The sequence below is a fragment of the Gossypium arboreum genome, chromosome 13 (assembly GCF_025698485.1).
Source record: "Gossypium arboreum isolate Shixiya-1 chromosome 13, ASM2569848v2, whole genome shotgun sequence".
In the NCBI taxonomy this organism is placed as follows: Eukaryota; Viridiplantae; Streptophyta; class Magnoliopsida; order Malvales; family Malvaceae; genus Gossypium; species Gossypium arboreum.
In genome coordinates, this window is record NC_069082.1 from 87,004,444 (window position 1) to 87,076,532 (window position 72,089).

The 72,089-nt window shown below is 30.9% G+C and overlaps 3 protein-coding genes and 2 non-coding genes across 7 annotated transcripts; 1 reads left to right on the forward strand and 4 right to left on the reverse strand.

The window, feature by feature from the left end:
* The first annotated feature begins 17,132 nt into the window (after nucleotides 1-17,132).
* LOC108461273 (cysteine synthase-like) lies at nucleotides 17,133-21,054 on the forward strand. Of its 3 annotated transcripts, none has more exons than XM_017761066.2 (11): nucleotides 17,133-17,334; nucleotides 17,747-17,799; nucleotides 17,916-18,025; nucleotides 18,178-18,235; nucleotides 18,657-18,920; nucleotides 19,007-19,144; nucleotides 19,230-19,281; nucleotides 19,616-19,695; nucleotides 20,174-20,233; nucleotides 20,386-20,466; nucleotides 20,684-21,054. In XM_017761066.2, exons 2-11 carry the CDS (start codon nucleotides 17,761-17,763, stop codon nucleotides 20,774-20,776), a joined length of 975 nt encoding a protein of 324 aa, XP_017616555.1. In that variant the 5' UTR covers nucleotides 17,133-17,334; nucleotides 17,747-17,760; the 3' UTR covers nucleotides 20,777-21,054. The 3 variants fall into 3 exon arrangements, with proteins under 3 accessions (XP_017616555.1, XP_017616554.1, XP_017616556.1); XM_017761065.2 differs by having other exon boundaries at nucleotides 17,323-17,484; XM_017761067.2 differs by lacking the exon at nucleotides 17,133-17,334 and adding an exon at nucleotides 17,445-17,585.
* A 355-nt stretch (nucleotides 21,055-21,409) lies between these two features.
* Nucleotides 21,410-21,570, reverse strand: LOC128286977 (U1 spliceosomal RNA). The gene has a single exon (XR_008277677.1). It is a non-coding gene; the product is annotated as a U1 spliceosomal RNA (small nuclear RNA).
* A 1,016-nt stretch (nucleotides 21,571-22,586) lies between these two features.
* LOC128287369 (U1 spliceosomal RNA) lies at nucleotides 22,587-22,750 on the reverse strand. The gene has a single exon (XR_008278069.1). It is a non-coding gene; the product is annotated as a U1 spliceosomal RNA (small nuclear RNA).
* A 13,355-nt stretch (nucleotides 22,751-36,105) lies between these two features.
* On the reverse strand, nucleotides 36,106-37,444 carry LOC108463045 (late embryogenesis abundant protein D-34-like). Its single transcript, XM_017762984.2, has 3 exons — nucleotides 37,033-37,444; nucleotides 36,499-36,807; nucleotides 36,106-36,401 (listed from the first exon to the last, which is right to left on the reverse strand). The coding sequence occupies exons 1-3, from the start codon at nucleotides 37,342-37,344 to the stop codon at nucleotides 36,237-36,239; spliced, it is 786 nt and encodes a 261-aa protein (XP_017618473.1). The 5' UTR covers nucleotides 37,345-37,444; the 3' UTR covers nucleotides 36,106-36,236.
* A 2,051-nt stretch (nucleotides 37,445-39,495) lies between these two features.
* LOC108462661 (uncharacterized) lies at nucleotides 39,496-40,258 on the reverse strand. Its single transcript, XM_017762582.2, has one exon. It carries the CDS (start codon nucleotides 40,177-40,179, stop codon nucleotides 39,649-39,651), a length of 531 nt encoding a protein of 176 aa, XP_017618071.1. The 5' UTR covers nucleotides 40,180-40,258; the 3' UTR covers nucleotides 39,496-39,648.
* Nucleotides 40,259-72,089: the final 31,831 nt, after the last annotated feature.

Here is a 72,089-nt window from a genome sequence, read left to right on the forward strand (position 1 = left end):
TTCTTAAAATTATTTTTTAGGAACTACTGTAGCAAAAGAACGTCCATGTGGGAGCTTTTTTCAGAAATTTTGATGACATTGCATCCTGTTTGAAGCGTTTTTGACACTATTTATTTAGAAACGTCTTCTCAAAATTATTTTTTTAGGAACTACTGTAGCAAAAGAGCATCCACGTGGTAGCTTTTTTCTGTATTTTTGACACTATTTGTTCAGAAACGTCTTCTCAAAATTATTTTTCAGGAACTAATGTAGCAAAAGATCATCCACGTGGTAGCTTTTTTCTATATTTTTGTTGACAGTGTATCCAGCTTGAAGTGTTTTTTACACTATTTAATCAGAAACGTCTTCTCAACATTATTTTTTCAAGGTAAAAATAGTCAAATTTTTGTTAAAAAAATTAACACGATACCTAATTTAATTAATTTTAACCCAAAACCCTAATGTAATTTATCTAAAACCCTAGAACCCTAATTTACTTAATCTATTTAAAATCATAAACCCTAATTTAATTATTTTAAACCCTAATTTAATTTATCTAAAACCTTAGAACCCTAATTTACTTAATTTTAACCCAAAACCCAAAACCTTAATTTAATTTATCTAAAACCCTAGAACCCTAATTTACTTAATCTATTCAAAACCATAAACTCTAGTTTAATTTATTTTAAACCCTAATTTAATTTATCTAAAACCCTAGAACTCTAATTTACTTAATCTATTTAAAACCATAAACTCTAATTTAATTTATTTTAAACCCTAATTTAATTTATCTAAAACCCTAGAACCCTAATTTACTTAATCTATTTAAAAATCATAAACTCTAATTTAATTTATTTTAAACCCTGATTTAATTTATCTAAAACCCTAGAACCCTAATTTACTTAATCTATTTAAAACCATAAACCCTAATTTGATTTATTTTAAACTCGATTTGATTTATCTAAAATCTAAAACCCTAATTTAATTAATTTTAACCAAAACCCAAATTTAATTTATCTAAAACTCTAAAACCCAAATTTACTTAATCTATTTAAAAATCATAAACCATAATTTATTTTATTTTAAACCCTAATTTAATTTATCTAAAACCCTAGAACCCTAATTTACTTAATTTATTTAAAACCATAAATCCTAATTTAATTTATTTTAAACTCTAATTTAATTTATTTAAAACTCTAGAACCCTAATTTACTTAATCTATTTAAAACCATAAACCTTAATTTAAATAATTTTTATAAAATAACACTAAATCTCGATTTATTTTTAAAACTATTAAAACTATAAACCCTAACTTATTTTAACAAAACCTAAATACTAAACCCTAACTTATTTTACCCTAAACCTTAACCCTAAAAACCATTAAAAACCCTAAGGACTAAACATGCAAATATCCCTAACATATAAAACACGGAGCAAAGCGCGCCCCCAAGGGAGCGTTTTTTGTCACGTCAGGAAAACAGGTCCACGTCAACAAGATTTTGTCGACGTGGCAAAAACGCCTTTGGGGGCGCTTTCTTCGCACTTTCCCCTTAAACGCGGCCACGTAGGAGTATTTTGCAAAAACCGACCCTTTCCGATAAATAATGGTATAATCGGCCCATTTCCGTAAATTTGCTTGGAAATGGGCCTTTTTAGGTAATTTAATCCAAATGGTGAGTATTTAGTACACACTGACAGAGTACTTTTTTAATTCCACGAGCAGAGTAATAAATTTTTCATGTCTCATTTCTTTTATCTATATTTAATTTTTTTTTACTATATTGAATATACACTTGTCATTAACCCAATCTTGATGAATATCAAATATTTTCCCATAAAAATATATTTAATAAAATAAATAAAAATATTTAGTACACTATCGGTGGAATTTAAAAATTCCACAAGTAGGGTTGGAGTGATGACAAGTATATGTAGGGTATAGTAAAAATTTTAAAATTAACTATAAAAAATAAATGAGACACGTGACAAATTTATAACTTTACTTGTGGAGTTAAAAAAAATACTAACAATGTACCAAGTACTCACCCAAAAAATAAATGAGGGTTTGGTTCTAACAATAAAATTAAATGTTTAATTTAAATCGTGTTATTGGTTCAAATCTTATTATGACAATTTTATTGATTTATAAAATATAAAAGACAAAAACAACCAAATTAAAATATGAAAAGATGAAAACATCCAAATTAAACCAAAGAATGCTTAGGTACCAAATTAAAAAGAAAAAAAAAGTGACAAGTTCATAGGCTTTTTCTGCAAAAATAATATTAAGATAATAATCTATTACCCAAATAATGTAGATGTACTTTTATTTACCGAAATAGTATGTTTTGAACTGTAAAAGAGAAAATCAGTTTCGCAAAGGCTCAAATTGGCACAGTTGGTGGTGATTTTGGGAAAATGATTTTTTTCATATTTAAAATACATAAAATTTTTAATTTTTAAAATTAAAAATATAAAAATCTTTAAAATTAAAAAATAAAATATATATTTCTTAAAAATGTATTTAAAATATAAAAGAATTCTAAAATTTAATGTTATCTAAACTAGACCAGGCCAATTAGATTCTTTTTTTTAAAGATTTTTTCATATTTTTATTTTAAAATAAGAATTTTAAATTTTATGTTTTTAAATATGGAAAAATATTTTTAAAAAATTTTACGTACTTTTAAAGGGTATGGACCAAATTGATAAAAAATATTAATGTTGAGGGATAAAAAAGTTTAAAAATTTTAAAATTCGGTTGACCTGTGAACTGATATAGACTGGTTGAACTGTAACAGCCTCTTTTCAGTGGTGTCGGAAACAGTGATTTTGGGACCACAATTTCGACGAGTGAATTATTATTTTAATATTTATTTAATCTCTACGAGATTATATTATGTTCGTGTTAAAATTTCATTAAGAAATTTTGATGTTTAAATGGTTAATTAGGTAAAAAGGACTAAATCGTAAAAGGTGTAAAAGTTGATTTCTATTAGTTAAATGCGCCAAATAGCTATGAAACTTTAAACTAATGGACTAAGATAGCAATTATACCATTTAATGAGTTAGTGGATGTACATGGACAAGGTTTTATTGAATTTTTTTTATTATTAAGGGTAAAATGGTAAATTAGTAAATAAGCTTATAATAAACTAAGAAAAAGATATCATCTTCTTCATTTCTTCTTTGGTTTAACCGAAATTCCATGGGAAGAGGAGCTTGAAGTTTTGACTAGGGTTAATTCATTGCATGGTATAATTTTAAGCCTCGTTTTTAATGATTTTTATGTTTTTGAGTTTGTTTTAGCTTAATCTAGCTAGCTCGGGAGTTAACTTGGAAAATTATTAAGGTTGGAGGACTCTCCATGGATGTTTTTGAATGTGTTTTGATGTTAGTTGATAAATTATTAACTTTGGTTGTTAAATAAACATGTTTTATTAAGTGATTTTGATGAATTTTGAAATAATGGATTAAATTGTTAAAAGTATAAACCATGGGTTTGGTTGTGAAATGTTCGTAATAATGGGTTGTTTCAAGGTCCCTTGTAACATTGGGTTAAATTTGTTTTTGGTTAAAATGGTTAACTTTCAAGTTATGAGCTTAAAGACTAAATTGTGAAAAGTTAATATGTTAGGGGCAATTTCCTAATTTTGTATAAATATGAATTATGGATTAAATTGAATTCTAGAAGTACTTAATTGAATGAAACTATTTTTTTACATCACGAGCGTGTTGACGATCGTGGAAAAGGAAATATTGCGAAGTAGTTCTTGTGTTTTTGCGATTACTACAAACCAGTCATGTAAGTTAATTTATGTATATGCATGGTTATATTCATTTCCTTGTTAATGATTTAATCTTGTAATTCTATTTTATATTTTTACTTGAATGTTGAATTGTACTGTATATTCAAATGACGTTTTATTCAAGCTTAGTGCTGGTGTTGTTCAGGCTTAGTGCCGGTGTTGTTTAGGCTTAGTGTCGGTGTTATTCAGGCTTAGTGCCGAGCAAACTCAATGCCGGTGTTAATCAGGCTTAGAGCCTAGCAGGTTCAATGCCGATTTAGTAAATGATAACGTCCCTTGGAAATTTAGTAATTGATATTACATGAGTTGACGAACTTACTAAGCTTCCTTATGCTTACTAGTTTAATTTAATTTGTAACAGCCCAATTTAGACCCTAGTCGGAACGGTGGTTTTGAGACCACGAATCTGAGTTAGAAAAATATTTAAAAATTATTTACGGTGTTTATTATGTGTGAATTTGTGTGTGTGAAATTTTCGTGATTTAATTTTGTCGTTTGAGTGCCCGATTAAATAAAAGGACTTAATCGCGTAAAATGCAAAACTTGTATGCTAAATGTTGAAGTGTCTAATTGCTTTGTTCTTTTAATGTGGGGTATTTATAATGTAATTATACCATTGGTTTTATAAGTGGATGGTAATAGGAATGTTATATATGGTTTTCTAATTAAATTTATTAAGCTTATAATGGTAAAATATGAAATAATATATGTATAATAAAACATAAAATTTATAATATAGTTTTATATTATCATGTTCTAGACCGAAACTTAAACAAAAGAAAAGAGAAAAGAAAGCTAGGGTTTGGCACTTGCTTAAGCTCAATCAAGGTAAGTTCTAACTCGATTTTTAATATCGTTGCTACGAGTACGAGTAAACCTATGCTTGAATTTTTTATTTTGTTGAATATTTTGAGTTATGCCATTGATGAGAGCTTGTGATTTTTGTTGTTTGATGATGAAATATGAAAGATATGTTTTGGGTTAACATGTTTTGTATTGGAATTTTTTATGATTTTGAGTAATTATGACTAAATTGCAAAAATAATAATTTGAGGGACTAAAATGTGAAATAAATGAAATATATGGACTTGCATGAATACTAGGAACATTTTGTCAAACATGGGTATATTGAAATTTTGCATATTTTGTGTTTTGTGCAATAAGGACTAAATTGTAAAAAGTGTAAAATGTTAGGGGGTAAATTGGTAATTTTCCTATTTATGTATTTTTGAACTGCAAATATGTTTGAATGAGTTTAATTTGAATATGTTTAGATCAAGAACCAAAGAAATTGAATTTAGATCGGGGGAAAACGAAAGTTGTCGACTAGTCGTCCTGTTCCGATTTACATTATCCGAGGTAAGTTTATAAGCAAATAGATGTATTTAATTTTAATTAAATACAAATTATATATGCTGAAATGAAATATGTGATTTTATATATACAATAGTCAAATGTGAGTAGGCTTGGCTATTATATTTCCGAATTTGTTTCGACCGAGTTACAACGTTTGAAAGCCCCGTATGAACCTTAAGAATAGCTAGGATATATGTCAAGACATAGGATTCCGATATTTGATGTGCGAGTAAAACCATGGCATGGATATGTGATTTCGATATATGTGTGCGAGTAAGACCCTATCTGGGACAGTGGCATCGATATGTGATTACATGTAAAACCACGTCTGGGACGTTGGCATTGTATGATATATGTGTGATAATCCGAGTGTCCTATCCCATTCCGAATGGTTCATCGGGCAAAGATAAGTTGTGATCGAAAATGGTCAGGTATGAATTAGCTTATTGACTACTTGAAATAAGGCAAGTAAATAACTTGATATTTGTTACAAATTGTGTGTGATGCAAATGAAGAATATATATAAATTTGGTAAGTGTATTTGGCCTTGTGAATATTATTGAAATAAATCTTAACTATGTGTATATATGATCATGTGTATTCGGTCACATAACTAGTATATGTATATGGAGATATATTTTGATACATGAGTTTATGTATTTGAGTGTATGTGGACTAGGTTTTATAATGACTATTTGGCTTTGGAAGTTGAATAATAATATGTTAAATTGACTATGTGGGCATTCGGCCAAGGTAGAAATTGTGTATGAAAATGTATTATTCATGAAATTTGTAAGTTTGAGACTAAGCATGGTAACGTTAATGTAATTCGGTTTAGCTTAAAATGAGTTGAATATATCATTGGTTTGTTTATTTGCTTATGACTTACTAAGCTATGATAGCTTACCCTGTGTGTTCATATTTACTCTGTTTTATAGATTTTGGATCAAGTTACGAGCTCGGGGATCGTCAGCAAAGTTCATCACACTATCTACTGATTCGGTATTTAATAAGTTGAACTCGAATTATGGCATGTATAGGCTGGATTACGTTTTGAAATGTTGAATTTTGGATATGTGTAATCTAAGTCATGCGAAAATGGCTAAACTTTTATGTTTGGATTTGGTTAGGTTAAGTATGGTTTGTGTTCATTTTGGTTATAAAGTTACGTGTTTTGAATGTATAATATTTGTGGTAAGTATTATATGTTTTGAAAACGGTTGATGACTTAGAATGTACATGTGGTTGCCTCGGCTAAGGTTATGCATGGATAGAAGTATATGTGACTTTGAATTATCATATTGACTTATCTAGGTTGTGCCTTTATATTCGGCTAGTGATAGTAAAACATATGCTCATACTTAAGATATCTTGTTTGTGGTTTGGTATTTAAGGCCAAGTTGTTAGTGGAATGATTGATAATTATATAAATATGCTATAAATGTATGGTAGTATATTCGGCTATGGTGTATGGTTCATTTAATGAGCATGTGATCGATTGAGGTTATAAGTGATAAACGAATAAAGGATTAATTAACATGTAAAATGTGAGGTTTAGACTTGATATTATATATGCAAATTAGGTATACAATGATATGTTAATTATAATGAAAGTTGGATTGTGGCTATGGTGAAATGTGCATGAATCTGGTATTGAGTTGTCATGTGTCAGTGAATAGTTTAAGTTATTATGGTAAATTATGCTTGAGCTTGGTAAGATATGTTTACACCTCTAATGTGTTGATCGTTTATAAAATTGTAGACATGATTTGTTAATAAGCTTTATTTGAATATGTTTAAGTGCTTTTATATATATATATATATATATATATATATATATATATATATTCGAATAGATGTATTAAATTGTATTAGAATATGAGGTATATAAATTTATATTGACTAATGTAATCATGCCGCATAAATGAAGTAATGGAATTTGTTTTGTTTGACATGAAATTTGCACATACGGAAGTCTTTTAAAATAAAAATATAATAGGTCTAATATTAAATTAATAAAGTTGTTGGTTTGTTATATGTTCTCTATATATATATAGTTTGTTTTAACATATGTTGGATCATGTTTTAATTATGTCGTGTTATGAATGATCTGATTTTAAGTTTGATATTAGATTAAGTTACTATAATAATGTCATTAAAATTTCAAGTAGTAAAATGTAATGCATAATTGTATGAACTGTGACATGATCGATAATGCCTCATAACTCTACTCCGATGACAAATACGGGGTAGGAGTGTTACATGATTTTTGTAGGACTTTTAGAATCATAGCATCAATTAGACCAACTTGGAAGCTCACACACTATCATTTATATCTTGGTAGTCATTTTGTGTTTGTTTTGAAGTTGATTAAAAGTGGCATGTAATAAGAAGAGTCTAGTGGCACTATAATATTTTATGGTGGAAATAGATGTTATAAATGGTCATTTTGATGTTTGTATGATAGGCTTGATATTTTGTGTTTATGCAAGTAAATATGATAAGTAATGCATATTTATATAATATTTGAAGTAGTTGAGATTTTGATTGTGTTGCTGTTTGGTTGTTTGATCATTTACATGTGGTACCAATGATGGTGCATTGGTTAGTTGTTGGAATAGGTTGTGAATGTGTGATTTTACAATAATGTTTGATACAATGATGGTGCTTGTGAATGGCATATTGGTTAGATGAATTAGGATGTTGAAATGGCATGTTTAATTGTGGTTGAGTGATGTTTAAACCCCTTGAATTTATGCCCAAATGATTTGAATGGTTAGGTATGAAATGGTCTTGAAATGACTTAATTTTAGGTAAGTTTTTGGGTTCACACGGCTGTGTGACACACACAGACTGGCGATATGGCGATGTGTCATTTGAAATTTCTTAGAATTCCAAGTCAGTGAGTTATACGGCCTAGCACACGACTTGGCATCCGATCGTGTGTGGCAACTTAGAGAGTTACACGGACCCTACTCAATGAGTTACACAGGTAAGGACACGAGCTGGGACACGGTCGTGTGTCCCTTAGTTTGAATGTTACATGGCCTAGGTAATGCCACACGGCCGTATGACCCCTGTTTTCACATTTTTGTAACACCCCTTACCCGTATCCAAGGCTGGAACAGAGTACGAGGCATTACCAGACTTAACAATACACATAGACGAAAACCGGGCCATAAAATTTCATTTAATTCAAAACTTTTCGAACACATGCAAAACAAACAAAGCTAACTATATCATCACATCAAAACATAGGACATGGCACGATTAATTAAACTTATAAACCATAATGGATAAGGACCACATCTCATGATCATATACGATAACTCAATGCAGACTGATACGTATGGTCAAAACCATAATAAAAATACATATCACAAACCAACTTCCTATACATGCCACTCACTTGATATTTCTAGTATTTGAATTAATTCTCTCAAAATGATAGTTTGATAGTGTGATTTTGCCTCCGACGATCTCCAACCCCGAGTCGACCTGCCAATACTAAAGAAATGGAGAGGATGGGTAAGCTTTATGCTTAGTAAGTTCATATGAAAATAATAAGCAATTACTACCACGCTTTTCAAGATAAAACACTATAATTGTACAATTACACATGTTCAGGTTAAGCTATGTTATCGAGTTACAGTTACTAAATCATTTGTATCTGAAGCTAAAAAACTCCAAATTTAGTTTCGTTAATTTTCCTTGAAACTAGATTCATATATCTTTCTCCCATAAAATTTCCAGAATTTTTGGTTTAGCGAATTAGTACAGTTTATTCATTAAAGTTTCCCCTATTTTAGGGTATGACTACTCTGACCCCTGTGAACTACGAACCAAATTTCTCCCTGTACAGAATTTCAACGACCTTTCTGTTTGTTTCCTTAAAAATAGACTCAATAAGGAATCCATGCATGTAAGGTATGACTCTTAATAATTTTTGTACAATTTATGGTGAATTTCTAAATTCAGAACAGGGGATCTCGAATTTATTCTGATACTGTCCCACAAAAATTATAATATCACATAATATATAACTCTTTTGCTCCCCCTGTCTCTTTTATATGAAAATAGACTCATTAATATTTAATTCCATAATTTTTTTGAAATTTAATTCAACTTACACAATTTTTGGTAAATTTTTAAAGTCATGCACTGCTGCTGTTTAACACTGTTTTACTACTAAAGTTCACTTTTACACAATTCACTTAATCCATTCCATTTTACCAAGGTTCGCTCAAATATCGAGCATATTGCTCATAAATTCAAATAAACATATACTTGCTCTTATTCATCGCATAATCACTTTCACATGTATTTTCATTTAATCGATTTCCCGTTGAACTCATTGGAATAATAACAGATACACAATTGCCTGCACATTTTCCCATTTCCACACTTGTAGCCGAAGTTATCTGGTATGCATAGTAGCCTGCACTTAGTACTACACATATGACCAATAATCTGGAACACGTAGTAGCCTGCACTTAGTACTACACACGTGATCACAGTTTTCAGGTACGCATAGTAGCATGCACTTAGTACTACACATGCGACCAATTATCCGGTACACGTAGTAGCCTGCACTTAATACTACACACGTGACCTCACAATAGTTCATTTGTATCGTTTCTATTCCGAAGGTTCAATCGGGAAATTCCTTACTTTTCAACATTTTACTAAATTGTCTGTAATCAATTTAAATTCATAACTTACATCAAATAACCATTTGATAGGTAGCCACATTTCATATGATATCAAAGTATAATAACATAAAAAGAATCGATAGATTATTTATGTACGAACTTACTCGAAGTGTCGATCTTACTATCCATAGTACCAATTGTCCATTCATAGTATAATAAGACACAACTCAAATATCAAATCAGCTTTTAAGAATTTAAATAACATATATCACAAATTTCATATATCACTTGTCATGTATCATCATTTTCTTGCATCTCATGTAACATTCTTTCATGTCATATTTCCACATCATAAACACCATTCCATCAACTTTTCCAACATATTAAATCATACAATATATGCAATAATAGTAAGAAATATAATTCAAATATAACATTCTGTAATGGCCTAAATTCAAGGTTATCGGAACAATGGTTTCGTAACCATAGATCCGATTTAAAGAGAAATTTATTTCAATATTTTTGCTTGAAAATTGATATGATAGGAAAATCGTATGAAAATATTGATAGGAAAATTTTATCAATTTAGTGATTAGTTAGAAAAAGAAATTATTGAAGAAATTGGGTAAAATAAGGTATCGGGACCTCTATCTAATAAAACCAAGTCGAAAATAATTTTATAAATATTTATGAAATGTTATTAATGTGTTATTAAAATTTCGTTAGGAAATTTTAATGTTTGTGTAGTCAATTAAATGAAAATGACTAAATTGTAATAGGTGTAAAAGTTGCTAAAGTGATTAAATAGCTTAAGAGTCTAATGAGAAAGGATTTAAAAGGAATTAGACCCAAAAGTTATTTGGGCTGGACGGCAAGGGTATGAAATCAGCAGAAAAATTGATAAATTAAGGGTAAAATTGGAATATTGCAAAATTAACTAAATAAAACTAGGACTAAATAGGAAATATCTAGATTTCTCTTCATTTCTCTTCAATTCCAGCAGCTAAAAATGCCATAGGAGGGTTCTCTAAGCTGGTATTTCATAATTTTTGCACCAAGTGAGTTAATCCTTGCCTTTTTCTTGTAATTTTTGTGTTTCTAAGACTTTTACAACTAGGTCCTACTATTAAATTCATTAGTTTTTTATTTCATGGATGAAATTGAAAGTCACCATGGTTGAGTGCTGTAATTTTATGATGAAATAGAATGAAATTAAAGCTTTAATTTGTTTATGAGATGATTTTATTAGGCAATTTCAATGGAAATTGATTTTTAGGACCTAATTGTGAAAATGTTTGGAATTAAAGTCTATTGCTGAAATTCTGATTCCTAAAGGTTGTAAACTAGTTTAAGGTGATAGAATAAAATGTTAATTGAGAAAAATCAGCTCAATTAAGAGGCTAATTGAGTAGGGACGAAATTATCATTTATTAAAAGCTTAGGGGAAAAATGGTAATAAACAGCTTGCACTAAAACAGTTTGGTAGACTAACTTTGAAAAATCACCAAAAATTTTAGGAATCAAATTAGAAGATGAACAAAATATGTAATTAAATCTTATTGTGTCTAGTTTCTCATAGAAGAAATATTGTAAGCAATGGATTTGTAAATTTTGAGATATAATGTATTTTGTGAGACAAGGTCAGAATGAATTCGGGTTCCCCTGTTCTGATTTTGAAAAATTATAAAAAATTGAATAAAAATAATTAGGGACTTAAATTTATATTTCTAGAATTCTGAATGAATCTATTTTAACAGAAACAAACGAGAACATCATTTGAATTCTGTATAAAGAGATAATTTATTTTTAGTGAAGAAGGGTCAGAACTGTTAGACAACAGAATAGGGGTGACTTTGAAGAATAAACTGTACTGATTGGCTAAACCAAAAATTCTGAAAATTTTATGGTAAAAATATATATTAGTCTAGTTTCAGGGAAAATTAACGGATCTTAATTTGGAGTTCCGTATCTCAAGTTATAAATAATTTAGTGACTATGACTCAAGTAGACAGCTTTGAATGAACTATAAATAATAGTTGAATTATAGAGAATGTTGCATATGAACATGAAATGTATTAAATTGATAATTAAATTTATTTATTTAGATCCAGAAGATTCAAATACGAAGCTAGATCAAGGAAAGGAAAAAGTTCGGGATTAGTAGATTTTTACTGTTTACAAACAAGTATCAAGGTAAGTTCGTGTAACTTGAATTATATTCTGAAATGCTTGAAATTGTATGTTATTGATGTGAATATGATTTGAGTGTTCATTATATGGAAATTTATGAAACATTGATATATTTGATAAAATGGGAAGAAATCCGGTTGAATGAAAAGAAAATTGATGGATCTCTGAAAATGAATTGACGGTAAAAGGATCTAGCAGGACGGGTGATCCTATCTGATATAGCCCTCCCAAGAATATGTGTAAAATGGATTTAGCCAGATGGGTAATCCGAATTAGGTCTGAATTTAGCCTAGACGGTAATTCGGATCCAAGCTCATTAGAGTAATTGTCGTTGCAGGATTTAGCTTTGACTGGTAATCCCGATAATACTCTATGAGTTTATATTGCGAGATTTAGCTCGACCGGTAATCCATTGCAAGGTTGAGGTTCATGAGTATGCTCTCTGAAATGGATATGTCGCACATGAATATGAATTGACGGACCAAATTGTACAATAAATGTGTACCTCTGAAAATCCATCGAAATTCCGATAAATTCAACGGGATAAATATGGAAAAATAACAAGGAAATGGAAATCATGGTATTGACGAGCTCATCAATCATAGTATATATTATTGGTACATGGAAATTATTGTACTAACTTGAATGTTGAGTTTGTGCATATTAGGGTAATAATGCATTGAATGGATATATGGATGTTTATGGTATTGTATTGAAAATATTAGGTAAGTATAATTCTTGTTACATGAGCTTACTAAGCACAAAGTGCTTACCCCGTTTCCTTTTTCCCTGTTTTGTAGTGTTAAGAGCTCGGAGGTCGGATCTGGTCGGAGACACATCACACTGTCAACATCAGGATTTTGGTATATAAAGAAACTTTATTTTGGAAATCAATGGCATGTATAAGCTAACAAAGTAAATGTTAACGTGAAATGAATGTAAAGTTAGCCATTAGTATGGTTAACAAACCTGGTTATAGATATGTGATGACGTTATCTTATATAAATGCATGAGTCTATCATGAAAATATGTTGAATTGATTTGGTTGATGTGGATTGGTCTCGATTTAATATTACAGGGAATGTTAGACATTTATAAAAGGGCTATATTGAATATAAAAAAAAAATTAATTCGTAAACTCCACTAATGCCTCGTACCCTATTCCGGCAATGAATACGGGTAGGGGTATTACACATTGCATTATTATTATCATACGAACTTACCTCGATCCAGAAACGGCAATTTACCATTTTAGTCCATAACCTTGTATTTTCCTGATTTAAGCCCGAATCTCGATTTCCTTCATATAATTAGTCACACTATTCATACGGGTCCAAAAATCATATTTTTACAAATTTTCGTTTTGACCCCTAAACTTTTGCATCTTTGCACTTTTGCCCCAAGGTTCAGAAATTAAACTTCATCCTATTTTCCCATGTTTTATGACATGCTGATCATTTTTCCCTTCTATGGCAACATCAAATTCTCACTCTAAAGTGTACTTATGACTATTAGGTATTTTTACCGATTAAGCCCTTTTACTCGTTTTCACTTAAAACCGAGTAGCACAAGTTGTCTAACATAATTTAAAACCTCATATTCTATCATAAAACACCAAAATACACAAATTTCACCTTTGGGTATTTTTCCAATTATGAACCCTAGGTTGAATTATTGCTAGCATAAGCTAAATCAAGTTACCGGGACTCCAAAAACGTAAAAATCATTAAAAACGAGGCTAGAACGGACTTACAATCGAGCTTGGAAGCTTGGAAACCCTAGCCATGGAGTCTCCCTTGGTATACACGTCCATGGTGAAGAAGATGAACAAAATTGGCTTTTAAATTTTGTATTTTAATTCATTTTACCCCTAAATGACCAAAATGCCCTTGTTACTAAACTTTCCAAAAATTCCATCCATATCCAATTTTTGTCCATAAACTTAGAAATTGGTCAAATTTCTATTTAAGACCTCCTAATTAATATTTCAAATCAATTTCATACTAGAAACTTCTAGAATGCAAGTTTTGCAACTTATTCAATTTAGTCCCTAACTTCAAATTAAGCACTTTACACATAGAATTTCTTCACGAAATTTTCACACAATCATGCAATCATATCATAGACCTCAAAATAATCATAAAATAATTATTTCTATCTCGAATTTGTGGTCACGAAACTACTATTCCGATTAGGCCCTAATTCGGGATATTACATTTTTGCCCTTTTTCTTAAAACTTTTGTTTTGTTTCAATTTAGTCCCGAAATGCTTCTAAGCTATTTTTTGGGCCTTGAGGGCTTGGTTTAGGGACAAAATCCATATAAATGAATGGTTTATAATAAATTTAATTTACTTATGTTATAATGTTAAATGATTTTCGTTTGATTGATAATGCTCTATAACCCTAATTCGACGACAGAAACAGGTTAGGGGTGTTACATGAACCAAGTTAAAAAATCAGTTTAACTGATTTTTATAATTTTATAATTTTTTTTATAATTTATTTGCTTTGAATCGATTGAACCAGTTGTTCTAGGAACCAATTGGTCAGACTAGTTCAAAATCGGTTCAACTGTCAATTCAATCGATTTTTTAGCTCAGTTCGATACCCTAGTCCATCTTCTAGTCCAACTGGTTCAGTCCAATTTGGATAACATTGAATTTTAAAATTTTTATATTTTTAAAATATTTTTTGATTTTTATTTTAAAGAGATTTTATTTTTCATAATTTTTTATTTTAATGAACTATAATTTTAGTATTTATATTTTTTATTGTTCAAAACTTATCATTTGGGTAAATAAAAATAAGATTATATTATTTGGGTGATAAATTATTACTTTAATATTGTTTTGGTAAAAAACCCGAGTTCATATATCAAATTGAACAAAAAAGAAGTAGATACTAAATTAGACAAAAAAAAAAAGAAGAAGAAGTTTATGTACCAAAACAATTAGAAAACAGTGTCAAATTCAAGTACCAAATTGGACAAAAAATACTTAGTTATCAATTTAAGAAAAAAAATCAAGTTCATGTACCAAATTAATCAAAAATACTTAGGTAATAAGTTAAGAAAAAGTGTAAATTTCAAAAACCATATTAGATTTAAAAGAAAGGTTAGATACCAAATTAGTAAAATGTCAACTTCTAGTACTCAATGTTATATTAATCATTTTAAAAGTTAAATAATAGTTTTTATAATAAATAATTGGGTAAACTACAAAATTATCACTAAACTATTGCATTTGTTCTATTTTATCATTGAATTATTATTTTTTGATTTAATCGCTAAATATTTGAATAAAATATTTTGATCACTCTCTTATTAGTTATCGTTAGATGAGTGTCACGAAGTTGACTTTTATTGGTATAATAATAAATTTAACCATTCAATGTTTACACATTCTATCAATTTGATCATAAATATAAAATATTTAATAAATTTAACTTTCAATGTTTACATAATGTCATTTTAATTCTAATTCTAAAAATTTAATAAATCTAAGTTTCAAAATTGATATAATTTTAATTCTAAAAATTTATGATGTTCAATAATAATAAAAGCTTTTCCGATTGAGATTTATGTTCTCCATTTACAAAATTCAAATTTTAAAAATTTTAAATTTTTCACAAAATTTTTAATAGAGAAGAGACAAAAAGACAAAAAAAGAATTCCACTTTTTCTTCTCTAGCTTTATCAATCCTTTTGTATTAGTGCTATTATTTTGTGTTCTTTTTCTTGGTTATTTAATATGAGTTTTATAAATATGTTAAAAGTATTAATTAAAAATAAAAATATTTTTAAAATAATACAATTATGTAAATATCTAATTACAAATATTTAATTATTATATTTAAATATTTAAATATAGTTTATATATTCTAATTAAATTTAATAAATAATTAATATTAATTAATTAGAAATATTTAAAATTAATATTATATATTAAAATATTAACAATAAGTTATAATAAATTATTTTTTATATTTTTACTAAAATATCATAATATTAACTAATTTGAACATTATTTAAATACATATTTATTACTTTATAATATCATGTCTAAAATAGACATTTTACTTTTCAAAAGTACTTTTTGACAAAGAATATCCAACACTTAAATTTTTCCAAAGCACTTCTTAAAAGTACTTCTCAAAAGCACTTCTCAAAAGTACTTCTCAAAAACACTTTTCCACAGCACTTTTCAAAAGCACTTTTCAAAAGTAATGAAGAACTGTCCCTTAAAAAATACCCTAAGATGTGACCACATGGAAAGATTGGATTTTTTTATTATTATTATAACTTGATCATATACAAGTAATTAGAGTTGAAATTCGACACGATTTGAAAAAATTAATTTTTTTGAATTTTAAATTAATTGAATTGAATTATTTTATTCGAATTTCAAGTTTAAGTCAAATTGAATTTCACAATTCAAATAACTTAAATAATTCGAATAAAAGATTGATAAAAATACTCTTCTAGTCTCTGTGAACTTTGAAAATAAGTAAATTGGTCACTCCTCGACAAAAATTACAAAAAAATCAAAATAATTTTAAAAATTTAAAATAATTTTTAAAATTTAAAATATTTATAAAATTTCAAATTTTAAAATTTTAAAAATTCTAAAATTCTAAAAATATATAAAAGGTTAAAATTTTAAAATTTTTCTAAAATAATAATTTTGAGACATAATTAATGATTCAAATTTATTATCTTTTATTATTATTTACTTTGAAATATTTTTAAATATATATGGTTTTAAATTTATGTGTTCTAACATTAAATTAGTTATATTATAACAATATTTTTATTTGACATATTTAATTTTTTTAATTTCACTAAATTCGATTCGTAAAAATTTTAAATTGAGTTAGAAAGATAAAATAAGACTTATAAATTTAATTAACTTAAAAATTTTTTACTCGATTCGATCAAACGCTCAACGCTACAAACAATCACAACTCGTTGAAATATATATAAAGACCAAAATAAAATGAAAATAATAATTTAGTGAGTTTACCTTAAATAATTAAGTTCTCCTTGTTTTTGGCTTTTCTTCCGTATCTCCGTTATTGCCATTGCCAAATAAATCGATCAATAATCAATTTGAAAATGAAAACAAAAAAGAGTCTTCTTTTTTGTTTACTTTACTCTTTTTCTTTTCATTAAACTTTCTATTTAATGATCCTGATATGAATCTAGAGCGTTATCAAGGTCATAATTTATGGGAACAACTAAATAAATAGAACAAAATAAAAAACAAATAGCGGTAGGGATGGATATATCACAAAATTGGACTTTTTTTATTCTTCCCAGACGGAACTTTCACTTTCAGACAGATACAGGTAAGCAAGAAAAATATTACTTATGGAATTATTTTTATTTCAGCAACATTTTTATTTTCTCAGAGGAAAATATTGACAAGGCACTGCCATAAAATCCCACCAAATAATCCTCTTTGATTTACAAGAGAACTTTCTTGTAGTCTAGACAAGGTTCTTCTCTTCTTCTAAGCTTATCTACCATTTCTGACTCTTCTAATTCTGCTTAAAATATACCATCTTTCTTTATAAAAACTTGCAAGTTTAGAGTTTGGGTACTTTTAACATCTGCAAAATTATACTTCTTATTTATTTTTAAGCTTATCTATCATTTCTTTTATCATTTATTGCTGTTAAATTATTGGAATTGTATCTGTTCTCTATTACTTTAGCTTGTACTTTTGCTTAACAATTTAGCTCTGCAATGTTTGTGCAGTAACTTGAGAAGAAATGGAAGACAAGGATTTAATTGCCAAGGATGTCACTCAAGTAAGCCAATGTTCATCATCATCATTCATCATCAATCTAATTACAGTAATTTATTTTTGTTTAATTTTTTAAAGAAAAAAACTATTGCTAAAATTTGTTGGATTTGACATAAACAGTTGATCGGCAAAACGCCACTGGTATATCTGAACAAGGTTGTTGAGGGATGTGTTGCTCCGATTGCTGCGAAGTTGGAGGCAATGGAACCCTGCTCGAGTGTCAAGGATAGGTATTAAACTCATCCACCTCCCCGTTCAAAGTTCAATTGGATAATATGCTGAACAGATTGGATCATTATGGATGCTATCATGCTGTGTTCAGTTATGCGTAGACCTAGAATCTATAATATTTGATGAGATGCAAACTCTTCTTTACTTGCAGGATTGGCTATAGTATGATTGCGGATGCGGAGGAGAAGGGTATCATTAAACCGGGTGAGGTTGGTATTTGGATATTTCTCTCCTACACATTTATGGAGTGGAATTTTCGAGTTAATGTTATGCATTGAGTCCTGTACTCTAATATGCCTTCACAATGTTAGGCCTTATTTCTGGAAAGTGTTTTTAAGGTTGTCTTATCGAAATAGATTATCACAGTGATCTTTCTATACTATTGTTACTATGCCCTACAGTTAAATTATGCCTTGTTGTCAACTTGAAAGGGCATTTTTGTTGACGTCCTTGGGCCTTTTATGCTATGTTGGACACGGGCACTTCAAGAAAAAGCGAAGAGCTGGCTTCTATTTTTGTTCTGTCTAAATTTAGATCCAGTTCTTATGTTATCATTATGTTGTAGTTTCGAGTAATTTAACAAGAAAAGCTTTAACTTAACATAATTTCCTTTCTTCCTATATGTTGAAGAGTGTCCTAATCGAGCCAACCAGTGGTAATACCGGGATAGGATTGGCATTCATGGCAGCTGCTAAGGGTTACAAACTTGTAATTACGATGCCTTCTTCAATGAGTTTAGAAAGGAGAATGGTCCTCCGAGCTTTTGGAGCTGAACTTGTTCTCACAGATCCGGCTCGCTGCATGAAAGGGGCTGTTCAGAAAGCTGAGGAAATTCATGCAAAGACGCCAAATTCTTTCATTCTTCAGCAATTTGAAAACCCTGCCAACCCAAAGGTATCATTTTGAAACATTATCCATGCATATTTTGATTCTCGGAATCTTGGAGGGTGCCATGATCTTATTCTTCTTTCCTGATTTAGATCCATTACAAGACAACCGGACCAGAGATATGGAAAGGCACAGGCGGGAGGGTAGATATACTTGTCTCAGGTATTGGGACTGGAGGTACAGTAACAGGAGCAGGGAAGTATCTCAAAGAGCAGAATCCCAACATTAAGGTTAGATTCTTTAATGCCTAATTAGATGGTGATGGGTGTGCTTTCACATTTGCTTATATTGCCTTTAACATATCTTTTTATCCAGCTCATTGGTGTGGAACCGGTTGAAAGTGCAGTGCTTTCTGGTGGGAAACCCGGTAAGTTGTAACATAACAATGCTTCTTTTACACATTTTTCTTCGTAATGCATATCTATCTATTTTTCGTGCTTGTGTTATTGTCTACATCTATAACATCTAACTGAGTATATAGGAACTATGTATCGGTGTGAGTGTTGGTTTGCGGACGTGCATTTTCTTTTTTCAGGAATCCATGTATTCACCCATAATAACCGGCATGCTAACATTGTCTTTAGTTCTCTTAGATCTGGCCATCTGAAGCCAAAACTTGTTTTCTTTTGTTCTTCATGTTAACATGACATTTTGTGACGATGTTTACCTATTGATGAACTGCTGCATGTTTGATGTTCAAGGTCCGCATAAGATACAAGGACTCGGTGCCGGATTCATTCCTGGTGTTTTAGATGTCAATTTACTTGATGAAGTTATTCAAGTAAGTCTTGGTTGTGCTTGTTTATTCCAAATGTGGGATTTAAATGCTATTTCTGCAGAAGCCTAAAAAGATTTGCATTTTTCCTATACCACAATTCACTACCTGTTTTCTTACCGTCTAGGATCAATACTTATTCATTACCAGGTTTTTTATTTGACCTTATGCTTTGGGTGTGAGTTTCAAATACAAGTATGTATTATCCCATAAGAGTATGTTTACTTTTGTTTTTAAGTTTTCCCATGTATACAGAAAATCCTTTGTATATTCACATGACACTGTTACTTAAACAAAAATGAAGATTTGAAGTAACAATATTTCTCCTACTTGGATTTATATATATATTTAGATGATTATAGGGAAGGAAATATGGTTGTATTTGACATATATGAGCATGTGCCTATTGTTCATTTGTAGTTTTTCCTCCATGCGCGTATTGTTAGGTTATTTGTTGTAATGATTGTTACCTGCATGACTGCAGATATCAAGTGAAGAAGCTGTCGAAACTGCAAAGCAACTTGCTTTGAAAGAAGGATTATTAGTAAGTTTCTTCACTTTTAAGTGATATGATTTGATAAGGAAATAGATAGTTTTGCTGGTACTTGTTCACTGTTAAACTAGATTCAACTGCACAAGTTTCTGTTGGTGGACTCCTTTTTCATTATTAATAATTGTTTGGAACACATATGACAGGTTGGTATATCATCTGGCGCTGCCGCTGCTGCTGCAGTTAAGATAGCTAAGAGGCCAGAAAATACTGGGAAGCTCATCGTTGTAAGTTTTTTTTTTTTTTGTCTTTTACTCAATCATTGAGGAAATGCACGAGAGATAAATACTGTTATAGAAAAGGCTATGGTGACATTTCTATGTCGCCTACTCCGGCTGCAAAATCCTGACATATAACACAAAATCTAATGACTTGACATGGTACTTTCTTGTTTTCTTGGACCCCAAAACTAGTTCTTAATCTTGTGATATTGATCCCAAACAGGTGGTCTTCCCTAGCTTTGGAGAGCGTTACCTCTCTTCGGTGCTGTTCGAGTCTGTGAAACGGGAAGCGGAAAATATGGTTTTCGAGCCTTGAAATGATCTAAATCTTAGGTTCAAGCATGTGAATGGTAGTGTGTTCTATGGAAAAGATAACTGTCAGGCAGCATGTCAATCTTTCTGATATCATTGATTCTCAAAATTAATAGTCTAGGCTTTGTATTGGATGGAAAAAGGGCAAACGTTATTCGAACAATGTTATTGAAGCCCCCCTTTTGTGAAATCAAAAAGAAAATAAGTCAAGTTTCAATACGATCCGTTGTCCATTTTTAATGTTTAATCTTTGAGATTAAATAAAATTCGAGTTTCCTAAAATTTGTTGTTTCTCCAATATGGGATATCGCCTCGGCGTGAAATATCTTCTTGTTCATATACTCAGTCCTACCACATTGAAATCAAAGGTAAAAAGCCTTAACAACCCTAAAATCTCATGGAAGAATCCATTAAAGCTTTGGATAAAGAGGGGGTCTTTCCCCAAAATTTCAAGTAGTTTATCAATCTTTCCAATGGAAGCGTCAGCTATACCTCCTTAGGTTCTCCATTTGTTGATTAAAAGATTCAAAATCCGTTTTATTTCATCAGAAGACCGTTTAATAATGAGAAATCTTCAACTGATATGTTTTAAACACTGGAAACAGTTTAATAACAGGAAATTTCAACTGAAATTGGTAGTGGGCCGCGCGAACGCAGGCCCCCGCTGCCACAAATTATGACGTAGGCTCTCCTACTTTGAGGAGACCTTAGGCAAGCGCCCTTCCCAAGTGCAATGGAAGTCGCTTACCTAGGCCATGGGCCTAACTGATCACCCATTGACCCCGTCCAGGTAAGTATGTTGTAACGTTGCCAGGTGCTTCTTATTTATAAACCCTAGCTTGTGTTCCTTTCTTATGTTCTTTTGATGTGGGATAAGTGCTTCGACATAAGTAAGCGCAGGTGACTCGGCAAACCTATAAATGAAAAAAGACCCAGACTCCCGAGCAATTATGCTATATGAACTTCCGTTTTCACCGACATCAAACTGGTTCTAAATCAGCCAATAAAACAGACAAAAAGAGAATATCAAACTATCCATATCTGTAGAAGTTGAAGTTCCCATACAATTCTACTGGAGAAATTGATCTCGTACCATATATCTCCAATATCCTTGAAATATTTCATTAAATTTAATGACCATGAGTTTACAGCAAGTTTTTCCATGAGAGTGGTGTTCAGCATCTTACAGAACTGCATGCAACTTAGCAGGATCTTCAAAAGGTTAAACCAATCCATCTCATATCAACTAGTGCAATGGTAGGTGAAACTTACAAAAAAGAACATATAGTAATATATTGCAAAGGAAGAGATGTTGAAACTGTATAAAACTGAGGCCAACAAGAAGATATAAGCTGCTTTGTGTGACAAATTGTATGCCTAAAGACTGGGGACATGTAATTGAATACACAGCGTTTTGAAGACCTTGGCTTACCTGCCATCAATAGTTTTACTAAACTTATACCCATTAATCCACTTCAAACTAGAATCCCTGCAAAACTAACCATCCTCAGAGACAACTGGTTAGATTTCATTAACATTTGTCTTAACAATCAGAGCATTCAGCCATGGGTTTCGATGCTCCCTGAAAAGTTCAGCGTAGAATGGTTTTGTTTCCCCCGCTACCTATTTCATTCTATGTAGTAAAATCAACAACCGAGATTCGTGATTTTGATTCTACCCATGGGCTAGAATATTTTTCGAAGCACATTAACAAATTCGATTAGTGATACTGATTTTACGCATGGGCTTAGAACATTTTCCAAAGAAGAAATAATGAAAGCAGTAACAAGTTCTGATGATTTGTTTAGTTGTTGGAGGGGGCCGCGCGAACACGAGCCCCCAACTGCCACAAATTATGACGTACACTCTCCATAAGAGGGAGATGTTAGGCTGATGCACCACCTCAATGTGCAATGGAGGCCACCAACCTAGGCCATGGGCCTACTTGATCGCCCATAGACCCCGTCCAGGTATGTATGGATGCACTTGCCCCTTTTCCTCTTTTTTAAACCACTAACCTCCACCTGCATCTTGCTTACCTCAGCGATGTGGGATACTAGGAAATATGGCTTCTTAATTTTTAAATCCAATAACTGCCAATAACTGGCTTTCTTTGGGAAGTTGGGGCCTGCAAAATGCACTAACCAGTGACCAATTTGATTGGTAATCTAATTACATAAAGTTGTAATAATCTTTGTTGTGAAAATGAGTAATTTCTTTAGATTATTGGGTTATGATTTTGCCAAAAGCGGGGTTTTTTTTATATGTTTCACTTTCAGCTTCAAAATTTACTTATTTTAGAGTTAAAGAGTTCTATTATTTATGTATTGAATAGTGAAAGTTGTAGTTCAATGAACTCTTTCTTCATGCCGTCCTGATGAACGGTTTAAGCAAGAATGTAGCAAATAGGTTTTCGCCTAATAAAAAGTTTAAACTCTATGATATTCAAATTCGTATTTATATGTTTTAAATTCTCTCTTGAATTGTTTTATTTGTTAAACATGTATTCATACTTAATACTTTATCTTAAACATAAATAATACGAGTTTGGAGAATAAAAAAATAAAGTAATTTGGACTCGATATGGAGTTAGAATTATAAGTTTTGTGTTGAACTTTGAAGTATTCTCTTAAAATAATATTATTATGACCCGTTTCGGATATGGAATAAGTTTATGATGATTGTTAGTAAATTTGTATTATTATTTAAACAAAAAATAGATTTTCAACAAATAAAATATTCCAACCTATAATTTTTTTAATAAAAACTAGTCTTTGCGGATAAAGTCGATGCCAAAGAAATTAAAAGGTTTAATGTCCATTTTGACCCTAAAACTATACTTTTCTCCTATTTTGGTATTTATTTTTTTTCTGATTTTATTACTTAAACTATTCTCCATTATTCGAATTGACTTGCAGCATTAAAAATAAATAAAGACCAACATGTGGTGCTTTTAGAATGTGCCATTTCAATTTTCTTTTATTTTTAATATTATCCATATTATATTGATTAAAAAGTAAAAAGTAACATATATAATAATTCAAAAATTAAAAAATAAGTTTATTTAAAAATAAAGTTTTACAAAATATATAAATATAAATTTTAAAATTCATAATAATATATAAAAATTAAAAAATATATACATTTTATAAACTTAAAATTTTCAAAATATATATTCTAGAAAATTAGTAATAAATTTGTATTTTTTCAAAATTTATAAATTCTAAAAATTTAAAACAATTAATCAAAAATTCAAAAATAGAAAAATTTAACTAAAGAAATACAAAATCTAGAAATTGAAATTTTGAAAAAGTTTAACTTTTAAAAAACTATAAAAATAATAATATATATTTTAGAACATTTTAAATAATTTTTAAAAATAGAAAAGATAAGTTATATTTTTAAAAATTTATGATTTTTTAAATATTAAAATGAAAAAAACACTTGACAAGGATCAGTCAACGATCAATCAAGGCTAATTAATGATTTGTCAAAGTCAAAGGTATTTTTAAAATATTTATTTGTAACGTCCCCCCTACCCGAGACCGTTGCCGGAGTCAAGCAGGAGACATTACAAAACTTATCTTAGCACTTAAACAGTTTTCGTAGTAAACTATCCATCTGCGTCACAGTCGCTAAAAAATCATATCTCGAGTTACGAAACTCAAAATCCAATTCCGTAAATTTTCCTGAAACTAGACTCATATATCTACTTACTAATTTTTTCTAGAATTTTGGTCAGGCCAATTAGTACAGTTTATTATAAGAAGTCTCCCTATTTCAGGGTTCAGCTACTCTGACCCTTGTGCACTACTGAATCAAATTTCTTCCTGTACAGAAATCCAATGACTATTCCATTTGTTTCAATTAAAATAGACTCAATAAGGAATCCATACAAATAAAGTTTGAGTCCTAATTCTTAATACACAATTTATGGTGAATTTCTAAAGTCAGAACAGGGAATCCAGAAATTGTTCTAACCCTGTTTCACCAAAACGTAAATATCTCATAAAATACAACTCTTTTACCAATTTTGTTTCTTCCATATAAAAATAGATTCATTAAGCTTCAATTACATATTTTATTCATCATCTAATTCACTTTATACTATTTTTGGTATATTTTCAAAGTTGGACTACTGTTACTGTCCAAATCTGTTTTAGTATAAAATGTTGATAACTAAGTTTATAACATCTTCATTTCTTCTTTCTACAACATTTACCAACAATTCCTCTTATTATTCTTCACTAACATATCAAAACATACCATTCTTAAGGTTTTGGTAACATTTACAAAACATACCAAAATATCATTTAACAACTTAGATACTTTCAATATAACCAAAAGACATCCTAGGTACAATGCCATTTTCCAAAAGATAGAAACTTCACCAATTTGAGTTTGGGGATCGGCTTGTATCTTTGAGTCCTTATACTTTCGTACCTAGCTGCATGACGGAAACAAACCGTCTGCTGAGAATACTCTCGATGGTATTTCTATAAACAATAGCTTAATCAACTTTAAAACATAGTAATTCAAACACATTATTGCTATTATTCAATATCAATCAAGACTTTAATAACCTTTACTTTATTTACCCTTATTAACATAACTTTCGGACATCGACGGATACACGGATCCAACCCACACTCGGGATAAGCACATAGGGCTTCATCGGAATAAATCCGAACTTTAACATTATAGTACACAAAGTACTTCATCGGAACAAATCCGAACTTTAACGATAAAGAGTCGACACATAGTGTCTCATCGACTCAATGTCGGGATATCCCAATACTTCCAATTCCTATGACATGTCAACTATATCCGACTAGCCCGACATTGTTAATAGGGTATTCAAAATCACATTCATTTCAATATGGTAAAAATACTTACCTCATTCACATTTTCATACAATATAAATATCAAATATAGCAATAACGATTAAGCTCGGTTTATAGAAATACAAATCACTATTTATCGAATTTAATCGATATCTTCGCTTCACTTTCTCTTTTCCTTCTTTGATGACGATCCGATGCTACGTTTGCTACTAACAATCATACAATTAAAATTCATCAATATACTAATTCATAAAACACATTTTCACTTTCTATCAAACTTTTACAAAATTCCAATTTCGTCCTTTTTCCATTACTAATCTTTTTCTTTAACTTAAGCTTCATATTCTCTTTTAATCAACTCATTAACAATTTCTAACTCATAAAATTCATTATAAAACATAAATTTTGAGCTCTATTCAACTTAATCCCTATTTAAACCTAACTTAGAATTCTTTTAATAAATCACTCAATTTTCACTTCTAACTTCAATTCCTATCAATTTAACCCATAAAACCTCAATTTATTCAACTAAATCAATATCTAAAAATTTTCTATTTTTCTTCATTTTAACCTCATACATGTAGAACTTTGAATTAGGCATCCATAAACATAAAAATCATAAGAAAATGAGCTAAAACAACTTACCAATTAAACTTTAGGGCCTTAATCCTCAAATTTCCTTTTCTTTTTCTTTCTTTCTTTCCTTCTTTCTTTCTCACGTTTGCTCTCTGTAACTCTTTCTATGTTTCTTTACTCATTATTATTTATTCATTATACTATATTATATTATTATTAACCTATAAAAATATAATTAACATGTGTAATAGCTATAACATAAAATATCTTATAGCTATTACACATATATACCAACTATTACACATGTTATATCATACATTCACACACATGGCACTTAGGGTTTAATTGCTAGATTAGTCCTTTTACTTTTTTAATCTATAATTAAACTTTTATTCCTTATGCAATTTAATCCTTTAAACTAAATTCAAGCTACTTCACTTAATTAAACACTAAATAACCATTCAACTATAATTCATAAATATTTCTAATAAATATTCATGAATAAATTTCACGAAATAAGACTCAAGACTCAATTTCCGATACCGTAACTTTCGGTTCATTACAATTCTCTCCCTTAATAAATTTCGTCCTCGAAATTTACGAAAAAGAGATGGGGTATTGAGATCTCATCGTTTCTTCGGTTCCTTGTAGCTTCTTCAACACCGTGACTTCGCCATAGCACTTTTACTAAAGGAATACGTTTATTACGTAATTCTTTTACCTCTCGTGCTAGAATCTCAACCGGTTCTTCTTCATACGATAAGTCGGTCGAATCTCTACATTCTCGGTCGTAATAACATGTGAAGGATCCGATCGATATCTTCTTAGCATAGAAACATGGAAGACATCGTGCATTTTCGTAGTTCGGAGGTAAGGCCAATCGATACGCTCTCGGGTCTAATTCTCTCAATAACTTCGTAAGGCCCAATAAAACGAGGACTTAATTTTCCTTTTGACCAAATCTTAGAATTTTCTTCCAAGGTGAAACCTTTAAAATACTTTATCCCCGATCGAGTATTCAATATCCGTCGTTTGAAATCGCATACGATTTCGTCTATCAAAAGCGATTTCAATCTTTCCGAATTTTCTTAATCAGTACTTTCCGTTTCTTGAACCAATTCAGTCCAATCATCTTCTTCTCATTCGATTCATCCAACATACGGGTGATCGGCATCTTCGTCCATACAAAGCCTCATACGGTGCCATCTGTATACTTGATCGAAACTATTATTATACACAAATTCGCTAATGACAAATAATATTCCATTAGACTCAAAATCAATCATACAGCTCAAGCATATCTTCTAAAATTTGTATTACCTGCTCGATTGACCATCATCGTGGATGAAAAGTCGTACTAAAATGAAGTCGAGTACCGAAAGATTCATGTAATTGCTTCCAAAACCTTGACGTAAACCTTGGATCTCTGTCAGAAATTATTGATTTTGGAATACCATGTAATCTAATGATTTCCGAACATAAACCTCAAAGAAGTTTCTTTAACGACCAATCGGTTCTCACAACTAAGAAATGAGCTGACTTCGTAAGTCGATCAACTATTACCCAAATAGCATTCTTTTTACTTGTAGACATCGGTAATCCCATCACAAAGTCTATCGTTATTCGGTCCCATTTCCATTCAGAATATTGATGGGTTGAAGTAATCCCGATGGAACTTGATGTTCGCCTTCACTCGTTGACAAGTCAAACACTTTGCCACATATTCGGTTATATCCTTTTCATTCCGACCACCAATACAATTCACGAAATCACGATACATTTTCATACCTCCGGATGAAATGCAAATGGACTATTATGAGCTTCTCAAGAATTAACTCTTTCAACTCGTAATTATTCGAATGCAAAGTCGATTCGAAATCTTAAGCGACCATTTCCATCAATGCTAAAATTTTCGTTGTACCATTCCGAATCATCTCTTTTCTTTAACAACTTATCATCTTCTAACTGTGCTGATCCGATTCGATCAAACATTCGGCTTTATTCTTAATTCACCAAAAGGCTTCCATCTTCAAGATACTAAGTTGTGCAAACATTGCTCGTAATTCAATCGCAGCTTTTTCTACTCGGTCGTCGGCTACTACATTAGCCTTCCTCGGATGATAGTCTATGACACAATCATAGTCTTTTAGAAGCTCTATCCAACGCCTTTGTCTCGATTCAAATCTTTTGTGAAAGTAGATACTTCAAACTTTTATGATTCAGATAAACATAGCACTTTTCACCATAAAGATAGTGCCTCCAAATCTTCAAGGCAAAAATTACAATTGCTAATTCTAAATCATGAGTTGGATAGTTGCGTTCATGCGGTTTCAGCTTGTGAAGCATAAGCAATGACTTTCCGCTCGCATCAAGACACATCCCATCCACTCAATGAAGCATCACTGTACACTACAAAATCTCTTTCTGATTCTGGTAAAGTCAACACCGGTGCCTCTGTTAACATTCGTTTTAATGCTTCAAAACTTTTCTGACATTGCTCATTCCAAACAAATGGAATATTTTTCTGTAGTAGCTTGGTCATCGGTAAGGCTATCTTTGAAAATCCGTTGACGAATCTTCGATAGTAACCAGCCAATCCAAGAAAACTTCGTACCTCTGATACATTCTTAGGAACTTTCCACTGAATAACTGCTTCAATCTTCTTTGGATCCACTCTAATTCCATCCGCTGATACGACATGACCAAGAAACACAACTTCTGATAACCAGAATTCACACTTGCTCAATTTTCCGTACAATTGCTTTTCTCGTAGTATTTGCAAAACAATCTGGAGATGTTGCTCATGATCTTTTTCTGACTTGGAATACACCAAAATATTGTTGATAAAAACTACTACGAACCGATCCAAGTATGGTTGAAAAATCCGATTCATAAGATCCATAAAAGCAAAGCAGGGCATTTGTCATCCAAATGGCATCACTAAAATTCATAATGCCCATACCTCGCATTTTAATGCCGTCTTCAATATGTCGCACTCTTTTACTTTCAACCGATAGTATCCCGACCTTAGATCAATCTTTGAAAATACTAAGCTCCTTTCAGTTGATCAAACAAATCATCTATTCGGGAAGTGGATACTTGTTCTTGACAATCAATTTGTTGAGTTGTCGATAATCAATGCACAATCGCATCGACCCATCTTTCTTCTTAACAAATAACATTGGAGCTCCCCATGGTGATGTACTAGGTCGTATAAAACCTCTCATCCAATAAGTCTTGCAACTGTACTTTTAATTCCTTTAGCTCAAGGGTGCCATACAAGACGGAGGTATCGATCTGGATCTGACTGGTAGACTTCAATCACAAATTCTACCTCTCGATCGGGGTAATCCGTAATTCCTCGTGGAATACATCGGAAAATTCACATACAATCAATTTTACTACATCGACTTTCAACCTGAATCCGAATTAATCACATATGCTAAGAAAGCATTACAACCTCGATGAAGAAGCTTGCTAGCTTTAATGGTCAAACAATACGAATTGATCCACTAGTCCGAATACCATTTACTTCAATTCTATCTTCACTTTCATTCGAACAATAAACTTCTTCTTATAACAGTCTAAAATCACTCCATGTTCGATAACCACCCATTCCCAAAATAACATCAAAGTCGCCAAATGGCATAATCAATGAGATCAACAGGAATATTCTATCTTGAATCATTAACGAACATCTTTGACATATATGGTTCACTAAAGTAGTTTGTCCCAATGGACTAGACACTTCTATTATAACTTTAGACAATTCAAACTCTAATTTTTTGTCTCAACTACTTTCGATTAACATATGAATGTGATGACCTGTGGTCTATTAAAGCATAAACGGGTCTGAATTCAATAAGAATATACTGTCACCACATCGTGAGCATCTTTCTCTTCTCAAGTCCTCACAACATACGCCGAGCTGGAGCTCTAGCTTCAGATTGTTGTGTAGCACTCTCACTAGTTCTTCTAGTACCACCTCTAGCAAACGAACTACTTGGCCGATCCCGACCTCGGAAGCAAATTTAGATCTTTGCACTCACTGTCGGTGTTGTTCCGTATATCTTTGGGCAATCTTTAATAAAGTGATCGGTAGCTCCACAACGGAAACAACCTCCAGTCAATTTTCTACACTCCTCTTTGTGTCGGTTTCCACAATGCTCACATATTGGAATTTCAGATTCGAATCGGACTTGGATCTCGCCAAGAGACACAGATGATCGTCTTTTCCGACCTCGATCACTCCTTTCGATCGAGAACTAAATCTCCAATTACCTCGTGATTCCTTTGACCGCTTAGGTCTGCGGACTTGAACTAACCATTCCGGACGTTTTCAATCGAATGAGCAACTTGGACTTTTATCCCTTCCAAGAATTTGTTCAATCATCTTAGCTCTTTCCATTAAATCCATAAACTCGGTGATTCTAAGAGGCATCAACGTAGTCTAAATTCATCACGTAATCCTCTTAAAATCTTTTACATCGGTCGGCTTCATCGGTACAAACTCGATGGCATATCTCGATCAATCTCGAAATTCTCGTTCATAATCCACTATAAGCATCTCACCTTGTTTCAGTGTTAAGAACTCTTGTCTTTTGTCTTCTATGTACATTTCTCCCAAATACTTATTTTGAAACTCTTTTGAAAGAAGTCCCAACTTATCTGTTCCTCAAGTACATTCTCGAATCACCGATTCCCACCATACTAAAGCTTCCTCTTGCAGTAATGAGACAACACACACTAAGCTTTCTTGTGGTGTACATTCAAGTTGCTTCGAACTCTCTTTGTAGTCTTTAACCAATTTTCAGCAGAGTCGAATCAATTCCTTGGCACCCAAAAATTCAGTAGCTCCATATTTTCTCAATTCTTTAATTGGAGCTCTTGGGTAGTAGGGATAGAGGACATAGCAAGCATAGTTCCTACCGCTTTTGAAGGGCATCGCGATTATTCTAAAGACTTCAGATTGTCACTTCCAACATTCGGTTGATTTCCTCTGGATTCACACTTGGAGTTGCAGACTCGATTCATTCACATTATACGGTTCATCATCTTCACTATACATCTCTTGATCAGTATCCTCAATGCTTTTATCGACATTCTTAATGCTATAAAACAAAAATATTCAACAAACATATCAGCATCCAATCCCAACTCAAATTTGACTCAGTAATGGCATGTACCTCTAGATTCCCATTGACATTCGATTTAGTCCTAGAACCGACTAAACCTAAATAGCTCTGATACCAATCAATATTGTAACGTCCCCCTACCCGAGACCGTTGTCGAGTCAAGCAGAGACATTACAAAACTTATCTTAGCACTTAAACAGTTTTCGTAGTAAACTATCCATCTGCGTCACAGTCGCTAAAAAATCATATCTCGAGTTATGAAACTCAAATCCAATTCCGTAAATTTTCCTGAACCTAGACTCATATATCTACTTACTAATTTTTTCTAGAATTTTGGTCAGGCCAATTAGTACAGTTTATTATAAGAAGTCTCCCTATTTCAGGGTTCAGCTACTCTGACCCTTGTGCACTACGAATCAAATTTCTTCCTGTACAGAAATCCAATGACTATTACATTTGTTTCAATTAAAATAGACTCAATAAGGAATCCATACAAATAAAGTTTGAGTCCTAATTCTTAATACACAATTTATGGTGAATTTCTAAAGTCAGAATAGGGAATCCAGAAATTGTTCTAACCCTGTTTCACCAAAACGTAAATATCTCATAAAATACAACTCTTTTACCAATTTTGTTTCTTCCATATAAAAATAGATTCATTAAGCTTCAATTACATATTTTATTCATCATCTAATTCACTTTATACTATTTTTGGTATATTTTCAAAGTTGGACTACTGTTACTGTCCAAATCTGTTTTAGTATAAAATGTTGATAACTAAGTTTATAACATCTTCATTTCTTCTTTCTACAACATTTACCAACAATTCCTCTTATTACTCTTCACTAACATATCAAAACATACCATTCTTAAGGTTTTGGTAACATTTACAAAACATACCAAAATATCATTTAACAACTTAGATACTTTCAATATAACCAAAAGACATCCTAGGTACAATGCCATTTTCCAAAAGATAGAAACTTCACCAATTTGAGTTTGGGGATCGGCTTGTATCTTTGAGTCCTTATACTTTCAGACCTAGCTGCATCATGCGGAAACAAACCGTCTGCTGAGAATACTCTCATGGTATTTCTATAAACAATAGCTTAATCAACTTTAAAACATGGTAATTCAAACACATTATTGCTATTATTCAATATCAATCAAGACTTTAATAACCTTTACTTTATTTACCCTTATTAACATAACTCGGACATCGACGGATACACGGATCCAACCCACACTCCGGGATAAGCACATAGGGCTTCATCGGAATAAATCCGAACTTTAACATTATAGTACACAAAGTACTTCATCGGAACAAATCCGAACTTTAACGATGAGTCGACACATAGTGTCTCATCGACTCAATGTCGGAATATCCCAATACTTCCAATTCCTATGACATGTCAACTATATCCGACTAGCCCGACAATCGTTAATAGGGTATTCAAAATCACATTCATTTCAATATGGTAAAAATACTTACCTCATTTACATTTTCATACAATATAAATATCAAATATAGCAATAACGATTAAGCTCGGTTTATAGAAATACAAACCACTATTTATCGAATTTAATCGATATCTTCGTTCACTTTCTCTTTTCCTTCTTTGATGACGTATCCGTGCTACGTTTGCTACTAACAATCATACAATTAAAATTAATCAATATACTAATTCATAAAACACATTTTCACTTTCTATCAAACTTTTACAAAAATTCCAATTTCGTCCTTTTTCCATTACTAATCTTTTTTCTTTAACTTAAGCTTCATATTCTCTTTTAATCAACTCATTAACAATTTCTAACTCATAAAATTCATTATAAAACATAAATTTTGAGCTCTATTCAACTTAATCCCTATTTAAACCTAACTTAGAATTCTTTTAATAAATCACTCAATTTTCACTTCTAACTTCAATTCCTATCAATTTAACCCATAAAACCTCAATTTATTCAACTAAATCAATATCTAAAAATTTTCTATTTTCTTCATTTTAACCTCATACATGTAGAACTTTGAATTAGGCATCCATAAACATAAAAATCATAAGAAAATGAGCTAAAACAACTTACCAATTAAACTTTAGGGCCTTAATCCTCAAATTTCCTTTTCTTTTCTTTCTTTCTTTCCTTCTTTCTTTCTCACGTTTGCTCTCTGTAACTCTTTCTATGTTTCTTTACTCATTATTATTTATTCATTATACTATATTATATTATTATTAACCTATAAAAATATAAATTAACATGTGTAATAGCTATAACATAAAATATCTTATAGCTATTACACATATATACCAACTATTACACATGTTATATCATACATTCACACATGGCACTTAGGGTCTAATTGCTAGATTAGTCCCTTTTACTTCTTTAATCTATAATTAAACTTTTATTCCTTATGCAATTTAATCCTTTAAACTAAATTCAAGCTACTTCACTTAATTAAACACTAAATAACCATTCAACTATAATTCATAAATATTTCTAATAAATATTCATGAATAAATTTCACGAAACAAGATACTCAAGACTCAATTTCCGATACCGTAACTTTCGGTTCATTACATTATTTCTTAATATTCATTTTCCTATTTTTGAATTTAAATTTAAATTTTTAATTTTAATACACCTAATGCCATGTGGCATCTTTTGATTAGCTTATGTGCCACATGGCACATTCTGTTTGGCATCATATATCAACTGAATTTTTTAATCATTGTTACAAAAATTAAATTGAACCAAATAAAAAAAATGATAGTTTAAGTACTAAAATGAGGAAAGAAAATTTATGGACGAAAGTGAAAAACAAATTAAAAAATACAAATTTAAAATCCTCAAGGGTTGTAATTAAGCATACGAGGTATTAAAAAGTATCAATTTCTTGCTAATGGTATTTGACAAAATAAAAAATTGTCTTTGCGGATATAGTCAATGCCTAAAAACTTAAACGAGAAGTTTAAGATATTTAAGTGCTATAATTAGGTTGTTTTCAAAATAATATGGAAAAGTAAATTAATTACCGAAATAATATGTTTTCTTTTACTAAAATAATATGAAGTATATATGAAAATCCCAAATCGACACGATAATTTAGAGTTATAATCGTTATAAACATTGTGTAAGAATTTGATTGGACACTTTAGAACTCCAAATCAACAATTGACATATTGATTTGGGGTTCAGATAAGTTGCTATATTGATGCAAGTATAGTGAATATTCTCTGTTGTCTAAGAAAGTTAAATTGGCAATCGACATTCTGATTTGGCTTTCAAGATTTTCTACTCTCTTATCGTTTGACATGATTAAAAGTTGAAAATTTCATACCTATCATCCGGGTGTTTAAATCCCCAAATTTTTGGAAAAAAAAGTGATTGGAAGTGAAATAAAACTGAGTTAAGAGGTGAGTTAAGAGAGTTGAAAAAATATATATTTGTCAACAGATCAAATTTGTTAAAAGATAATCCTGCTTAGAGAATGAGGGTTAATACTCCAAGGTGTCAAAAATCAACCATTAATTATTCTTAAAAAACTAAATTAATTAAAATAATAATAATAAATATTACACTTCATGATCTTTGACAATCGAAATCAGATCCAACATTACGAGATGAAAATCCAAACACTACCGCAATCTTCTTGCCGTCTTATTCCGGAAAGTAGAATTACACGCCGTAATATTCATTGGTGTTTTCCTGGCTTTATGGTGTGTTTTTTTAATTGTTGTTTACTTGATATAAAACACTGATTGACTAAATTTAATAAAATTATTCAGAAAAATTAAATAAATTTTTAGAACATATAATATTATAACTGAATAATATAATTCATTTATTCATTATTAAACATTAAATAGAAAGAAATAAGTTATCTAAAATTAATATTTTAAGCACCAATAAAATTTTGTCATATGAAATTATCATTATGCACTCATTTATAGAGATTATTTTATAGATTATTCTCGCCATATTATACATCTATTTTAATTATTTAATGACATTTCAACAATTTTTTCATATCATTAACCTATAATTTTGATTATCTTTTATTCTAAACCCCAAACTCTAAATATTGAAGCTAAAATCTCAAATCAAAATCTAAAACCCAAATTTTAAACTTAAATCTCGAACTTGTAACCCTGAGCCCTTAACTTGAACCATATATTCATAACCCCAAATATTGAACATGAACCTCAAATTTTAAACTTGAACCCTAAATTTTAAATCTCAAGTTCAAACCCCTCAATCTTAAAATCTTAAAGTTTAAGATAATAACATGAAAAAATTACACAAAAAATATTATTTTTAAAAAATTAATTACATAAAAATAATAAATATTAACTTACGAGAAAACAAAATAATTTAAAATTTATAAAAAAATTAAAAGATATTTATCTATAATTTAAAAAATTAATTATTTTAAATAGTTTAATAAAATCAAATTAAATTAAAAATATTAAATATAAATAAATATATAACAATACTGTGTTATCTTTAAAATTTAATGACATAACACTATTTTATTGGTATCTACAAACTATAAATTTTATTATATCTTAATAGAGAAAAGATTGTATCAAAATGAAAATTTTGATCTATTAATCTCCTATTGAAAAAGATAAAGTTAAGATAAAGTTGACATAAAATTACAATTTAATATAATTCTTTCTTATCCTATTATAATTTATTCCTAAAATAAATTAACTTTTTAAATATTTTTGTGAGACTATTTTTTAACTAAAATTTTATTTAGAAGGACACGCAAATAGAGGCAGATTAAATCTATTGTCATCGTGATTGCTCTTTGTCGTTTCCCCTTATTCGTATATTGGGAGAAGAAGTGAATATTATTACAATACATGAAATATGTGTGGTAGATAGATATGGATGATGTGGATCATTTGGAAATTTGGTCGTTGAGCCTCGCAGCTGCTGCCACAGAAGCTGAAACACCGGCAGGATGTGTGGTGAGGGTTGGATCATTCCTCAGCTCTGCAACCGCCACCCCTTCTGCATCTCTTCTTGTTGCTGCCTTATCTGATCCCAACCTTTCTGTTGCATTCTGCCATTCCAAATATATTTCACCTTCTTCAATCAAATTTCCACTAAATCCCAATATTTTAAATTTTATTTGGTACTACTAGTAGTAAGTAAGTTACCGATAGGACATCACACAACTTGGTCTTCTCCTCTTCTCTACTCGCCCTAGCATTGAGAGTGGCAGCCGACTGAGCAGCAGCGGCAACCCCACCTGGCATTATGGAGGTACGACCGGTGGCTCTCACTTCCGCAGCCTGTATTGCAGCAGCATCACTCCATTCCACCGGCTTATTCCCTGCTGTGAGAGCCGTTGCTTCCAGTGCTTCTCCAATGGTGATTGGACCACCCCCACCGTCTTCCTCACTCTGTTCACAAGACGAGTAAGGTCCCGATGTCAACGGAGCTGCCTGGCTATATTGTCCGATAACCTGCAGTGCTCACAACAACAACAATATATATTTTAACCATTGAAACTTTTTTATATTGGTCGTTGATAAGACAGTCAGCTAATTTTAATTTTCAAAAAGAAACCTACATAAATAAAATATAAACAAAAAAAATAAATTATAAATCGTATAAAAGATTATACAAATCTAATATATAAACGCCTCATATATATATGTTTAGGAGATGGCAAATTGCTAATGCTTTACCTCATTTTCAATAGACTCTGTGATTATACGTTTGCCAGCGAGTTGAGTCTCTTCAACAGTAACACCGCTGTCGACATTGACATCTTCGTGACCGACAAATCCGGCTTTCTCATTCTTCATCGCCGCAGATACCATGGCGGCGGCTGCGCAACCCTTCTTGGTTTCGCCAAGCAAGGCGTTCCCCGCCATCTGCATCATGGCGGCATCTTTAGGCGCCACTGGCTTCTCGGCAAGTTTCCCCTGTACATCGAACACATCTCCGTATTTGATCGCTTCTTCTTCTTCAGGCTTCCTAGGTTGTTGTTGGCTCATCTTTTTATTCAACTTTATTCTTTCTTTTTTTTTTAAAATCTTGTTTTGGGTTCCAGTTACTTGCTAGAGTTTTTGAGAAATTTAATTGATGAAGGAAATAGAAAGAAATTAGTTAAAATTTAGATTAGACGTGCATGGAATTGGACACGTTAGTTTCGGATGCAGGGAAACGTGGCGAGGAAATAGATGAAAACGGTTTTGGGCAGGGAGGGCAAGTGGAGCAATCCTGATATTCAATTTTTACACGTGGCATAAGAATGATGACCTGGTCTACGCTTAATGGACACATGTATACTTTTCGTTTTCTTCAGGAATAATATAAATTTTTACCTTAAATTTTTACTAGTCCGGTTTATAAATTCGGAATTTCAAAACTACACTTTTTGAAACTATTAACTTCCAAGTCCTTACATGCATAAATAATTGTATATGAATCGAAATGATAAGTTTCATTATAGCATGACATAGAAAAAATTTGGTGATTGTTTAACTTGATAATTAGGTTGAAATGGCATGAAATGTTAAGTTTAATTAAGGTATAAGTAGCGAATGTCATGATTAGAAGTTGAATATGTATGTTGAACTTTTTTAGCAGGTTTTGGGGTATATTTTGAACCAATCGAAATAGGTACTTGATGCATAGGTTGGAAACTTTAAAATGGGATTAAATTATGTATTTTTGTCAAAAATAGGGTCCACGTCTCAATTATCAATTGTTCTTGTTGTAAGGTTGATCAAGAGTATGTGATCAAATGGTTTGAGGTGGTGATGTGACGTATCGTTTTGGCGATGTCATGATGTTAGTCTTAAAATTTTAAATTTTTGTAATTTGGTCTTATTTTATGCTTGAATTAATAAAAGAGTTTTTGTAAGCTCAATTAAGACTCAATTTTGATTGTTTAATTTGAAATGAATGAGTTTAACATTGAATTGTATGTGCGAATAATTATTTTATTGTGAATTGACTATAATTGTTTTGGTAACGAATGTAACATTTTGTAATTCAGATCCGATTATCGAGTGGGACGAAAGGTGTTAAAAGTAAAAATAATAATAATGGCAAACTTTTTTATGTGATGATAGGTTTAGGGTGTTTTTTTTTGTGATTTGGGTTTAAATCTATGTACTTTTTAGGTTTAACTCATTTTAACAAAATAAAAGAATGTCACTAATTCATCTGGATTTATCAGAATTAGAAAAATGAACAGTTGGCACTTGTTAAGTGTCACGTCAGCTTAATTTAACAATAGATACAATTAAAAATAAAGTTAGTTGAGAGATTTAATTGATGTAATTTTAAAATTTAAATACTCAATTGAATCTATTTTTTATAGAAAGATTTAATTATTTTTTCGCTTTTCTACCCTTAAGTAAAAAAAATTTCCGATATTCAAGCAAATAACCCTAAAAGGGATAAATTAAACAGTAATGTGGTTTAATTTGACAATAGTCCAAATACATATATGATACAAATATAAAATAAATATATAATGTCTTAAATTATTACTACATAAAAATTTATTTAAATATAAAATATTTTTGAACACAAATATTTAGAGGACCTTCCTTTGGCTAAGACGTGTAGAACCATGCTGCTTTTTATTTATTTATGGAAAATGGTTAAATTTTGGTTTTAATGTCTCTACTATGCCTTTCATTTATATATTTTAATTTATAATATAAATTTATTTTTATATTTTATAATGTTATTAATTAGTCTAAAAATAATTATTGTTAATTTTTATTAAATTTTTATGTAATTATAGATAATTTGAATGTTTTAAAAGTTTTAGAGAATAACACATAACTTCTCTTTTTTAATGTTCCTTATTTCTTTTTAGGCTATAAGATAGTGGCCAATTTTCAATATGGACTCTATTCTATGTTGAAACTTGATATTTAATTTATATACTTTAACTTTTTATATAATTAAGTATTCTATGTTGAAACTTGATATTTAATTTATATACTTTAACTTTTTATATAATTAAGTCTCTTTACTTTTATAATGTTATTAGTTAATTTAAATATATAGTTAATATTGTTAATTATTTTAATCAAAATGCTAACATCAATTTTTCTTAATAACAGTATCCAAAAAAATGCATGAGATTTATTTTCAAAACAACAGGGTTAAATTATACAAAAAAATTAATAAAGTTACTAAATTATTAAAACAACAAGGCTAAATTCTAAATATACGACACTTTAACATATTTTCAAATTTCAAATCAAGAAGCAAACCATACTAGTAAATAAAACAATAGAAAATGCATGAGGTCTATTTTCATCTAGTGAAAGCTCTTATGGGTTAGCAGGAAGATCAGTTGATAAGAAAGTATATATAAACATATCTCTTAATTTGCCCTTCATATATGCATATTTCCTTAACATTCCTTCCTTTTGAAACCCAGTCTTTTCAACAACCCTTTGGGAACCCAAATTTTGTGCATCAATAAATGCTTCAAGCCTTACCACATCTGGGAAGTCAACAAAGAACTGAGGCACTGCCATTTTCACTGCTTTCGTTGCAATCCCATGTCCCCAATACTTGGCTGCAACACCGAATCCAATATTAGCCTTGAACCTGTCTTCTTCCCCGGAGAACGGAAAGATCGAAATGAAGCCGATCGAACAGTTGTCGATGCATATGGATCGACGCCATGGATGGGGAATACATACATCCTTGATGTGATCCAGAGCTTCTTGCTTTGAGCTCAGTGTTTGCCATCGAAGGTAATTGGTGACTTGATCGTCGCCTGCAAACAAGAGGAAATCATCGGCGTCTTCTAGCTTGAATGGTCGAAGAGTTATTTTTGACAAGTCAACTTCCATCTAACCAAACACTACAAAGTAAGTCTACAGGTGAAGATGGTCTTATTTATCATATTAACTTGGTGGAATTAATGCTACTTTAGAGCATTATTTATTTATTTATTCTCTCGCGAAATTTCTTGGGAAAAAGACATTGATTAGTTGAATGGTTGATTGAATAGACCTAATTTAAATTATTAAAGGATAGAAACAAGATAGTTGGTGGAATTAAAGCTACTTCAGAGTATTATTTAATGTTTTTCTTCAATTTAGTATCTAAATATAATGTGTAAATATTTTTATTTAATTTGATATTTGAGTTTGATATTTTTATTCTTAATTTTGTATTTATTTTTATCCAATTTGATACTTGAATTTAACACTTTTTTCTTAAATTGGTATTTAACTTTTTTTTCAATTTAATAGCTAAATTTGTTAAATGCTACACAAATATGTAATTACTTTTAAGTTTTATTTGTTTATTTATTTTTTAATTTACGTTGTGAATTTCTTTTATTGAGGTTTTTAGAACTCTTGTTTTCTGCTTCAATATCCATTCATTAAGAATATCTCGAATTAGAATTTTTGAACACATATTTCCTCTAATATTGACGACATTTTTTGTGGAATTGAGAGTTTTATGAAAATCAAGCCATGCTTTAAGTATGCGGTCACTCTTGAATCGTTTCTGCCATTAACAGTCAAAGTAATCAAAATTCCAATTAAAAGTAAAAGTTGAGCATATTGTTTAGTGAAACAGAGGAAACTCTAAATATATGTAATCATTCCTACCATTAAATTTCATGTCATCTACCACATGTCAATCATATATTAGCTATTTTTGTCCCCTCATAAAAACTCAACACCATTAGTGTTTTGGGTAATTTGTATAACATTTGATAAGTTTATGTACCAAATCAAATAAAAAATATAGCTTAGGTACCAAATTAGGAGAAAGTATCAAGTCTATGTACTAGATCAGAACAAAAAAAAAATTAGGTGCCAAATAAAGAAACAATGCCAAGTTTAGATACCAAATGTTATATTAAACATAAAAAAATATTAATTATTAATAATAGTTAAAATCAGGGTAACTTGCCGCCAAATGTGGTGGTAGTTTTAGTACATTTCGACATTTAATGAACTTGCTTTCTGGTCCTTTTATATCTAATTATTGCATTTTCAGCTTTCGTAGTTTAGATTCAATTATGTGCAAAATAAGCGTTTTTACTCAAGAATTGATGTTAGTTGACCTATTAGGCCAATACATGCCTTAGGTAGTTTTAATATGCTTAATTTAGTGTGCAGGAGGTGTCACTACAAGAAAACAGACTTTTAGCGGCATTTTTAGCGGCGTTTGAATGAAAAACCCGCTAAAGATCGAGTATTAGCGGCGCTTTTTAAAAACGCTGCTAAAGATCAAGTATTAGCGGCGTTTTTTTAAAATCGCCTCTATATGTACACCTTTAGCGGCGCTTTTTAGAAAACGCCGCTAATGCTTGATCTTAAAATGCTGCAAAAAAAATTAACACAACGCCGTCATTTTGTGTTGAGCCTTTAGTGGCTTTAGCGGCACTTTTTAGAAAACGCCGCAAAAGAATTTTGCAAAACGCCATCGTTTTGTATTGAGCTTTTAGTGGCTTTAACGGCGCTTTTTAAAAAACGCCACAAAAAATGAAAAAAATTAAAATACTATTATTTAAAATAATTTTAAAGATTTTTGGTATATGACTAATTGTTTCTTAATTTATATGTTAAATATTTTCTTATATAATTGTAAAAGAGATAGTATTAATTTTAAAATATTGAATTAATTATCATTATAGTTTAGGGTTTGGGGTATATGGTTAAGGGTTTAATGTTTATGAGTTACTATTTTAAGGTTTATGGATTATGGGTTTAGGGATTATGGTTTAAGGGTGGTTTAAGGGTTACGGTTTAAGGTTTAGGTGTTAGGGGTTAAGGGTAAAGGGTTCATATGGTTTAGGGTTTATGTTTTAGGATTTATGGTTTAAGGTTTAGGGATTAGGAGTTTAAGGTTTAGATTAATTAGTGTTTTTAATTTATATGATAAATATTTTCTTATATAATTATTAAAGAGATAGTATTAATTTTAAAATATTGAATTAATTATCATTATGATTTAGGGTTTATGGTTTAGGGTATATAGTTTAGGGTTTAAAGTGTATGAGTTACTATTTTAAGGTTTATGGATAGGTAACTATATAGTTAAAGATTAGGGTGTAGGTTTTTGGTTTAAGATTTAGGGTTTATGGTCTCGGATTTCAGGTTTGATGTTTGGGTTCTAGGATTTAATTTTTAGTGTCTAGGGGTAAATATGGTGAACTACTTAACTTGTGTATCTTGGATTTTTTATAATATAAATCTAAATAAGATAAATATAAATTATTATTTTAAAAAAATATATATCAAAATGGGTTAAATCCCAAAAGCATACATGAACAATGGTTTAGTGTGCAATTGTATACATGAACTTTAATTTAATCTAGTTCTTGTAAATTATTAACACGATTATTGATATAACATCATTTTATATTTATATATTGCATACATAAATATTTATATTTATTCAATATAAAAATATATTGATGTATTTATTTTTAAAATATGTATGATTAAAGTTTTCTTTTTTAATTCATCGATTCCATTTTATTTCATTAAACTTTTCTTTTGTATTTTATATATTAATTTAAAATTATAAAAATCTCCAAAATAAAATTTAAAATTTAAAATAAAAATAAAAATAAAACTTAAAAATTTAATATTTAATATTTTAGTCCATATTTCAGTTAAAAGTTCAATATTCAAAATTAAAAATAAATCCAAAAATGATAATCTCAAAGACAAAAATTTTGAAAAAAATAGAAAAATATTTTAAAAATGAAAAAATCAAAATTGAGTAATAGTGACGTTTTTGGGTAAAACGCCACAAAAAGTTGAACTATAGTGGCGTTTTTAGTAAAAATGCCGTAAAAAATCGAGCTTTAGTGAAATAAAAAACGAGAAATCATTATTTTTATACCAAAAAATAAAAAACGGGAAATCAAAATCCCACTCACAACCTATTTTTTTTGGTTACCCACTCGTTACTCCCTCTTCTTCTCATCTCCTTTTATTCTCAAAATTTGCCCCCAAATTTCCCATTTCCAGAAACACCAAGTCAATACACCTACATCACACTTCTTTTTACTTTTCATTTCATTGCACTGAATTCACTCACCATAGCTACTTCTTTTCATTTTTGCACTGAATTCACTTTCCCACCTTCGATTTAGAGCTTTCAATCAAAATTACTTAAATAAAAAGCCAAATTTCGTATCCCTAATTTAAAGAAAAATTTTAATTATTTGCTTAAAAAAAAGTATAGCCTCCGCCATCGAATCTTGTTTGTGATTCATTGAAGGTATATTATTTCTATATACTCACATTCTTTGATTACAAGCTCTAGGGTTTTTTTTTTTAAATTGTTCACTGTTTTTTTTTAAATTTTGTTTGATTGAAATATGATATTCATCTGGTTTAGTTTTTAGGGTTTTTCTGCGATTTTTTTCTTGCAAGGCTGGTATGTCTTTTTCTTACTCTTCCTTCGCTTTTGTGCTTAAGGATCTGCTTTTTTCCCCTTTCTTTTTGCTTATTATGTTTTACTTAAATTGGAAAGTTCTAGCCTTTAGGGTTTAGTATTGAAAAAAATTAATTCTGTGATCAAGCTCAAAAGAAACTAGAAAGTAAAAGGGAAAACTTTATAAGAGAATGGACTAAGAAAAAAGTTTATTGTGATGAAGGGTCTGCTTGTTTATGATACAAGGAATTTGATAGCATTAAAAATAAACATTTAGTCTAAGTTGATCTCATTGTAGATTATCAACTTTGTCATGTTACCCTACTCCCCCCCCCTTTTTGTAGATATTTAAATTGTTTCATTTTAATTATACTTTAGCCTCTCATGGAAGGTCAAGGATTTAGGGCCAGTTCTTCATTGCTTTTGAAAAGTGCTGTGGAAAAGTGCTTTGGAAAAATTTAAGTGTTTGATATTACTGTCAAAAAGTACTTTTGAAAAGTAAAATGTCTATTTTAGACATGATATTATAAAGTAACAAATATGTATTTAAATAATGTTCAAATTAGTTAATATTATGATATTTTAGTAAAAATATAAAAATAATTTATTATAACTTATTGTTAATATTTTAATATATAATATTAATTTTAAATATTTCTAAGTAATTAATATTAATTATTTATTAAATTTAATTAGAATATATAAACTATATTTAAATATTTAAATATAATAATTAAATATTTGTAATTAGATATTGACACAATTGTATTATTTTAAAAATATTTTTATTTTTAATTAATACTTTTAACACATTTGTAAAACTCATATTAAATAACCAAGAAAGAGAACACAAAATAATAGCATCAAACACATTTTAAGTCAAAAGTAAGGTTAAAAGGTAAAATAATGACCAAAAGTGCTTTTTGGTGAAAAAGCTAAAATTTATCGCTTTTTCATCTCTAAAAAGCTCATCCCAAAAGTTAAAAAGTTACCCCAATGATATGTGTTCTTCATTGCTTTTAAGAGAAAAACACTTTTTTTAGAAAAAGTTCATCCCAAAAGCAATGGAGAACACACCCTTAGTATAGCTATATGTTGCATGAGCATATTTCTTTCATTTATATTGATATATATATATATATATATATATATATATATATATGCATCCTGAATAGCACTTACATTTTAGATTAGATAAGCATCATGGATGTACAAATTTATGTGTGATTTATATTTCTCATGTTCTTTGTTTTATCATAAATTATTGATGTACTGCTTAATATGGATCGGTTTTATGAAGTTGAGACTAGATTGTCTGTGAAGAGGTGTAGAGCAAAAACTTATATTGATGAGAGTTGAAAATGATAATCATGGAGGACATGGTTACCATCATGATTAGGACAGTTGTTTAAGTTTGCTTTAGAAATGCTAGCTGCATTCTTTTAAATGAAAAAGCTCTCTCTTTGATAATGTTGTTGCATTGGAGTATTTTATTAATCTAATTCCATTGTTGAATTTTCATGTAAAGTTCTTGAATGTTTCGTTCGAGCCTATGCTAGAAGACTGCTAGCTCATTTGATTGATGAATCTGCTACAACATGTGCTTAGTTGTCAACTTGTATTTCAGTGTTTAAGGCGTTCCTCATTTCATGTTTGAAGCTTGACATTCCTCGAGCTAAAGAGCCCTTTTCCGCTTAATTATTGAATTAATTTTATATCTTTTAGAAGGAAGCAGGTCATGCGTGTGAGTTTCTAGAATGTTGGCATGTGGAAATTCATTTGTAGTTATGGATAACACTATAGTTTCTGGTGATGACTTGGACCATTAGCTCATTACGTACTTGGTGTATGTTTAATCCTTTTAGCTTGCTATCAAGTGATGTTAGGCTTGGATTAATAACTGAACCTGAAGAACTGGTGTCTGTTGGCCATTTTTTGGCATTTTTAACTAATAGTCCTTAATGAAGGAATTCATACGGTCCTACTCTTCAAGGGTTCATTGGAAACCTTTTAATAAAAGCTATTATACATATGAAGGATTATACTATAGAATGTCAAACACATATCACATATACCAAACACAAGTACTTTATATACATGACAAAGAAAGTTTATGCATTTTTCAGTTTAAGTTTCATTTTTTTATCTAATGAATTTGAATGTGGCAATTAAATTTGTGTGTTTTATAGGCTCATGTTTTGAAGGAGAATGGGAACTTGTTGGAATTGGTTGATACAAGGATTGGCTCAGATTGCAACATAGATGAAGTGATGGATATGATCAACATTGCACTATTACGAACTATGATTCTATCAGATAAAACAAGGTAAATTATTTAATATATATAACTTTTCATGATGAGGTGATGTGTGCACCCTCATGAATCAAGGTGAGATAGTTAATGAAGCCAGCCCCGTATTTTTACGATCATTTATTTTCTTTTCCATATTTGTTTAATTAGTTCTAATTTGATAATGTAAGGTTTTAAAAATTTTCCAGCACTTACACTCTGATTTGTGTGTGTGCACATATCTATGATAAATGATACATGATGTGGCTATTTTTCTACTTGCACTCCATAAAAGATTTATGGCACAGGCTGTTGAAGGTGATGAATGCCATTTTAGTTCCATGGCCAGTGATATTTCTTTATAACTACTGGGGATTACTTTACGACTTAATTTTAAACATGTGCATTATGCGTAAAAAAGCATGAATTTTGAAGTAGTATTCAGTGGATTTGGAATCTAATACAAAATTTTGGGTTTTTTTTTCTTTCAAAATGTTCTTATTTTTATTGGGGTGATGTATAGGTACTGAAGCAGCACCAAGAAAGAACATCTATGTTCTTTTACAGGAAACTAGACACGGGAACATGCAAAACTTAAAGCTAGAATGCGAGACTTTACAAAGAAACCCGAGGTACCCATAATGGCTTCAAATTTCAGATACATTCAAGGCATGCATCTTTCTCTTTTAATAAATAATTAATTATATTTCTAGGTATTACGAAGGAGAAGATATCTAAAATTTGAGTCTGAGAGAGCTTCAAAATTTGGAGCAACAACTTGATTCTGTCTTTAAATGCATAAAATCCAAAAAGGTTTAAATCACTCCAACAATATATATACTAAAACATTATTTTCCTTATTGTAAAAGATTTTCATGATTTTTATTTTAAATCACTCCTTGATCACCATGTTAGCCAAAGGTAAAGTTGTTGATTATATACATAAATTCCTCAAAAGATAAAAGAATACCAAAAATCTCAATATTCAGCTTGCTTTTTTCTTTTTCATGTCATGAACACACAAGAAATGTGATGAAGATGATTATATTCTCACCTACCAGGACAAAGAAGGAGAATGGCTGATTGCAGGCGATATTCCATGGCAGTAAGAATATTTTTCCTTCCTTTTCTTGGTTAATGAATCCTAAAATTATATATTAGTAGTAAATGTTGCAAATTGAAGTGTTTAAGTACTGCAAATTGAAGTGTTTAGTTGCTGGAAATTGAGATGTTTTATCGTTGTAATTGAGGAGTATAAATGTTGTTAATTGAAATGTTAAAGTGCTACAAATTGAATTGTTTTAATGCTGTAAATTGAAGTGTTAAAGTGCTGCAAATTGAAGTGTTTGAATGCTGTAAATTGAAGTGTTTAAATGTTGTTAATTGAAATGTTAAAGTGCTGCAAATTGAAGTGTTTTAATGCTGTAAATTGAAGTGTTAAAGTGCTGCAATTTGAAGTGTTTGAATCCTATAAATTGAGTGTTTAAATGCTGTAAATTGAAGTGTTAAAGTGCTACAAATTGAAGTGTTTGAATGCTGTAAATTGAAGTGTTTAAATGCTGTAAATTGAAGTGCTTAAATGTTGCAAATTGAAGTGTTTAAGTACTGCAAATTGTAGTGTTTAGTTGCTGGACATTGAGATGTTTTATCGCTGTAATTGAGGTGTATAAATGTTGTTAATTTAGATGTTAAAGTGCTACAAATTGAAGTGTTAAAGTGCTACAAATTGAAGTGTTTAAATGTTGTAAATTGAAGTGCTTAAATGTTGCAAATTGAAGTGTTTAAGTACTTATTTTGGGTTTTTTAACTTGTGTGATTATTTGTGTTTCTAGCTGTTGGTTTCAATTAGATGAGGCAAACATCTCCATCACCGGTGTATAGAGGTATCTTCGCCACGTTCCTCGCAAGTTCAGGACAGGTTTCAGGGAAGGTAGGAAAATGCTAATGTCCTTAGGCTCATTGCTTTCCGATTTTAGTTCCATTGCATATTTCTGTTCTTGTAAGAAATTTTGGGTTTTTTTTCTTTCAAAATGTTCTTATTTTTATTGGGGTGATGTATAGGTACTGAAGCGACACCAAGAAAGAAGGTTGCAGCAGACTTCCGCTTAAAAGGCAAATTGTAATGGTATGAAGTTTTGTTTTGGATGAAGCCATGTTTATGAGGAAACATTTAGTGATGAAGAGTGAAATTATGTTCCATTGGATGCTTTAGTTGTTATTTAGTTTCTATTTGAATGTAGCTGTCTTATATTTTGAACATTTATTGGAGCTAATGTTTGACCCTTAATTTCTTCACCGTCTTTTTTAACTTGATCAATGTTCTTGTTTCATTAATTTAAATTCATTAATTTTTATATTTAGTTTTGAAGTTTAAATTTTAATAGAAAATTTAATTTAATTAATATTTTTATTTATCCTTAAAAGTATATAGTTTAAAGTTCAAAATTTAAAATTAAACATAATATAATATTTATCATAGAAATAAATATTATTTAATTAAAATAAATTTTTTTTAAAGGTAATGTTTTTTAGCAGCGTTTGTGAGAAAAGCGCCGCTAAAGGTCCATTTTATAGCGGCGTTTGTGGGAAAAGCACCGCTAAACGCCGCTAAAAGCCATGACTTTTAGTAGCGCTTTTCCCACAAACGCTGCTAAAAGTCATGACTTTTAGCGGCGCTTTTTTGGATAAACGCCGCAAACTTTTGCGGCGTTTCCTATAGCGGCGTTTTTTGCTGTGTTTTTACAAGCGCCGCAAATAGTTTTAGTGGCGTTTAAAAATGCCGCTAAAGGCCCAAAAAAGCGCCGTTGAAAGTCTGTTTTCTTGTAGTATGTATTTAGCAACCCAACAACCTTATGGATGACACCCGAGTGTAGCACAAGTTTCCTAAGACGCAACACGTGAAACCAGAACTCTAAGATCAAAATATCGATATTGTGTCGCAGCACACCTTGGTTGTGTCGCGACACAAGTCTGAACATGGGACACTAGAATCGACAAGGTTAAAACTATCTGCATAATCAATAATTTTCGAGATTATGGCTTGTAATAAACCTAATTAAAGTTTCTAAACATCAATATAAATAGAAAGGTATTACTAATATGTTGGCGAGCCTTTAAGAGCGATAGTTAGTAGATTTAGGTTTTATTTCATTTGTATTTTTAGTTTCTAAATACTTAGTTCTTTTCGACTAGGTTCAGCTTGAACCTAAGTAGTTCAGCTTGAACCTAAGTCTTTTCTATTGAAGTATTCAGCAGTTTTCTTTTATTGTTCTTTTGCAAACATCAAGACTAGTTAGCTCTCAAGAGATTATGCAACTCCGAGCATATTCGATTTAATCAATTGAGCAATATCTTACCCTGTCTCTTAATTTAGTTTATTTGTGTTCTTTTACTTATTTAAATTAAAGCTAAGAGTTATGGAATCTAGATCCATGGGAGGCTAAGTCTATAAGGAGATTAACAAGTGGATGTGGGAGTAGTCAACGGATGAATAAGGGTTTCTTAATAGGAATTAACTGATTTTAAATTATGTATGCCTAAACCCTGGGATTGATGACCTTAGGAAGTAATCTAGGTTAAATGAGGTCAGAAGACAAGTTTGTCAAGTAAATCATAATTTATCCCGGTGGGGAAAGTGAGGTTGGGAGATAAGCAAGTACCTGTTGATTAGTTAATTAGTAATTAATAGTAATTTCATTTAAACCTAAATTCTGAAATTAATTACAACCACTGAAATGAGTTAATCTTCTACATGTTCTTTTGATTTAGTGGTTTGTTTATTTCTATTTATTTAATTCAGTTAATTTAGTTTATGCTTGTTATCTCTTTTATTGTTTATCGTAATATAATTTTTAATTATTAATATTTAGACTTGTTATTGTAGAATTAGATTTCTAATTTAATTCGTCCTCTTTTGGGTACAATCCTCAAAATACTTCTCTGTGTTCCATTGCACACATCTATCTTACAATTTGACCCGTATACTTGCAGACATCATTGATTTAATTTACTATATTTTTGGTGTGGCATTTTCTAGTCAAACATTTGCACGTTTGACATGTTGGGAAATGTGCTCATATTATAGTAAACATGTAACTGTTTTCTATTTATTTGAATGATGAATAAATAAATAAAGTTAATTTCACATTGCATTATTATGTCTTTTGTATTTTTTTTTCATATTTTGCATGCATAGAGAAATTGCGACAAACAAATATTGAAGATAAGAGGCATTGTAAAAATGTTTACATTGCGAGAAAAACAACTTGCTTCAGTAGATAATCTAAATTATTTTTAATCCCATAAAAGAATCAAATTGAACATTTGAATCAAATACTGAGAAGGATTATTATGTCGTCTACAATTCCAATTGGGGAGATGACTAGTCTTAACTATCGATGCAGTTGATTTCACGGGTAGAGGCATAGATGTATTCATTAGTAGAATGATACATTAGACTAGACCCAAGATGAATTAATTCTAAATCCATTTGTGAATTAATTCACTTCTGACGTTCATGATGAGATTTACCTAAATCCTGAGTTAGTCATTAACAATGCGTATGCAACTCATGTGCTTTGATATAAGTGGAGGCTAATGATGTAAAGATGATCGAGCCCATAGCCAGTATGTTGAATACATGACTTGTGTATGGTATGACTTTACTAGCAATAGTGAAATTCATAGCTCAATTAAAGAGTTACTGATATCCTCTCATTGGCATTGTGTGGATTGATAAATATGGAACATGACCACGGGTTACTTGTTCTCAAGCGAGCAATTTATCACAGTCATTTGTTGACAATGATCATATTAATTATTAAGAAGACACAATGGTCACAATGAGATAAAATAGGATTTTATTGAGTGAACAGATTTAACTCAAAGGAATCAAGAATATCATATGAGTGTAACACACACATGATGAGGTCATTGGACAAAATAATTGGATGAATTATTTTCGTAAAGAGTGTACAATAAGGAGTTTTCAATCATGGTACTTCTTGTTGACTGACTCCATGATTAAGTAATTGCGAATTATCGGAACGATACTTCTGGACATAATTACAATTACTAGAGCCTAATTGAATATGTTCGATTGGTTCCTCCCTAGCTCAACAAAAGCTCGATCGGACTGTATTTGAATTAGAAGAAAATTCTACGACTTTGGAAATAATTTATTGAGTCGATTTATTCAATATGGAATTAAATTAGGTGATCGTAAGAATTATTCAACTAGAGAATTTGATTAAAGAATTTTCTTTAAACATTAATTTTCCTAAGTGATTTTTGGAAAAATTAATTTTGATCAAGTAAAATTAAATTAATCAAATTAATTAAAATTAATATTATATTTTTGGAAATTAATTTTCAAGTCAGACAATTGGCCTAATAGGTAATTGAACTTGAAAATTGGGCTTGAGATTGTAAATTAGGCCCGGGAGCCCAAAATGAGACCAAGACCCAAAATTTGGTCAAATCGGGTCCGATATGTGAAATCGGGCCGATAGTCCAACCGGTGGCTAAACTGGACCGGTCGGATTGTCACTGACTCGGATCAAGCCGATAGTAGTCAAACTAGCTCGGGGTGCAGAAGGGTGTCGCACTTGCATCACTGGACACGGCGGTGCAGGCAGCTACGGCGACGGTGTCCTAGTGGCTAGCAGTGGTTGGTCTTCGGTGGTTGAGTAGTGGAAGAGTTACACTCCTATTGGGACTCTACCAGAGAATTTGATTTTAGATTAACTATTTTAAAAATAATATTATTTTAATAGTTTAATATTAAATTTAATTTAATACTTATCTTAATAGTATTTTATTAATTTAATATTAAAGTGGTTATCTTAATATTAAATTTAATTTAATGTTTATCTTGTAGATCAACATTCTATAATATTAAATTAAATTTAATATTTATCTTGATAAACATTATATTGTTATAATATAAATAGGCAAAGAGTAAATAATAAAGAAAACGAGAGAGCAAAAGAGAGAGCGTATTTTATTGATCAATCAGAATATTTACAAAGCTTCTCCAAAGTCTCTATGTATAGGCATAAGAAGTATAAATGAAATAGATATCTACTTCTAATAACTATTAAAATTTAAAGTACATCAAAAATTATCTTGACTTGATCGACATTTACTTAATAAGATATTTATAACACTCCCCCTTGGATGTCCATTGGTAGATAATGTGTCTCGTTAAAACCTTACTAAGATAAAAACGCAATGGGAAAAAAAATTCCCAGTGAAGAAAAAAGAGTATACATATCTATAATATACATAATATGCTGCCTCATTAAAGACCTTATTAAGAAAATCCAGTGGGACAAAACCTCGGTTAAGGGAAAAAGAGTATAGCGCGTATTTACTCCCTCTCATGAAAACATCACATAATATCTCATATTCTATGTATTTAGTCTTGAATACTAGCTTTTCAAATGACCATTTGAACGTATTTGCTAAGCATTTATATCAATATTCTTTTGAAAGTCATAAGTGAGGAAAAAAATTGGGGAAAATATATTTTGATCTCTTCAGGAATTTCAACAATAATCATAACAAACTTTAATCATGATTCTTCTATAAAAATACAAATAGGTATTTTGGATCATTTTATAATCCTCTTTCAACTACTATTGACTATGTAAAATTTATCATATATATTCAATTATTTCAATTCATATAAATGAACAATTTCTAGAATTTCAATATGTTTCTGGCATTTTAAATCCTTCAAAGATTTTAATATAAAGTTTACTGTACAGTGATTCATAAAAGGTTGTAACAACAACCATTAGAAGCAAGTTAAATCATTTATGAACTGCTAGTTTAATAATATATCTAAAGGTTATTGTATCCACTACAAAAGAATATTGTATCCTTTCATAACCAATGCCAGGCCTTAGCGAAAAACTTCATATTTTTATTCCACTTTTGCAAAATTACTTCATTTGTACCTTTACTGGCTTTATACCTTTAGGTATTCGGACTACTGGTCCGAAAACTTTACGAATTTAATTGTACTTGAGTTGCGTCTTTCTGTTTTGAACAATCTATTCCAATCTATATTTCTCAATAGATTTATTCAAGATCCTCCTTTTATTTAATTATTTCAACAATAATATTGCATGCAAAACCATTGTTGACCACTTTTATTATCGATTCGACATTTTCTCGAATTGACATAACTTGTCAAGATCTCTTATTTTCACTATTTTAATCTTCAGTTTTATATACCTGAATCTCTTTTGGAGTTTTACTTATTAGTAATGTCTTGGGTCTCTTTTGGAGCACCCGCCTTCACTATATGACCATCTAGATTTATTATTTTCTTTTATGAGAATTTTCATATTTGAAACTTGTAATGAGTTATCCTTGTTGAACTTCTGGTTCAAATTACTCTCCCCCTAACTCATTACAAGATATTAATTCTCTCCTCCTAATGTTGGAACAAAACTATTGAATCAAAATAGTAATCGCAAATCATGTCACAATTGAATCTTCAATACATTCAAAACATCTAATAATACAAGGAGACTTATAATTAATATATATTCTCAACTTTCTTTGAGGATTCACATCTTTGTGCATTGTGTTGGAGCAATTGGAACATATACGCATATACAAAAATTCAAAGATGATAAATATTTAGCTCTTGACCAAAACCAATTGAAATGTGGATTATTTATAACTTATTGGCTTGATATGTACAACACGTAAATCAACATAATCTCATGTTGAAATAGGAAGTTTAGTTCTCATAAGTAATGATTTAGACATTAATAAGAGGTGTTCAATCAATAATTTCTCTAAGCCATTATACACTTAAATAAAAAAAATTTTACAAAAGTTTTTCAAACTCAATCAATAAAAGACTGTGATATAAACTCATCAGTATTAGCAAGATGAATTGTCTTAATTGCATGATCTGAAATTAATTATTTGAACAAGCAATCTTGCAAACGACAGGTTGCAAGTTGATAACACATATGTGATTATTTTGTAGATCCATCTACGAAAATCATATAATATCAAAACCATCCATATTGTGGATGAATGAGCCCATATTCATTTCAGAAATATAAGACATTAAATCTCAACTTTAGCTAGTGAGTTTCTAATAATCAATTTTCATTTAGAATAAACAAAAAATGAGAATTCTTTAAATTAAAGAATATTCTAATTCTGTAATGAATGTCCATGTGAATTCTCAATTAATTTTGGCATCATATATGATCCAGGATGGTCTAATTGGTCACGCCAAGTAGTAAATGTATTTGTATTAGTAAACTTCTGGTTTACTTTAATATGCATTTCAATTGTACGAAATTATAACAAATTGATACTTTTACTATCATTCATTTTACTTTGTATCCACATGTAAGTACTATTTTGATATTTACTACTAGAAATGTCTAAATCAATGTGAAGTCTATAATGCCACTAAGTCAATAAATATAATTTTTAAATAATTATATGCAATATTTGCTTCAAGGAATATGTCAAAATCTTCAAATGCATGACATTTGGTCTAATGGTAAGATTCTCACATCAAGGAATACTTTTAAAACACTTTTAACAAGAGTTTTGTATAATCAGTTAACTACCAAGAATAACTGCCTAGGTCATGTATAGAAGCAAGCCTAAATTAAACATATCAATAAAAATCACATCTCAAACATAAAAATACGACATAATGAAAAGCTAGTAATTTTTTTTCTTTCGTAACCATCATTTTAAACATGCATAAAATTTAATTCAAAATCCAACCATTCATGCTCATAGAACTTTTCATTTACAATTGCTCATGTCATTTTTGTAAATAATTTACACATGGAATAATATAAAACGTATGAACTACTACCTTTAACAATTCTTTGAATTGAATCAAATTCGAATAACCATAAAATTTATTGGTTTATTAACACAAATTTGCATACTAGATATGTTTTAATCAAATTTATTATTTAATTATAAACCCTACTATAGCGACATAAATAAATTTGTTAATATTTATCTTCATGAACAAATGAGATGCTTAAAACAATATGTAACCCATGTAATCAAAACTTAAAAAAGAAGACCATATCAAATATTTAAACCATATATCAAGTCGATTTAATATTTAAATATATACCTTTTTTTTCTGCGTTGAGTCTTGACGATTTTATCAAGAAGTAAGCAAATTAAACTTCAGTAGTAGACTTTGAATCCAATCAAAATCTATTAATAGCAAACTTTGAGGGTGTATCTTATTTTCTAGGTGTACAACATGTATATAACCAATGATTTTTCATACATAAATTTTCTCTCTTGCAAGTTCTTATCAATAATATTTTTCCACGTAATTTTCGTTGAGAACTTATTCTGAATTCTGTAGAGTTATACTCATAGTTTTTTTTTTAAATTGCAACTTCAGGTGTATCCAACCATAATGAGCTTTAGATAAAATTACCATATTCTATTACTCATAAGTAGATCTTTCACATTCAAATATTTTGCTTTCAACTCCTTAATGGGAATGATGACAAAAGATCACAAGGATAGTCGCAATTAATTCAATTTAATAATAAGAGTAATCAATAACTCAATCCTCCCTTTTTCCATATTTTCAAATATATATTTTTAGCAATAGTGATTCATATGAAATATAATATTTTCTTCATTCATAATCACAATATAATATCCATTATAATGAATATCTTTTAAAACCAATGCATTAACAATCACAAATTTTTACTTTTTAAATATTGATATATTAGCTCTTCCGAAACTTTCAACTAATTTTGTATTATCAAATATTGAAATAATATTTGTTTGTTTCAGTACCAAATAAGATAAATCTTTTCTATCAGTAATGATAGAATTCATTACTACATTCTCATATCCTTCCTCAAAGAATATTAACAGAAACAAAATATTTACGCATATGCCACATATGTGGCCAATAATCTTTCATATCACATTAATAACATAAGTTACCTTTACCTTTTGAAGAGTTATCTTAAGAACTATCATTGTTTTCTTATTTATTACTATGTTCCCACTTTTAATGGTCCATGATTATATCATTTATTTTCTTTATGTTTGCATTCATTTCGGGGAATGCAACAAATCTAGTAGGACAGATTTCTAAACACCTCCATTGATTCTTTATTTCATAATCACCATCACAAACATAGGTGGATTTCAAATCAGAATCTATCTATTCATGTTTGTCATGATTAATCTCCAATTATAAAATACATGATATAATAAATAAATCATAATAAAATATACTTGAAGATTTTTAACACCACCGTCGTCACCTTAGCTATTATCACGAGCACTATTACTAGTATTAAAATAGCTATGCTTTCATAAGAACATCCTACATATGACTTATAGAATCTTATGATGCTCAAATAAATTATTTATACTTTATAATTCAATCTAAAAGGTATAATCCAATCATTCAATAATAACAAATTAATGAGTTAATTAGATCATATTAAATTTCATTTTTTCTTTAATCAAAGGCAATTGGTTAGTACTACTCTCTCACACAATTTTAATCAAATTTCAAGCATACTTAATAACAATAATTTAATCATAAAAATTTTAGTCATCCAAATATCATGTATACTATAATTTAATAAAAGAATCTTATTTTAAAAGAAACTTTAAAGTAATAATATTTTTTTCAGAAAATAATTTTACCAAAATTAATGAAAAAGGAGAAAACATACCACGTAAGGATTATATAAATTTTTTTTTGCATAAAATGACATAAAAAATTAGAGATTTATGTGTACATGAGTGGTTAAAGTCTAAAATGATTACCCATTGTGCGCAAACCTCAATTGAAATAGCATCAGCTCTAGGAGGCAATCGACAACAGTAAATTTTGGGATATTTTTGTGATTTATGGAGAAAAATAATTAAAGAGAATCATGCTGATAACATGTTATAAAATAAATAGATAGAGAGTAAATAATAAAGAAAACGGGAGAGCAAAAGAGAGAGCGTACTTTATTGATCAATCAGAATATTTACAAAGCTTCTCCAAAATCTCTATTTATAGGCATAAGAAGTATAAATGATGTAGACATCTACTTCTAATAACTATTAGAATTTAAAATACATTAAAATTTATCTTGATCTTGATAGACATCCACTTAATAAGATATTCATAACATATATTAATTTAATATTAAAGTGATTAAGTTTAACTATGATTAAACGCTCTAAACTCTCCCTATATAAAGAGAGTCTTGGGTCATTATTTGACACACACTTGAATTCAAGAGAAACTTGTATAGAGAAAATTCTCTGAATAGATTATTTCATAAAATTTCTAGAGATATTTTTTTAATTTACAACTTGACCCAAAAGTTTAGATAAATTATGAAATTACCCCACTGATAATTTTTGTGAAAACTTTTCTGATTCGAAGCGAGCCCGCACTCTGCAGACTTGAGCTTGAGGATAGCGGAGAAGACTACTCAGTCGAAATGATCATCCAAGATGAATTGAAATGGTACAATTTTGATTAAATGTTTTTTACTTTAGATATCACAACCAATGTCTTGTTTTGAAAATAAATTTAAAACTTTGTTTTCCCTAAATTTATTTTCCACTTCATTTTTCAAACCCATTTTTTCAACATGGCGGTGATCACAGGGTAAACTACACCATTTGTCACTCTAAATATGAATCGTTCCTATTTTGGTCACCTAAAAGTGAAATTGGTCAAATTGGTCATTCCACTATTAAATGGTAATGGAAGATTAACTGCGCATTTGTACAAAAAATTTTTGGGTACCCAAAATAGGAACAACCCCTATTTAGAGTGACTAGTGGGTAGTTTCCTCTAATTTTATAGTGACTAACACGAAAATGCACTATTAGTCTTCCATTACCATTTAAAAGTGGAATGACCAATTTGATTGTAATACCCTATTATCCAATCCGATCGCCAAATCCGAGTTATAATATGTCACATTAATTGTCGAAGCAAGTATCGTTAAATTAGATTCATTTACAAACCATTAAACATTCTATTACAACTATAATGAGTAAATAAAATGATACATAATCATTTTCAGGTCTTATATGAGCTCATGAAAGCTCTTTTAATAACTTGAGGTTGAAATAGGACCAAACTGTAAAGATTCTAAAGTTTTGGGTTAATGTTGCAATGCCAGGGGCTGCTCATCACGACGTAACTAATTGTTTGATGCTCGTCATGATCTTGAGCAATGGCGTCGCCACTTAGATTTTGTTTTGTTTCTCGTCATGATGCCAGTAGTTATTTGTCGCGACGTGACTCACTGTTTTCACAAGAATAAACCTAGTACAAGTTTGGATGACCTGAAAACATGTTTAAACAACTTTCATACTACCATATAAAATTTCTACCAAAGCATACAATGCAAGTTGTGCAAATTTGGCATTTTTAAGTACCATCACACTACTAACTTCTAATAACAACTAATCAATTTAGCTTATACAATTGATTGCCCTCTGGCCTACTATCATCGGGAGTGAGAATACTACAATTAAAGATATGAATTAATGAAGTGTTCACAAGTATATAGGCCAAGTTGTAATATAGTCTGTACAACGAAGTACCAGAAGTACTCCGAGGATCGTACCCGAAGGAGGCTTGATTAAACTAAAATTAATTCCTACATCAACGGGTATAACTAGTACTTTAACCAAGTTATATTAAGATGGTTCATAAAACAATGATAAAAGGGAGATTTAAAGTGCTTATAGGCCATTTTATTATCAATTTACAAAATTACCCCACTATTTTATTCTTTATGCAATTTAGTCCCTAAACCCGAAACTTGCAAATTAATCATATTTAACCAAAGTTCATGCTAGCCAAATTTCCTAAGGTTTCTAATCAACCCATATTTATCACCATTTCAAAATATTTCTATGGAGTTTTACTATTTTAATAAATAAATCCTTAAACATTAAAATTACTAAAAATCACTTAACAAAATACCTATATTCAGCTATCAAGTTCATGAATCAATCAAATAAGTTCATAAACACATTTAAATCATTCATGGTAGGCCCCTAAACTTTAAACAATTTTATGAATTATCCCTCTGGTTAGCTAAATTAAGCTAATACGAGTTCATAAACATAAAATCACTAAGAACAAGTGAAAAATACATACCATGCACTTGATTTCAAGCTTGGCTGAACCAAATAAGCTTAACCATGGTGTTTTCTTTAATTTTTGGTGATGATGATGATAAGTGAAGATGATAACATTTTTTTATCTTTTATTTTTAACATATTTATTAAATTATCATTATAGCATTAGTTTTTAAATCAATTTCTCACAAAACCTATCATTAACAGTCCATTATACTTTAACTTGGTAAATTTACCAACTACAACCTTTAATTCTTGGTTTTATGACTATTTAATATAATTTGATTCATAGCAATCGACTTTTTGACTTTTTCAATTTAATCATTTTTACTTGATTAACTATCTAAACGCTAAAATTTCTTAACAAAATTTTAATACAATCCTATAATATGTGACAACCCTAAATTGACCCTAGTCGAAAAGTGGTTTCGGGACCACAAAACCGAGTTATAAAAATAAAGAACCGTTATTTTCTATGTTTATTGTGCATAAACATGCATGTGTGAAAATTTCAATCTTTAATTTATTCATTTGAATGTGAATCTTTTTAATAGGACTTATGTGAGACAAATGTGAAATGGGATAGGTAATCCTAGAAGTGGTTCAATAATGCATGTAATCAAAAGGGTGGACTTGTATGTCAATTTCCCCACTTTGATAGTAGTGGCCGGCCATGACAATGAGGATAAGCAATATGTGATGGGTAATAATAATAAAATAATGTATTAATGGCATAATTTATGAAAAAAGAAAAAACAAAAAGGGTGTTAAACTAATTAAGTGAATAAAACAAAGAAAGGAAATAAGTGTTCATCTTTTAACATCTTTGGCGAAAATTCTAAGAAGAAAGGGAAGGAAACAAACATTCGCCACTCCTTCTAGTCTTGAATAAGGTATGTAATTCATGGTAGCTTTTGAAATTGTTGAATGTATTAAGCTAGTTACTAAGTCCCTTAGTTAGCCCATGTCCAAATTTTGAATCTTGTTGGTAACATGAGTAATCGGTTAAGAGAAAATGTTCAAGAAATGGTTGTTGTTCATGTTATTTGGATGAAAAAATGGTAGTTAGGTGAAGTAGAGTCTAACAAATGAGCACATATGTGCATTAGTTGCTAAATGGAGAAAAATCGCTAACAAGTTGTGTACTAAGGCCGAATATGATTTTGGATATTATTGGGTAATGTATGTGTTTTGAATTGATGGAGTGGAGAGGATGCTTTAATTGTGTTATGAACAATTATATGTTAAATTAAGGTTTGCTAAGCTAGCTATTCAGTGAAATGCAAATGTTAGTATTTGATTGCTAGTGTATATATGTGTATTAGCCGAGTTTTGAACTTGAATAATGGTTTGAGCACCATGTGTTGTATTGAGATTGTTTGAGTGAATTTATAGATATTTATATGATGAATTCGATTGTTGATATACATGCTTGAATAAAATGTATACAAAGAATGTGTGAGAGAATGATTTGGTAATAATCTGCTTGGGGACAGCAGCAGTAAGGTGAATTTGGAAAATCGCCATAATTTGTAGGAGTTGAGTTAGAAGCTGAATAAATTATGTCATTAAAGCTTGAAGAGTCTAGTTTCTTACAAAAGAAACTATAAAAACAAAAGAGTTACCGATCTTGAGATATTTGAAGTATTGTGGGGCTGAGTCAAAATGACTACTAGATTCCCTGTTCTGTTTTTATAAAATCAGTATAAATTGTACAAAAATGTCCCTAAGATAAAATTTATATGCTTAGAATCCTTAATAAGTCTAGTTTCAAATGAAATAAACAAGAACATATTTTGAATTCTGTACAATGAGAAATTTGATTCGTAGTGAAGAGTAGTCAGTTTAGTCAAACAGTGAAACAAGGTGAACTTTAAGAAAAATCTGGTATTGTTGGGCTAAACTAAAAATTTTGAAAATTTTATGGATAATATATAAATGAGTCTTCTGTCAAGAAAAATTTACGGCAATTGATTTGGAGTTTCATAGCTCCAGTTATAAAAACTTTAGTGACTGTTGCTCAGGAAGTCAGCTTATAGGGAAATTGTAAATATATTGTAAACATTAATGAAAATTTGCTAATGAATTATTTATTGATTTTTTATAAAGCTTACTATAATCTATATGTGTGAAAGTCGAATCCATATGTATTATATTCTGAAAGAAATACTTGAATAGTCGATTAATGACTAGTTAAAATTTGTTGAACTTAAGCTCAAGAGCATAGGGGGCAATTTCAGATAAGGGAAAAGAGAAAGTAACCGAGTAGCCACTCCGCAACTGTACCAAATATCCGAGGTAAGTTTTCGAGTAATGAAACTTAGTTTATGATTTGATTAAGTCATGACATATAAGCATAACAAATAAACGGTGATATAATGATTCTACTTGAATTATATATTGAGGTGATTAGTTTATACCCATGACGGGTAACCGAATGTGCATAGAGATCATGTTATAAAGCCAATCAAAATCATGCTCTTTGTATGTGGCTATTGAGCCGAAATTGGTAAGGTTTGATAAGTGTCTTGTGTTTGAGCTTTAGTAATGAAGATGAAATATGGATGTGTCATGATTTATTGATATATGTGCATGATTATTCGAACGATATCCGGGCTAAGTCCCGAAGGCATTTGTGCTAGCGACTATATCCGGGCTAAGTCCCGAAGGCTTTTGTACTATTGACTATATCCGGGCTAAGACCCGAAGGCATTTGTGCGAATTGCTATATCCGGCTAAATCCCGAAGGTACTTGGGTTTGGAAATGAGCGATCTTGCTGTAATAATTTCAATTAATATGCTCATAAAATCCAAACGATAAGGTATGTTTCAGATATGCATCGAAAAAGTTAATTCCTTTTAGATAGTATGCGCCTATTGATTAACAACTTCCGCCTTTAGTTAGGTTTGATCCTCGTATGAATATACCGGTTGAGGTGTGAAGTAAGTGTGATTTTGGGAATATGCGATATAAAACTATTCATTTAGTCATATGAACGCTGTACTTTAGTCGTAAATAATTTCATTACTTGAACTTACTAAGCATTAAAATGCTTACTCATTACTTTGATTCTCTGTTTATAGATTTTGTTCGTCACCATCGGACTCGGAGTGTCAAAGTCAAGTCATCCACACTATCTAAGCCACTTTTGGTACTCTTTTAGTTCAATTTTGAAAATGGCATGTATAGGGCTGACCCTTGTTGTTAATTAAGTACCCTTTGGTAATGTGTATTCGTATAGCCATGCGGAAATGGCTCGTATATTTCGAAGTATAACATTATGGTCTTGTGATATGGTTATTAAGTGGTGTGGAAATGTTTGGTAATGACTAGCCATTGGAATGGCCAATCATGGTCCTATTGGTGCTACGTACGTCATGGCTAATCGGGATTACCCTTGATAATAATGTATGTCAATTTGCTATTTGATTCATGGAAAATTATGAAATAGGTAAAATTTACGTTAAAATAGATGCTGACAGCAGCAATGACGTAAGTTGGAAAAATCACTAAAAATAGTAGGAATGGAATTAAATAGTGAATAAATTATGTAATAGAATATTTATGAGTATATTTTCATATGAAAGAAACGAAACGACCATATGAGCCGTATTTTATGAGATGTTTAGGTTTTCGTGAAACAGGGCCAGAGCATTTTCTGGATCCCCTGTTCTGATTTTGAAAATTTACCATAAATTAACCAGAGACAATTAGAAGTCATGATTTATATGTATGGATTCATTTTTGAGTCTAGTTTCATTAGAAACAAACGGCATAAGTATTGAAGCTCTGTACAGGGAGATATCTAAGTCATAATGAATGAAGGTCAGGGTAGTCGAACCCTGAAACAGGGGAGACTTTAACTAATAAACTGTACTAATTGGCTCGACCAAAAAATTCTAGAAAAATATTTGTAGATGGACATATGAGTCTAGTTTCAGGAAAAATTTACGGAATTGGTTTTCGAGTTTTGGAACTCGAGATATGATTTTTAAAGTAACTGTGATGCAGTTAGCCAGCTTGTCTGGAAATTTTAAAATGAACTGTGTAAGTAAATGAATTAAGTCCGTTAACACCTTGTGTTCGACTCCAAGAACGGTCTCTGCACGGGCGTTACAATTTTATTGGTATCGAGCCACGGTTTAGTCGATTCTAGGACTACCGTAATACGCTCAGTTTAGCTATACATGCCATTATGTGTTTATTGATAGTGTGGTGATTTGACGGTTAAAAATGTGTTTACTTATAGTAATGGATCCCGATCCCAACCGAAGCGGTAGTGATGATGTTGAGAGTGTAGCGCTGCTCCTCAAGAAGGGACAATGGCGGACTCTCAACCTATTGCTAGTAATCAGAATGATGAAGCTAGAAAGGCTTTTTATAGCGTAATGAATGAATGGTTCAATCAGTACATTCGAACTAAATACGGCTGTTCCACAACCCCCATTCCCAAGCAATACAACCCTCAGACTGCTATACCTTCTCAGAATCGACCAGATAAGGTTAAATAAGCCCCAGCTTGATGAAATCAAAACACGAGGCTATGAATTTAAGGCTACAGACAGCGATGATGCCGAGCAAGCTGAATTTTGGTTGGACAACACTATTCGGGTACTTGATGAACTATCTTGCACATCCGATGAATGCCTTAAGTGTACTATCTCCTTGCTACGAGATTCTGCCTATTATTGGTGGAATACGTTGATTTCTGTTGTGCCCAGAGAGCAAGTAACTTGGGAGTTTTTCGAAACCGAGTTTCGAAAAAAGTATATCAACCAGAGATTCATTGATTAAAAACGGAAAGAATTTCTTGAACTTAAACAAGGTTCCATGTCGGTTACTGATTATGAACGAAAGTTTGTAAGGCTTAGCCGGTACGCTCGAGAATGCATTTCCTCAGAAGCCGTAATGTGCAAACATTTCGAAGATGGACTGAACGAAGATATAAAACTGTGTGTTGGCATTTTAGAAATCAGAGAATTTGTGGTACTTGTCGAGCGAGCTTGCAAAGCCGAAGATGTAATATCCCGAATTAGGGCCTAATCGGAATAGTGGTTTCGTGACCATAAATCCGAGATAGAAATAATTATTTTATAATTATTTTGAGGTTTATGATATGATTGCATGATTGTGTGAAAATTTCGTGATGAAATTCTATGCCTAAAGTGCTTAAATTGAAAGTAGGGACTAAATCGAATAAGTTGCAAAACTTGCATTCTTGAAGTTTTTAGTATGAAATTGTTTTGGAATATTAATGAGGAGGTCTTAAATAGCAATTTGACCAATTTTAAGTTCATGGACAAAATTAAGACATGGAAGGAATCTTTGGAAAGTTTAGTAGTAAGGGTATTTTGGTCATTTAGTTATTAAAATGAATTAAAAACAAAATTAAAAGCCAATTTTTGTCCATCTTCTTCATTAGGCCGAAATTTCAAGGGTTCTCCATAGCTAGGGTTTGTTTCAAGCTTCCAAGCTCCATAGCAAGTGATTCCAAGCCCCGTTTTTAATGATTTTTACGTTTTTGAGATCCCGGTAACTCGATAAAGCTTATGTTAGCAATAATTTAACCTAGGGTTTATATTTGGAAAAATACCCATAGGTGAAATTTGTGTATTTTGATGTTTTATGATAGAATATGAAGTTTTAAATTATGTTAGACAACTTGTACTACTCGATTTTAAGCAAAAACGAGAAAAAGGGCTTAATCGATAAAAATACCTAATAGTCACAAGTACATGTTAGAGTGAGAATTTGATGTTGCCATAGAAGAGAAAAGTGATCAGCATGTTGTAAAACATAAGAATAAGGAATAAAGTTTAATCTCGAGCCTAGAGGCAAAAATGTAAATATGTAAAAGTTTAGGGGTAAAATTGTAATTTTGCTAAAATTTAAGTTAAGGATTAATTTGATAATGTGAGTATTAAATAAGCTAAATGTGTTATTTTAGATCAAGAAAGACGTGGAATCGACCTCAATCGAGGAAAAGAAAAGATTGTGGACTAAATTGCAAAATCTTTGTATTTTGGTACCAAGGTAAGTTCATGTGTAAATAATGTAGCATAAATGTTATTTTTAAGTTATTAATGTTAATTATATGATATGCTGATTTTTAATCGTGAAATATTATGCTTTGTGGTTAATATTGAGTAATATGCAAATTATGTTTACTACTTGATAAATATGAATTGCTACCGAGTATCGGTTCCGATATTCCATGGAAGACTAAGAATCGTGAGATCGAGGAAAAGCCCGCTTGAACCTTAGGAATAGATTAGGATACAAGTGACATGTCACTAGGATGGTTGAGCATCCGAACTCGTTGAGTTGAGTCCGAGTTCACTTATGGATGCGAATGTCCGAACTCGTTGAGTTGAGTCCGAGTTCGAGAGATGTAACTAGGCATCCGAGCTCGTTGAGTTGAGTTCGAGTTCACTTATGGATGCGAACGCCCGAGCTCATTGAGTTGAGTCCGAGTTCGTTTATGGGCGGGTTACATGATTTCTTGATTACATATGAGGCACTTATGTGCAAATTATCCGTGTATCCGAATTATATTCCGATGTGTTCAACGGGTAAAGTTCTACTCAAATGGAGGAATATTCGAGATGTAAAGAGACGTATTGGTAAGTGATGTGAAATGGATATTTTGGACAGGTATGTATTTAACCTCGGGTTGAGTATTGATACAACCACGATAAGGTAATAAGATGATGAAAATGATTAAAAATGTGATATGTGTTTTAGTGATACATGCTAATGTTGATTGGTATGACTATTTGTTATGTTACTTATTATTTGCATATGAACTTACTAAGCATTTATGCTTACTCCTCCTTCTTACTCATTGTAGTTTTGGACAAGCCACTCGAGAGTCGGGATAGGTCAAGGCTCACCACACTATCCTAAGACTTTTGGTAATGGCTTGTAAATTTAAGTATGGCATGTATAGCAATATACTTTTTTTGTGTAAATGATCTTATGGTATGGTGATGGAATGGTTGAGGAAATGCTTGATAATGATAAATTATGAAAATAGTTAGTTTAGATTATATTTGATGTTAAGGAAAATTATTAAGATACTTAGTGCATAAAACTCATAAAAGGGATGAAATTTGCCATAAATGAATCATCAACAACACTGACGTGAGTTTAAAAATTTACTAAAAATCATAGAAATTGAACTTGGTGATGGACTACATATCAAATTGAAGCTTATTATGTCTAGTTTCACATGAAACAAATGAAACAGGTAAAGGAATTATATGTTACAAGATATTTGAATTTTAGTGAAACAGGGTCATAGCAGTTTCTAAATCCCCTGTTCCAACTTTAGAAATTCACCATAAATTGTAAAGATATAATTAGGTAGTGTATTTTATATTATCAGAATCCTTATTGAGTCTAGTTTCAGGAGAAATAAATCTCATAGTCATATGGATTTTTTACAGAGAGAAATGGGGTTCGTAGTAAACAGAGTTCAGACCAGTCACGTCCTGAAACAGGGGTAACTTTAACTAATAAACTGTACTAATTGGCCTAATCAAAAATTCTAGAAAAAAATTAGTAGATAGGTATATGAGTCTAGATTTAGGGAAAATTTATGGATCTTGATTTCGAGTTTTGTAACTCGAGATATGATTTTTCTTGTGACTGTGATGCAAGTAGCTTAAAAGCTGTGAATGTAGAAATAAATAATCCAAAGTTCTAAATATGTTAAATTAAGCTTAGTAACACCTCATACTCGACTCCGGCGACGGTCTCGAGCGTGGGGGCGTTACATTTAGTGGTATCAGAGCAGGTTTAGTCAGTTCTCCGACTACGTGTTGTATGTACGGATTTTGCTATACATGCCATATGTATGAATTGTGATAGTGTGACGACTTGACCTTTTAAATGAATTTTTTTATAGTAAATGGATCCCGATCCAAATTGTGGCAGATGAAGTAGAGAGTAATGCGCCACTCCCGCTGAAGGAGCAAAGACCGATCGAAAACCCACCCCTCATTGTTGGTCGGGAGGAGGAGAAAGGGATCGGAAGCCTTTCTCCAAATGATGAGTGCATGGTACATCGAGTTCGCTTGTACGAACCCAAATGTACGACCTCCCCACCTCCCCAATTCCTCAACCTGCACCCCGATGCCTCAAGGTATGGATATGATAAAATTTCACAGAACCCCAAGTGATGTAATTCGTAAACAAGGGCTGAAGAATTTAGAGCAAATATTGATGATGATGCAGAAAGCGAGTTCGCTTGAAAATTCTATTCGGTATTTGATGAATTATCTTGTACACCAAGAATGTTTGAAATGTGCTACATCTTTGTTGAGAGATTCAGCCTATAATTGGTGGAAGACTTTGATTTGGTGGTACCAAAGAGAGGTAACTGGGAATTCTTTCAAGAAGAGTTTCGAAGAAATATATTATTGAAAGGTTTATTGATCGAAATGTAAAGAGTTTCTTGAGCTAAAGCAAGGTAATGTGACAGTCTCAGAATATGAAAGAGAGTTTGTTCGATTGAGTAAGTATGTCAGGGAATATGTTCCTATAGAAGCCAAGATGTGCCGACGATTTGAAGACGGGCTCAACGAAGACATTAAAGTATTTGTCGGGATCCTTGAACTAAAAGAAATGGTAGTACTGGTTGATCGAGCTTGCAAGGTCAAGAACTACTTAAAGAAAAGAAAAGGTAGAGGTGAGACTAGAAATTGGAAGAAAAGACCGATGAGTAGTTCATTTTCACAAAGAACCTAGAAAGTCAAGGAATATGAATCCTCGCTCCCAAGCTTCACCGGACAATCATATGGGAATTATAAGAAGCAAAATGTGGGTCCTAAATCTCGAATACTTACAGCCAAAGTAGGGAACTCGAGATTTGTTAAACCCGAAAAGCCGCGTGTGGTAGAAATCATTTTGGTCATGCAGAGCAAATGAATGTTTTCGATGTGGTTCTCCTGATCATTTTATTAGAGACCCGAGAGAGTCGAGAAAGAAAAATTTCGAATGTAAAAGCTAGTGGTGCGACTCGAGGGAAGGTATCCGAGAAAAGTGGAAGTGAAACAAGCAAGAAGAATGTAGCTGTGGATGCACCGTTAGACTCAAGGAAGGGCTCCGCTAGAACTTATGCTATTAAAGCGTGAAGATGCTTTCTCACCGATGTGATTACTGGTACATTTTCTCTCTATAATGTTAATGTTATTGCTTTGATTGATCCCGTTCTACTCATTCATATGTGTGCATGAAATTGGTGTCTAGTATGAATATACCGTTAAGAACACGTAATTTATGATTAGAGTGTCGAATCCGTTAGGCAAATGTGTGACTGTTGATAAAGTATATAAGAAATGTCCTTTAATGATTCGGGATCATTACTTTTCGGCCGACTTGATGTTGTTGCCGTTTGATGAGTTTGATGTTATTTTGGGTATGGATTGGTTGACATTGCATGATGCTAAAATAAATTGCAAAGAAAAGGTTATAGAATTAAAGTGTGAAAATGGTGAAACTCTGCGGGTTGAATCAGATAAATCAGAGGCATTGCCTAGTGTGATTTCTTCAATGTCGGCTCAAAGATATCGAGAAAGGGTTATGAAACTTATTTGGCGATGTAATTAATACAAAAGAAGTTGAAAAGAAAGTTGAATCGAGGCTTGGGTTGTGTGTGAATTTGCTAACGATTTCCAAAAGAATTGCCGGGTTTGCCTCCGTCGTGGAAGTAGAATTTGGTATTGATTTGATACCGAACACTCCGATTTCGATTGTTCAGATAGAATGGCACCAAAGAGTTGAAGGAATTAAAGTCGCAGCTTGCAAGAGTTGACTGATAAAGGTTTTGTGAGACCGAAGTTTTCACCTTGGGGTGCTCCGTGTTATTTGTGAAAAGAAAGATGGTTCTATGAGGTTGTGTGTTGATTATCGGTAGTTAAACAAGGTGACAATCAAAAACAAGTATCCGCTGCCAAGAATTGATGATTTGTTTGATCACTAAAAGGAGCGACATGGTTTTCAAAGATTGACTTGAGATCTGGTATTACCAATCTGCGGGTAAAGGAGTCGGATGTGCCTAAACGCTTTTAGAACAAGGTACGGTCATTATGAATTTTTAGTTATGCCATTCGGGTTGACAAATGCTCCTCATTGTGTTTATGGATTTAATGAATCGCATATTTCACCATACTTGGATAGATTTGTTATGGTGTTTATAGATGATATTTTAATTTATTCAAAATATGAGATGAGCATGCTGAGCATTTGAGGATAGTTTTGCAAACTTTGAGAGATAAGCAGCTGTATGCTAAGTTTAGTAAAAGTGAATTTTGGCTCTGGGAAGTTGAATTTTGGGGTCATATTGTTTCGTGATGGTATACGGGTTGATCCTAGTAAAATTTCAGCCATTGTTGATTGGAAACCACCAAAAACGAATCGAAGTTAGAAGTTTCTTGGGGCTAGCTGGGTATTATCGGCGGTTTGTAAATGGATTTTCTATAATTGCTGCTCCTATGACTAGACTACTCCGAAAGGATGTTAAATTTGAATCGACGGAAGAATGTCAACGAGTTTTGAAGAATTGAAAAGTTATTAATCAAGCACCAAAGTTGGTACAACCCGAATTAGGTAAAGAATTTGTGGTGTATAGTGATGCTTCTCTAAATGGTTTGGGGTGTGTACTCATGCAAGAAGGAAAAGTGGTGGCTTATGCTTCGAGGCGCTTAAAACCTCATGAGAGGAATTATCCTATTCACAATTTGGAATTGGTCAGCAGTGGTGTTTGCTTTGAAGATTTGGCGACATTATTTGTATGGTGAAAAGTGCCGAGTATATACCGATCACAAAAGTCTTAAATACTTGATGTCACAAAAGACTTGAATTTGAGACAACAAGATGGTTGGAGTTATTGAAAGATTATGAGCTTGTTATTGATTATCATCCTGAAAAGCGAATGTGGTTGCCGATGCTTTAAGTAGAAAGTTGTTGTTTGCTTTGAGAGTTATGAACACTCGCTTGAAAATGTCGATGACGGTTCGATTCTAGTAGAGTTAAGAGTAAGACCGATGTTTTACAAGAGATTTCAAACTCGAAAAATGATCAAGATTTGCTAGCCAAAAGAAAATAAGGTGAAGTCGACACGGATCGATTTTAATTGGTTCGATGGGTGCTTAATATTTAAAGATCGGATTTGTGTATCAAGAATGAGGAATTGATTCAAAAGATCCTACAGAAGCACATAGTGGTTATTTCTCGATTCATCCGGTAGTACGAAAATGTATAACGACTTGAAGAAAATGTATTGGTGGAATGGAATGAAAAGAGATATATCGAGTTTGTGTCCAAATGCTTAATTTGTCAACAGTGAAAGTCAACACCAAGTACCTTCGTGACTACTCCACCTATTATGGTTCCCGAATGGAAATGGGATCGATTACTATGGATTTTGTTTCAGATTGCCATTGACTCAGAAAGAAAGATGCCATCTGGGTAATAGTTGACAGATTAACTAAGTCGGCTCATTTTATCCCGGTACGTACGGATTATTCTCTTAACAAGTTGGATAAACTGTATATTAGAGAAATTGTTAGATTATACAGAATACCATTATTGATTATTTCAGATAGAGATCCAAGGTTTACCTCGCGGTTTTGGCAAAAGTTGCAAGACGCGTTAGGTACGAAGTTAAATTTTAGTACTGCTTTTCATCCACAAACTGATGGACAATCAGAAAGAATAATTCAGATTCTTGAAGATATGCTTAGATGTTGTGTATTGGAATTTCAAGGAAGTTGGGAAAGATACTTACCGTTGGTGGAATTTGCTTACAATAATAGTTATCAGACGAGCTTGAAAATGGCACCTTATGAAGCATTATATGGTCGTAAGTGTCGAACGCCATTGTATTGGACCGAACTCAAGGAAAATCAGATTTATGGAGTTGATCTAATAAAAGAAACCAAGAAAAGTGAAGATAATTCGAGATTGTTTGAAAGTCGCTTCAGATAGATGTAAATCTTATGCGCACCTAAAGTGAAAGGACATTGAATTTCAAGTTGGTGATAAAGTATTTTTAAAGGTGACTCGTGGAAGAAAGTCCTTAGATTTGGATGGAAGGGCAAATTAAGTCCGCTTTGTTGGGCCGTATGAAGTAATTGAAAAAGTTGGACCCAGAGCATATCGGCTAGCATTACCACCGAATTAGAGAAGATTCATGATGTATTCCACGTATCTATGTTACGTCGGTATCGTTCGGATCCTTCACATGTAGTTTCACCGACGTAAATTGAACTACAACTAGATATGACCTACGAAGAAGAACCGATTAAGATTTTAGCTCGAGAGGTCAAACAACTAAGGAATAAAAATGTTGCACTTGTGAAGGTGTTGTGGCAAAGGCATGGAGTAGAAGAAGCTACATGGGAATCCAAGAAACTATGAGAAATCAATACCCACATCTTTATTTAAGATTTTCGAGGACGAAAATCCTTAAAGGGGTGAGAGTTGTAATATCCCTAATTAGGGCCTAATCGTAATAGTGGTTTCGTGACCATAATTGAGATAGAAATAATTATTTTATAATTATTTTGAGGTTTATGATATGATTGCATGATTGTGTGAAAATTTCGTGATGAAATTCTATGCCTAAAGTGCTTAAATTGAAAGTAGGGACTAAATCGAATAAGTTGCAAAACTTGCATTCTTGAAGTTTTAGTATGAAATTGTTTTGGAATAGTAATGAGGAGGTCTTAAATAGCAATTTGACCAATTTTAAGTTCATGGACAAAATTAAGACATGGAAGGAATCTTTGGAAAGTTTAGTAGTAAGGGTATTTTGGTCATTTAGTTATTAAAATGAATTAAAACAAAATTAAAAGCCAATTTTGTCCATCTTCTTCATTAGGCCGAAATTTCAA

Excerpts from the sequence above, each read along its gene's own strand:
- LOC108463045 (XM_017762984.2), bottom strand. The coding sequence starts at position 37,344 with ATGAGCCAACAACAACCTAGGAAGCCTGAAGAAGAAGAAGCGATCAAA. Across the intron at positions 36,808-37,032 it reads CAGAGTCTATTGAAAATGAG|GTTATCGGACAATATAGCCA; the intron begins GTAAAGCATTAG and ends TGAGCACTGCAG. Across the intron at positions 36,402-36,498 it reads AGTTGTGTGATGTCCTATCG|AATGCAACAGAAAGGTTGGG; the intron begins GTAACTTACTTA and ends TTGGAATGGCAG.
- LOC108461273 (XM_017761066.2), top strand. The coding sequence starts at position 17,761 with ATGGAAGACAAGGATTTAATTGCCAAGGATGTCACTCAA. Across the intron at positions 17,800-17,915 it reads TTGCCAAGGATGTCACTCAA|TTGATCGGCAAAACGCCACT; the intron begins GTAAGCCAATGT and ends TGACATAAACAG. Across the intron at positions 19,696-20,173 it reads TACTTGATGAAGTTATTCAA|ATATCAAGTGAAGAAGCTGT; the intron begins GTAAGTCTTGGT and ends GCATGACTGCAG.
- LOC108462661 (XM_017762582.2), bottom strand. The coding sequence starts at position 40,179 with ATGGAAGTTGACTTGTCAAAAATAACTCTTCGACCATTCAAGCTAGAA.